Below are 72,089 nucleotides of genomic sequence, written 5' to 3'. Positions count from 1 at the left end.
TCACACATTTGAATGTTTTTTCCCCCCTCACAAGCTACAGCTTGTTTTCTCTGATGATGAGAAATCAACAACAACAGGGACATTGTGAAGTATCAATTGGGGGGCGGGGGGAAGCTGAAAGATATGTAAACATGAATAAGGTCAATGCTGGCAGATCCATCTAGGGCAGCTTTAATAACTTGAGCCCAAATAACATCAACTTCCCATAGAGCACCGGATAAGAGAAACAAGCTGGTGACTTTTCTTCTAATACCAAACCTGTTATTAAAATATTTTTTTAGAACAGCTATTTTAGTAGGCTTCATAGCACATCTAAAGGTACTGGCCCTGTTTATCATTCAAGTCAAAGACTTGAATGATATTTTGCTCTACATAGACCCAGAAAAAGAAGTTTTATGATTGCTTTCTAACATTACTTAGGGCTGTATTTCAGCCAACAAGCAAAGAACAATCTTCCACTCATGCATCATGGCCTTTCTGGATCTTGGTACATGTGTGACATCACCACACAGGTTAAACGATTTTGCTGTTTTGGACAGATGCGAAATTGTATTGCAAGCTAAGTCTGCCACAGCCAAGCGTTCGATCCTGAATGGCTCAAGGTTGACTCAGCCTTCCATCCTTCTCAGGTCAGTAAAATGAGGACCAAGATTGTTGGGGTCAGTATGCTGACATTGTAAACAGCTCAGGGAGTGCTTTAAAATACTACGGAGCAATATATAAGTCTAAGTGTTATTGGTATTGCTATAAGAATTAGAGATTTCCACTTCAATAGCATGAACTATTAGATGCCAGTTTGCTTGGGGGGAGGGGGACCAAGCAGGAATAGTGAAGTAAAGTTGTTCTGCCATAGGGCAAGCTTAAAGAGGGTGGAAAATAGCATTCTTGTAGTACTCAGGTGCCATTTTGTAAAGGCAAAGTTAAAGGTTCTCCTTGCACATACGTGCTAGTCATTGCCGACTCTAGGGGTCAGTGCTCATCTCCGTTTCAAAGTTGAAGAGCCAGCGCTGTCCGAAGACATCTCCGTGGTCATGTGGCCGGCATGACTCAACGCCAAAGGCGCACGGAACACTGTTACCTTCCCACCAAAGGTGGTCCCTATTTTTTCTACTTGCATTTTTACCTGTTTTCGAAACTGCTAGGTTGGCAGAAGCTGGAATAAGTAACAGGAGCCCACCCCGTTACACAGCAGCACTAGGGATTCGAACCGCTGAGCTGCTGACCTTTCGATCAACAAGCTCAACGTCCTAGCCCCTGAGCCACCGCGTCCCATTTGCCATTTTGTAAGACTAGTCTAAATTAAATCAAATCAAAATTTTATTATTGAAAACCAGCATAAGAAAAGAGGGATGCAAATAATTAGTAATTTTAAACACTAATAAATATATTATACATAAGGTTAAAAACATAATATGTCTATATGTATAAAAAGATAATACACATATACAAAAATCTAAAAAAATGCAACCCTATAAATAGGGATAAAACATTAAATACAGGGAAATATAAAACTTTTATATGGCTAACTAAATCTGTCACAATACAAAACACTCCTAACTGACAAATTAAATACTTATTAAGGCTGGTTGCATATCATCTGATGGATTTTAATCATTGCTGCACAGCACCTGGCAACGTTGTAGGTTGTAGCAGGATCACTGATTGCAAATAGCAGGGAGGTGTACAATTGTCCTGGATATTTACACAATATTGGTAAGATGAGGCTAATATGACTGTTTCAATACCAATGTCCCCCCCCAACCTTCTGGATGCCAGGGAATGGTTTTTCCATGGACCGGTGTGTCTGTGTGTGTATGGTTTCATGCACTGTCTGGATCCTGCATGTGCATGGATGAGGCTTCACTCGCTTGCACGACCCAGGGATTGGGGACTCGACTCTATAGTACAGGAACTGGAGGAACACATGCTTCTGGTTTATGTATCTCCAAAGTCACAAAAGACATTGTCTCTTCTGACAGGGAATTTTCCTATATTTCCTATATTCAAAGACAGCTGAGGGGAAGGCATGACACCGTTCCAGAGTGAAGGCCCATGTGTTATTATGTTAGATATAGAAACTTTTTGAAGTTCCTTTTAATAACCATACAAATTATAATAAATCACATTTACCTTTGTCTCTTATATACGAGATCCAATGCTGATCCAGTCATCTAATGTTTCCAGTTGAACGAAATTACCCATTGTAGAAAATTAAAGGTTACACAAAAGCATTATCATTAGGAGAATCTGAAATAGATTGTTATTATGAGATGCCCTGGATAATTTGGACTCCCATAGATTCACTAAATTAAAAAAAAATAGATTGTATTCTATATCATGTGCAAAAATTTCATTTTATATTAGGTATTTAATGGCATTTAATGCTGATAGCCTGGTATGCAGTATTTCAGAGATAATATAATCATAGGGCAAGCACCACATCACAACAGCCTTTTGTTTTCTATCATCATCACAATTCTGTTTTAATTCTACATTACGTTTGGCATCCCACTATCATCATAAAAGTGTTCTTCATCTGATAGAATCTCAGAATAAGAGTCAATTTATTGCTGAGGGTTACCGTGTGGTCTCAGAGGAGAACCAACATGGAACCTGCTCAATAGGCACATTATGTGAAATGAAGGAGAAGGAAAGGCATGGATTCTAGAGGACAAATACCACTGTCCAGTTTACTTGTTGGATTAGTTTGGTAGCATGTGCCACATTTGAGTTGAAAAATAAAGGCTTTATACATAGCTATAAAATATGTATACATATGTGTGTGTGTACCCAAATACATATTTTTATAACTACAGCTCTCTATGGATGCATAAATGGAGGTTGGTGGGTATTGTGGTTTGCAAACCATGGCTGATATCTACAACAAACCATGGCTGTATGTAGTAGGTGAATCCAACCACCAATTTGTGCCTTCATTACTTTTAATACTGAACTTGTTCTATTCACACAAGTCACTATTTTATTTCACTATTGCAACATAGCCGCATGATTTTATCCACAAAACTCTTGAGGAACGGAAAGGGACAACACTCCATGCCCAACTTGCTGCAGGATAATTCACCGCAGGACAATTTAACCATTCAATTTAATTATTTAAAATAAATAAAAAAAATATTTTAATTTTTGTCATTCACATTTTATTCTGTCTCTCTTTTTGCATCCTTTCTTCTTTTTTTAATTTACATTTATATCCCGCCCTTCTCCGAAGACTCAGGGCGGCTTACAGTGTGTAAGGCAATTCCACCATTTCTTTGGTATTAGTTTAACTCTTGTCCTTCAGCAAGTTCTCCTCCTATCTCTCCGACCGGTCGCAGACGGTGTTGACGGGGGGGCAGAGGTCCCGCGCGCCTCACTTGTGCCGCTCTCGTTCTGTTCAACATCTATATGAAGGATCATCAGTGGCTTCGGTGTGAGGTACCAGCTGTACGCTGATGACACCCAGCTGTACTTTTCCACGGGGCCACCCCAATGAAGCTATCAGTGCTGTCCCGGTGTCTGGAAGCCGTCTGGTCTGGATGGGGAGAAACAGGCTCAAGCTCAATCCCTCCAAGACGGAGTGGCTGTGGATGCCGGCATCCCGGTACAGTCAGCTGAGTCCGGGGCTGACTGTCGGGGCAGTCATTGGCCCCGATGGAAGGGTGCGTAATTTGGGCGTTCTCCTGGATGCGGCTGTCTTTTGAAGATCATTTGACGTCTCCAGGAAAGCTTTCCACCAGGTTCGCCTGGCGCCAGTTGCGCCTTTCTGGACCGGGATGCCTTGTGCACAGTCACTCACCTTGTGACGTCTCGTCTGGACTACTGCAATGCTCTCTACATGGGGCTCCCCTTGAAGGGCATCCGGAGGCTGCAGTTGGTCAGAATGCAGCTCTTGCGGGTGATAGAGGAGCCTCGTGGCTCCCAGTGACACCTATCCTGCGCTGCACTGGCTGGCCTTCGGGTGCGCTTCAAGGTGTTGGTGACGTCTTTAAAGCGCTCCATGGCATAGGGCCGGGTTACTTACGGGACCGCCTGCTGCTACCGAATACCTCTCACCGACCCGTGCGCTCTCACAGAGGGACTCCTCAGGGTGCCGTCGGTAGCGACAGTGTCGTCTGGCGACACCCAGGAAGGGCCTTCTCTGTGGGGCTCCGCCCTCTGGAGCAGCTCCCCAGGACTTCGTCAACTTCCGGACCTCCGAACCTTCGGAGCTCAAAACTTACTTATTTATCTGCGCTGGACTGGGTTAGTTTTTTAAGTTATGGGTTTTTAATGGTGATTTTATAGTTTAGGGTTTTATATCGGTCGTTTGACCGTTTTAGTTTTAAATTGGCCGGTTAAATATTTCATTTTAAATGTATTTTAAATTTATTGTGTACCTATGTGTTTTAATAAGGCTGTACACCGCCCTGAGTCCTTCGGGAGAAGGGCGGTCTAGAAATCTAATTAATAAATAAATAAATAAATAAGTTGTCCCTCGTCGATTTGGCCATGGCGAGTTTGATGTGGCGAGTTGGCTATAGCAAATGAGGAATGTCTTGACATTTTAGCACCTTCAGGCAGCTGCTCTTGAACCAATCTCAGCGTCTTTCTGAAAGGGTTATCTCTTGATCAGATCAGAATGAGGGTGTTGTGACCCAGGCCCAAGTAGGCAGTAGGAAACTCAGTCTGTGAAACAAACAAACAAACTTTATTCGAACAGCTGAGAATTACTTCATTCCCAGTGTAGTTCAACTAAATTAAAAAAATAGATTGTATTCTATATCATGTGCAAAAATTTCATTTTATATTAGGTATTTAATGGCATTTAATGCTGATAGCCTGGTATGCAGTATTTCAGAGATAATATAATCATAGGGCAAGCACCACATCATAACAGCCTTTTGTTTTCTATCATCATCACAATTCTGTTTTAATTCTACATTACTTTTGGCATCCCACTATCATCATAAAAGTGTTCTTCATCTGATAGAATCTCAGAATAAGAGTCAATTTATTGCTGAGGGTTACCGTGTGGTCTCAGAGGAGAACCAACATGGAACCTGCTCAATAGGCACATTATGTGAAATGAAGGAGAAGGAAAGGCATGGATTCTAGAGGACAAATACCACTGTCCAGTTTACTTGTTGGATTAGTTTGGTAGCATGTGCCACATTTGAGTTGAAAAATAAAGGCTTTATACATAGCTATAAAATATGTATACATATGTGTGTGTGTACTGTACCCAAATACATAATTTTATAACTAGAGCTCTCTATGGATGCATAAATGGAGGTTGGTGGGTATTGTGGTTTGCAAACCATGGCTGATATCTTCAACAAACCATGGCTGTATGTAGTATGCGAATCCAACCACCAATTTGTGCCTTCATTACTTTTAATACTGAACTTGTTCTATTCACACAAGTCACTATTTTATTTCACTATTGCAACATAGCCGCATGATTTTATCCACAAAACTCTTGAGGAACGGAAAGGGACAACATTCCATGCCCAACTTGCTGCAGGATAATTCACCGCAGGACAATTTAACCATTCAATTTAATTATTTAAAATAAATAAAAAAAATATTTTAATTTTTGTCATTCACATTTTATTCTGTCTCTCTTTTTGCATCCTTTCTTTAATGATTCCATTCTTTTTTTTAAAATTTATTTACATTTATATCCCGCCCTTCTCCGAAGACTCAGGGCGGCTTACAGTGTGTAAGGCAATTCCACCATTTCTTTGGTATTAGTTTAACTCTTGTCCTTCAGCAAGTTGTCCCTCGGCGATTTGGCCATGGCGAGTTTGATGTGGCGAGTTGGCTATAGCAAATGAGGAATGTCTTGGCATTTTAGCACCTTCAGGCAGCTGCTCTTGAACCAATCTCAGCATCTTTCTGAAAGGGTTATCTCTTGATCAGATCAGAATGAGGGTGTTGTGACCCAGGCCCAAGTAGGCAGTAGGAAACTCAGTCTGTGAAACAAACAAACAAACTTTATTCGAACAGCTGAGAATTACTTCATTCCCAGTGTAGTTCAACTGAATTAAAACAAATTCCTCCCAACACAAATTCCTCAGTCCTATTGCAAACCTTGGTCCAATTAGGCAAACTGCCAAAGGCCTTTCTTGGCAAATGTTCAGAAGTCACAAAAATAAATGAAAGACGTAGATGAAGCAGAAGACGAAGCTACCAACGTTGTTTTCTGGCAAAGCCCAAACGCCATTGCTGGTCTGTTTTAAACCTTATGAGACGGGCCAATCATCTCTTGGTACTACTCCCAAGTCGTCCTCTTTGCTTGAGCTGCTCTTGCCTTCTGGCAGCTCTTTTCATGCGTGCATTAGGAACAGGCTCCTCCTTTTCCTCTGCTTCATTATTAGGCTCTGGAGGCTCTGGAGTCCACACCTCACTCCCCGATGGCCCTGGCCCCACTTCAGCCTCATCGCTGTCCAACTCCGTTTCCAGCTCTGCAGGCTGCTGGTGGACCACAACAGAGGGTTGTGTTCTTAAAAAGATAATAAAAATCAGGCCTAGTGTTAGAAACGAGACAAATTTAACATCTAGCACTCATGAATTGACTTAGCAAAGGATTGACTCATCTTTTCTTTCTCTGGGGAAAGATGACACTTAAGCCCCATCCGATCCCTTAATAGACTGGGTTTGCAACGCAACAGATACTCTGTGGTTGTAGAAATCCCTTCTGATTTCTGGGATATCACCCTTGCAAGCATTAGGGCATTTTATTCTCTTCGAGTATAATTACGGGTTAGAAAATTTATTTTTATAAAATACTAGGCAATGTTGGATCATTGTTTTAGTATTTCCAGACTAGATTCCACAATGTCATTAACAATGATAAAACTTCTAATGTATTACCTTCACTGGAAAAGTTAGGATACATTAAGAGATGCATCTGCTTTGAAAATAGCCCATGATGAACTGTATACCACTGCCAAAAATCAGCACGGGAAATGCGTTGTGATATTTTTTGTTATGTCATAAATTGTTTTATGATCATTTTTATATCACAAAATGTTTTATAACCGTAAAATAGCTCTAAAATGGTATAGGGTTTCCTGCCTAAGCAGGGGTTTGGACTAGAAGACCTCCAAGGTCCTTCCCAACTGTGTTATTATGTTAGATATAGAAACTTTTGAAGTTCCTTTTAATAACCATACAAATTATAATAAATCACATTTACCCTTGTCTCTTATATACGAGATCCAATGCTGATCCAGTCATCTAATGTTTCCAGTTGAACGAAATTACCCATTGTAGAAAATTAAAGGTTACACAAAAGCATTATCATTAGGAGAATCTGAAATAGATTGTTATTATGAGATGCCCTGGATAATTTGGACTCCCATAGATTCACTAAATTAAAAACTAGATTCTATTCTATATCATGTGCAAAAATTTCATTTTATATTAGGTATTTAATGGCATTTAATGCTGATAGCCTGGTATGCAGTATTTCAGAGATAATATAATCATAGGGCAAGCACCACATCACAACAGCCTTTTGTTTTCTATCATCATCACAATTCTGTTTTAATTCTACATTACGTTTGGCATCCCACTATCATCATAAAAGTGTTCTTCATCTGATAGAATCTCAGAATAAGAGTCAATTTATTGCTGAGGGTTACCGTGTGGTCTCAGAGGAGAACCAACATGGAACCTGCTCAATAGGCACATTATGTGAAATGAAGGAGAAGGAAAGGCATGGATTCTAGAGGACAAATACCACTGTCCAGTTTACTTGTTGGATTAGTTTGGTAGCATGTGCCACATTTGAGTTGAAAAATAAAGGCTTTATACATATCTATAAAATATGTATACATATGTGTGTGTGTACCCAAATACATAATTTTATAACTAGAGCTCTCTATGGATGCATAAATGGAGGTTGGTGGGTATTGTGGTTTGCAAACCATGGCTGATATCTTCAACAAACCATGGCTGTATGTAGTAGGTGAATCCAACCACCAATTTGTGCCTTCATTACTTTTAATACTGAACTTGTTCTATTCACACAAGTCACTATTTTATTTCACTATTGCAACATAGCCGCATGATTTTATCCACAAAACTCTTGAGGAACGGAAAGGGACAACACTCCATGCCCAACTTGCTGCAGGATAATTCACCGCAGGACAATTTAACCATTCAATTTAATTATTTAAAATAAATAAAAAAAATTTAATTTTGTCATTCACATTTTATTCTGTCTCTTTTGCATCCTTTCTTCTTTTTTTAATTTACATTTATATCGCGCCCTGCTCCGAAGACTCAGGGCGGCTTACAGTGTGTAAGGCAATTCCACCATTTCTTTGGTATTAGTTTAACTCTTGTCCTTCAGCAAGTTCTCCTCCTATCTCTCCGACCGGTCGCAGACGGTGTTTCCAGGGGCAGAGAAATTACCCATTGTAGAAAATTAAAGGTTACACAAAAGCATTATCATTAGGAGAATCTGAAATAGATTGTTATTATGAGATGCCCTGGATAATTTGGACTCCATAGATTCACTAAATGTGAGGTACCAGCTGTACGCTGATGACACCCAGCTGTACTTTTCCACACCGGGCCACCCCAATGAAGCTATCGAAGTGCTGTCCCGGTGTCTGGAAGCCGTACGGGTCTGGATGGGGAGAAACAGGCTCAAGCTCAATCCCTCCAAGACGGAGTGGCTGTGGATGCCGGCATCCCGGTACAGTCAGCTGAGTCCGCGGCTGACTGTCGGGAGCGAGTCATTGGCCCCGATGGAAGGGGTGCGTAATTTGGGCGTTCTCCTGGATGCACGGCTGTCTTTTGAAGATCATTTGACGGCCGTCTCCAGGAGAGCTTTCCACCAGGTTCGCCTGGTGCGCCAGTTGCGCCCCTTTCTAGACCGGGATGCCTTGTGCACAGTCACTCACACCCTTGTGACGTCTCGTCTGGACTACTGCAATGCTCTCTACATGGGGCTCCTTGAAGGGCATCCGGAGGCTGCAGTTGGTCCAGAATGCAGCGGGTGATAGAGGGAGCCCCTTGTGGCTCCCGAGTGACACCTATCCTGCGCAGGCTGCACTGGCTACCTGTGGCCTTCCGGGTGCGCTTCAAGGTGTTGGTGAACGTCTTTAAAGCGCTCCATGGCATAGGGCCGGGTTACTTACGGGACCGCCTGCTGCTACCGAATACCTCTCACCGACCCGTGCGCTCTCACAGAGAGGGACTCCTCAGGGTGCCGTCGGCGCGACAGTGTCGTCTGGCGACACCCAGCGGAAGGGCCTTCTCTGGGGGGGGTCCCGCCTCTGGAACGAGCTCCCCAGGACTTCGTCAACTTCCGGACCTCCGAACCTTTCGCCATGAGCTCAAAACTTACTTATTTATCTGCGCTGGACTGGGTTAACCATTCAATTTAATTATTTAAAATAAATAAAAAAAATTTAATTTTGTCATTCACATTTTATTCTCTTGAGTATAATTACGGGTTAGAAAATTTATTTTTATAAAATACTAGGCAATGTTGGATCATTGTTTTAGTATTTCCAGACTAGATTCCACAATGTCATTAACAATGATAGAACGTCTAATGTATTACCTTCACTGGAAAAGTTAGGATACATTAAGAGATGCATCTGCTTTGAAAATAGCCCATGATGAACTGTATACCACTGCCAAAAATCAGCACGGGAAATGCGTTGTGATATTTTTTGTTATGTCATAAATTGTTTTATGATCATTTTTATATCACAAAATGTTTTATAACCGTAAAATAGCTCTAAAATGGTATAGGGTTTCCTGCCTAAGCAGGGGTTTGGACTAGAAGACCTCCAAGGTCCTTTCCAACTGTGTTATCCTATCCTGTCCTGTCCTGTCCTGTCCTGTCCTGTCCTGTCCTGTCCTGTCCTATTTCTATTCTTTGCCAAATTTCATTTTATATTAGGTATTTAATGGCATTTAATGCTGATAGCCTGGTATGCAGTATTTCAGAGATAATATAATCATAGGGCAAGCACCACATCACAACAGCCTTTTGTTTTCTATCATCATCACAATTCTGTTTTAATTCTACATTACGTTTGGCATCCCACTATCATCATAAAAGTGTTCTTCATCTGATAGAATCTCAGAATAAGAGTCAATTTATTGCTGAGGGTTACCGTGTGGTCTCAGAGGAGAACCAACATGGAACCTGCTCAATAGGCACATTATGTGAAATGAAGGAGAAGGAAAGGCATGGATTCTAGAGGACAAATACCACTGTCCAGTTTACTTGTTGGATTAGTTTGGTAGCATGTGCCACATTTGAGTTGAAAAATAAAGGCTTTATACATATCTATAAAATATGTATACATATGTGTGTGTGTACCCAAATACATAATTTTATAACTAGAGCTCTCTATGGATGCATAAATGGAGGTTGGTGGGTATTGTGGTTTGCAAACCATGGCTGATATCTTCAACAAACCATGGCTGTATGTAGTAGGTGAATCCAACCACCAATTTGTGCCTTCATTACTTTTAATACTGAACTTGTTCTATTCACACAAGTCACTATTTTATTTCACTATTGCAACATAGCCGCATGATTTTATCCACAAAACTCTTGAGGAACGGAAAGGGACAACACTCCATGCCCAACTTGCTGCAGGATAATTCACCGCAGGACAATTTAACCATTCAATTTAATTATTTAAAATAAATAAAAAAAAAATTTAATTTTTGTCATTCACATTTTATTCTGTCTCTCTTTTTGCATCCTTTCTTCTTTTTTTTTTAATTTACATTTATATCCCGCCCTTCTCCGAAGACTCAGGGCGGCTTACAGTGTGTAAGGCAATTCCACCATTTCTTTGGTATTAGTTTAACTCTTGTCCTTCAGCAAGTTCTCCTCCTATCTCTCCGACCGGTCGCAGACGGTGTTGACGGGGGGGCAGAGGTCGACCCCGCGGCGCCTCACTTGTGGGGTGCCGCAGGGGTCGATTCTCTCGCCCCTTCTGTTCAACATCTATATGAAGCCGCTGGGTGAGATCATCAGTGGCTTCGGTGTGAGGTACCAGCTGTACGCTGATGACACCCAGCTGTACTTTTCCACACCGGGCCACCCCAATGAAGCTATCGAAGTGCTGTCCCGGTGTCTGGAAGCCGTACGGGTCTGGATGGGGAGAAACAGGCTCAAGCTCAATCCCTCCAAGACGGAGTGGCTGTGGATGCCGGCATCCCGGTACAGTCAGCTGAGTCCGCGGCTGACTGTCGGGAGCGAGTCATTGGCCCCGATGGAAGGGGTGCGTAATTTGGGCGTTCTCCTGGATGCACGGCTGTCTTTTGAAGATCATTTGACGGCCGTCTCCAGGAGAGCTTTCCACCAGGTTCGCCTGGTGCGCCAGTTGCGCCCCTTTCTAGACCGGGATGCCTTGTGCACAGTCACTCACACCCTTGTGACGTCTCGTCTGGACTACTGCAATGCTCTCTACATGGGGCTCCCCTTGAAGGGCATCCGGAGGCTGCAGTTGGTCCAGAATGCAGCTGCGCTGGTGATAGAGGAGCCCTCGTGGCTCCCGAGTGACACCTATCCTGCGCAGGCTGCACTGGCTACCTGTGGCCTTCCGGTGCGCTTCAAGGTGTTGGTGAGCGTCTTTAAAGCGCCCATGGCATAGGGCCGGGTTACTTACGGGACCGCCTGCTGCTACCGAATACCTCTCACCGACCCGTGCGCTCTCACAGAGAGGGACTCCTCAGGGTGCCGTCGGCGCGACAGTGTCGTCTGGCGACACCCACGGGAAGGGCCTTCTCTGTGGGGCTCCCGCCCTCTGGAACGAGCTCCCCCCAGGACTTCGTCAACTTCCGGACCTCCGAACCTTTCGCCGCGAGCTCAAAACTTACTTATTTATCTGCGCTGGACTGGGTTAGTTTTTTAAGTTATGGGTTTTTAATGGTGATTTTATAGTTTAGGGTTTTATATCGGTCGTTTGACCGTTTTAGTTTTAAATTGGCGGTTAAATATTTCATTTTAAATGTATTTAAAATTTATTTACATTTATATCCCGCCCTTCTCCGAAGACTCAGGGCGGCTTACAGTGTGTAAGGCAATTCCACCATTTCTTTGGTATTAGTTTAACTCTTGTCCTTCAGCAAGTTGTCCCTCGTCGATTTGGCCATGGCGAGTTTGATGTGGCGAGTTGGCTATAGCAAATGAGGAATGTCTTGACATTTTAGCACCTTCAGGCAGCTGCTCTTGAACCAATCTCAGCGTCTTTCTGAAAGGGTTATCTCTTGATCAGATCAGAATGAGGGTGTTGTGACCCAGGCCCAAGTAGGCAGTAGGAAACTCAGTCTGTGAAACAAACAAACAAACTTTATTCGAACAGCTGAGAATTACTTCATTCCCAGTGTAGTTCAACTAAATTAAAACAAATTCCTCCCAACACAAATTCCTCAGTCCTATTGCAAACCTTGGTCCAATTAGGCAAACTGCCAAAGGCCTTTCTTGGCAAATGTTCAGAAGTCACAAAAATAAATGAAAGACGTAGATGAAGCAGAAGACGAAGCTACCAACGTTGTTTTCTGGCAAAGCCCAAACGCCATTGCTGGTCTGTTTTAAACCTTATGAGACGGGCCAATCATCTCTTGGTGCTACTCCCAAGTCGTCCTCTTTGCTTGAGCTGCTCTTGCCTTCTGGCAGCTCTTTTCATGCGTGCATTAGGAACAGGCTCCTCCTTTTCCTCTGCTTCATTATTAGGCTCTGGAGGCTCTGGAGTCCATACCTCACCCCCCCCCCCCGATGGCCCTGGCCCCACTTCAGCCTCATCGCTGTCCAACTCCGTTGCCAGCTCTGCAGGCTGCTGGTGGACCACAACAGAGGGTTGTGTTCTTAAAAAGATAATAAAAATCAGGCCTAGTGTTAGAAACGAGACAAATTTAACATCTAGCACTCATGAATTGACTTAGCAAAGGATTGACTCATCTTTTCTTTCTCTGGGGAAAGATGACACTTAAGCCCCACCCGATCCCTTAATAGACTGGGTTTGCAATGCAACAGATACTCTGTGGTTGTAGAAATCCCTTCATGGCTGATCCTGGGATATCACCCTTGCAAGCATTAGGGCATTTTATTCTCTTCGAGTATAATTACGGGTTAGAAAATTTATTTTTATAAAATACTAGGCAATGTTGGATCATTGTTTTAGTATTTCCAGACTAGATTCCACAATGTCATTAACAATGATAGAACGTCTAATGTATTACCTTCACTGGAAAAGTTAGGATACATTAAGAGATGCATCTGCTTTGAAAATAGCCCATGATGAACTGTATACCACTGCCAAAAATCAGCACGGGAAATGCGTTGTGATATTTTTTGTTATGTCATAAATTGTTTTATGATCATTTTTATATCACAAAATGTTTTATAACCGTAAAATAGCTCTAAAATGGTATAGGGTTTCCTGCCTAAGCAGGGGTTTGGACTAGAAGACCTCCAAGGTCCTTCCCAACTGTGTTATCCTGTCCTGTCCTGTCCTGTCCTGTCCTGTCCTGTCCTGTCCTGTCCTATTTCTATTCTTTGCCAAATTTCATTTCTACAGGAGTCATGGGTTACAGATATTGGATCCACTCTGTAAGTTAGCCCATCTGAGGTATCTTAGTTCAAAAATGGTTGCCCTCTAATACACCACTTTGCCCTATTAAAGGTTACAGGAATGAGAATTTTAGTATACTGGTATATTACCAAAGAGAGCTTCTTAATTGTATCTGATGTGCTGTAAAGTTCTCTATTCTGGATAAAGCAGGGAACCAGGGCATCTAATAATAAGGAAGGGAATATTAATTTTGATTCTGACCTTCCTTCCTCTTGGTGGATGATAGAAAGTTACGAATCAGCATCTTCCATTGGCAGAGATGAGTCGAGAAGGGGGACACTGTGCCAAACAAGAGATTTCCAGTAGAATGGGAAATTCTGGACAGGTTGAAATGAACTATGATTCAGCTCCTTTTACTGAATATCAACTTTACAGAGTTAGTTTAATGAAACTGCTAGCAGGCAGTGTATTGGAAGATAGTTTTTAAAAGCTTGGGAACATTTGAAATGTCATAATTAGCAGCTCAACCTGTTTTGTATTCAGTGGAATCTACTGCCAGAATATTGCAGCAAGAGATTTGGGGTTAAAACTTACATACAATTACATTTATCCAATTTACTAGGAATGACTATGGTGTTAATGCAAAGCTCATTAAAAATGAGGTATCATTTTGGTTTGTGTCTGACAAAAAGATACACACACAAAGACTCACTAAAAAAAACTCACTGAAAAAAAACTTGTAAGTTTTTCAGGCTAGGTACTGTTGCAGCATCCCCATGATCACATGATCTAAATTTGGATGCTTGTCAAGTGGTTCATATTTATGACAGTTGCAGGGTCCCGGGGTCATGCGATCACCTTTTGCGACCTTTTGACAAGAAAAATCAATGGGGAAGCCAGATTCACTTAACAACCATGTTACTAACTTAATAACTGCAGTGATTCAGTTAATAACTGTAGCAGCAAGGGTCGAAAAAATGTGCCAAATTCCCTTAACCACTGTCTCACTTGGCCTCAGTTGTGGTCGTAAGTCAAAGACTACCTGTAAAATCCTTATTTTTCACCTGAAAAAAGCCATCTGTTCTTAAATGAATATATTACACCACAAGCACATTTTACTCACTGTTTCCCAAGCTGCATTACAGAGGGGGTCTCTGCTCTTCCTTCTTTGGAGATCTTTCCTTCATCTATTTTAAAACTGATGCACAACCTTGAATAATCACTTGACACTCTGCAATCTATGTTTCGTTGTGAGGGGTTGTCCCTTATCCTTCCTACAACACAACATACAGCATCTCAATAACCCTTCCAAAATCCTGGACTATGCAGGTAGCCTTCAACTTACAACAGTTTATTTAGTGACGGTTCAAAGTTACAACGCACTGAAAAAAGGGAGTTATCACCTTTTTTCACACTTATGACCATTGCAGCATCCCCACGGCCACATCAGTGGTGGGTTGCCCCCGGTTCGGACCAGTTCTATAGAACCGGTAGTAAAACTGGCGGGAGGCTCCGCCCACTGACCCGAACGTCATCAAAAGTGATCTGCGAATGCGCGTGCAGGCATGATGCAAACCGGTAGTAAAGGTAAATAGAACCCAGCCCTTGGTCACGTGCTTGGCAAGTGGTTCATATTTATTTATTTATTTATTTATTTATTTATTTATTTATTTATTTATTTATTTATTTATTTATTTATTTATTTATTTTATTTATTTATTCATATTTTTATACCGCCCTTCTCCGAAGACTCAGGGCAGTGTACAGCCAATAAAACGACAAGAATCCCAACAAATTTAAAATACACTATCAAATTTAAAAAACTGATTCAATCGCTGTAACTTAAAATATTAGCTAAAATTTATCAAAACTAAAACCTTGGTAAAAACCCTATTAAAATCCACTAAAACCCCCATACTAAAATCAATCAGGCCAGCCCCGCTTGGTGAAAAAAGAAAGTCTTGAGCTCACGCTTAAGGGTCCGGAGATCAGGGAGGAGACGGAGTCCCACCGGCAGCTCATTCCATAAAGCCGGGGCCCCCACAGAGAACGCCCTTCCCCTGGGGGCCACCAGCCGACATTGACTAGCCGACGGCACCCTAAGAAAACCCTCCCTGTGGGCGCGCACTGGACGTATCGGACAATGGGAGGTAACTGTCGGCAGCATATTTATGATGTCTGCAGTGTCTCAGGGTCATATAATCCTTCTGACGAGCAAAGTCAATGGGGAATCCAGATTCACTTAACAACCATGTTACTAATTTGATAAATACAATGCTTCACTTAACAATTTTGGCAAGAAAAGTTGCAAAATGGGGCAAACTCACTTAACAAACATTTCATTTAGCAACATAAATTTGGGGCTCAGTTGTGGTTGTAACTCGAGGACTACCTGTACTTCTAAACATGAGGAAAAGTAAACTATGATTATTACTACAGGCATATCTGAGAGATCACTAGAGCACAGCTACTATTATCTTGCAGAAACAGGAAAAGAAAAACGAAAGCAGGGTGTGAGGAATCTGTATTATTAATTTGATGGTAGTAACCCCACAAGCCTGACACAAAAAGCCTAATCAGAATCTTGTCAATCCGTGTTTTTAAAAAAATTGGAAAAAGAGAGAGAGGCTAGGCAATAATAATAATAATCCCATTTTTAATCACCCCAGGAATCCACACTCTAGTAATTATTAGACAGTGTTTTTAAATGGCACAAACACAGCAAAAATCCTCAAGCACAGATGTTCAATCAAATATGGCTGTCAAGGACTAGGGAGGAGATGGTCTAAATATACAAGAGGCAATTATTATTCCGCTTTTTTTGTAATGCTACTCTCAAACGGTTTTACTCAGATGAGGTCCTGTTGCTCTCAAAACCAAGAATTTTAAAGGTGAATTTCTGCAAAGTGACTATAGGGAGTCTAATTTGCTGTTTATCCAACAAACCCAAGTTAAAACAAATAAGGGCTCAGGGTGATTTCCAAAACCAGCCATTAGGACATCAAATATATAAAGTGATCCTGCCTGCAGACGTGGGGCATTTATGGTCTCTTAAGTAGGGTTTTCCTGAAGCTAAACATATCATTTGAAAGATTTATTTCTAATTAGCAAGACCCTGTATTTGAAAGCCAGACAATGAAGACAATGTTTAATACAATTTAATGTGACAGCTATCTGACGGTTCACATTATAGATCAGCTCCTTTTTCACTGTTACCATCATCCTTTAAACCTGGATGCTAACACATGAAGGTTTATACCCAACCACGACCAATAGAGATGTCTTTCACTTTTTCATCGGTAATTTAATTTATTTGATTCTTTTTGTTAATTTTTATTGTTTTAAATGTGGTTTTATATTCTATAAGCCGCCTTGAGTCGCCATGGGCAAATAGGCAGCAATATAAATTCAAGAATAGAATAGAATAGAATAGAATAGAATAGAATTTTTATTGGCTAAATGTGATTGGACACACAAGGAATTTGTTTTGGTCCATATGCTCTCGGTATACATAAAAGAAAGATACCTTCATCAAGGGACAACACTTAATGATAGTCATATATATTTATTGTTTATTTATAATATGACTATTATATGGCTATCATATAGACATATCCAAGATGGCGCCGCTGAAGGCTGCCTTGGTGAAATGCTCTCTAATGGTTACTTTATATAAATTTATTTATATAATATATATATATAATACTTTACATTTATTTATATAAATTTATATAAAACATATGATAGTCATATAAATAATTTTAAATAATTTATAATAAATAAATTTATTTATAGTCATATAAATAAAGAAATAAAGAAATATAAATATATTTATTGTTTATACTACAATCAATCAATTAATCAATCAACACTCAAATAAGTAGAGTTTAACGCCAAGATTAAACCAACAAATCAAGAAATAAATGATACTTTAATCAAGGAACTACCAACAGTTAATAAAAACCTAATCAAGATGGCTTGGGGCCAGGTTATCTGAGGGACCGTCTCTTACCAGTCATTTCTACCCAGTCCATTAGAGATGGAAGGCAAGGAATATTGCAGGTCCGATCCCCTAGGGAGATAGATCTGGTGGGACCCAGGAGAAGGGCCTTCTCTGTGGTGGCTCCCTTTCTCTGGAACATCATTTCCCCAGAGGTTAGAATGGCCTCCACTCTAACATCCTTGTGAAAGGTCTGAAGACATGGTTCTGCCAGCAGGCCTGGGGAACGCAGACCGGGATGGAGCCTATTAAATGGCTTGTATAAATATGCTGTTGCCAGGATGGGGATTGGTGTGGGGCTATTATTTTATTAATTTATTGTTTTTAATTATGTAATTATTCTTATTTTTAGATGATGCTTTTATATTGTGTAAGCCGCCTTGAGTTGCCATGGGCGAGTAGGGGCCAATATAAATATTCTAAAATAAAAATAAATAAATAAATAAAATAAGATCATTCCCACTATCCCTGACAGGGCAAGTCACTATTATATAAAAAGAGAGCACTGAAAATGTTATCTAGTTCGATAATGAAACATCTGCAAGAAAGCAGCCAAATTCAGAGAGCACTGAGAATCCCACAATTCCATCCTGAGCTACAAATATTCTCTTCCACTGATATCAGTTTATATCACAGGTACACTTCAATTTACAACTGGTTGCTTAGCAACCATTCAAAGGCACAACAGGCTTACTTGGGAGTTCTTATGATCGAAATTTGATATCCATTCCATAGTTACATGACTGCACTTTGGCACTGAGTAACCAGGCTACATTCATGGCCATTTGAAACATCCCATAGTCACATGACCACATTTTACAACATTTTTGCAGAACACAGGCATTTATTTCTGGTTTTCGGCAAAATCCACCCATACAAACCACAGCTTCTTTTAATGGTCATGGCGTTCACTTAACAACTGCTGTAAAAGGTCATAAAATTGGTTTGGTCAAATGATTGACTCCCTTTACAACCATTACAATTCTCAACTGTAATGGGCAAGTTCCATTACGTAACTCAAGGACTATCTATGTAACATTCCACCCCACAGCGTCAAGTAATGTGTCACTGAAACCAGTTGAGATCCAAGAGAAAAATATAAATAGCAAATCAGTTTGGCTAATTCATTGGATCAGGAAATATAGTAAGGCACATAATGAAAGGTGAGCTAGCCTGATCTTTTAATTTGATTTCACATTCTTGCAAAAATGTGCCCTAAGGACTGAAATTCTCTCTTTTGCATACTTCACAAAAGGCAAGGGAATGAATCTTCATTTCCCATGGATGCTGTTGCCCTCTAGTGTTAAGCCCAAGAAAATTTCACATGTCATATTTTATATATTTCTAACCATTCTTACATTATAAATTTTCACTAAAACAGCATAATTGTTTCCATGTCATAGATTCTCTATCATCATTGGAGATTGCCAAGCGAAGGTTGCATGGCCGTTTGCCTGGAATGGTTTTAGGATTTTCTGTTTTAGGCAAGGATTAGGGGGTCCTTTCTTGCCCCAATATGCTATATAAAACTACCAGAAGGAAAGTTCTGAGGGAGACTGGACTTCATATGGAAAGGGCTGCGCCAAGAGAAATCTGAGAACTGCCATAAAAATCAGACTGGTATAAAGGCTGATATAAACTAGCAAATTTGGCCAATGGTGCAGAATTGGTAACTCCAAAAACAGATGTGTTTTGGGGTTTTTTATGCTTTGGGTACAAGTTGCCAGTAGTTGCCACCCAACGTTAATTTTCAGCATGTCAAATAGAAAATACAGGGAGATAAATCAGACAAAACATTTTAACTTAAATCAGATCAACTCTTAGCATTTCCTGTGGCCCAACTCACTTCCTTGTTCTGGTCCAACCACATTCTTTTTTTTAAAAAAAGTTTTTATTATTTTAAAAAATATAAACATTCCATTTTCTCTTAAACAGTGTGTCGTCTGGGTACAAATATCACTGTGCAACAACCATTAGAATTTATAAGATCATTCACTACATTGATATTCTCTAATCTTACAATTATAATAAACAATTGAGCATAGTAAACTTATTCATTTTCCCCTCTTAACATATCTTCTAATAATAATATAATAATAATATTAAGCATAATAATCAGGGGTGAAATGCTCCTGGTTTGGACCGGATCACCCGATCTGGTACTAATGGTGGCGGATGGTTCAGAGAACCAGTAGCAAAAATCCCTGCCTCCCACCATGCCCCAGCGAAGCCACGTGATCATCAGAGGGGTTTTTTTTTACTTTTAAAAGCATTTTTTTCTTCAGGCGAAAAAATGCTTTTAAAAGTAAAAAAAAAAGCCTCTGATGATCACGCGGCTGAGCTGAGATCGTCAGAACCCTTTAAAAGCACTTTTTCTACAACCTCTTCAGCTGAAGAGGTTGTAGAAAAAATGCTTTTAAAAGGTTCTGGTGATCAGGCAACTCAGCTGGGATAGTCAAAACCCTTTAAAAGTTTTTTTTCCTCTGGCTATCCCAGCTGAGTTGCCTGATCATCACAGGCCTCCCCCCCACCAAGCCACACCCACAGAACCGGTAGTAACAAATTTTACATTTCACCCCTGGTAATAATCCTAATAATCCCAATACTAGCAATTATCATATTGTTTACATCTCTATCTTAACATATTTTCTACTCGTCTTTAATCTCCTTCTGGTCCTACCACATTCTTGAATGCAATCCACACATTTCTCAAAAAAACATGTGTACACCTTAGGTCCCCTCCTCCCCTCCAGCCTTGCCATGGTTGAACATTCCAAAACTACACTATTGTTAATTGATGTGAGAATAATAGTTGCATATCTAAAAACCCATTTGAGGAATGTTCATCTAAATCCATTAGAACAAAAACCAACAGCTTCAACCTGCATCAAGTCTTTTCGGTCTGAGAGGGAAAGATTTCTGCAACTTTGGTTTGTGAAGGTTCCATCTCTCTTTTTCCAGCTAACTGGTCTCCCTGTAGCTGCTCAAACTATGGCGTTGCAATGAGAAGGAGGACTTTGTGCAAATCCCTTCTTGAAAATATGCTGGATTAAAGCCCTTCAGTTTGAAATAAACAATTATGAACTTTATCCATATTTTTAATTGATATTGGGATTTCCCATGCAAGTTCCCACAAAGTAATATCTTCCGAATGTGCACTGCAACTCACAGACTTCCCACCCAGTATGGTGTTTGTAGTTTCAATATAGCATGGTCCTAACATATTAAAAGGCCACCACTTTGTGTGCTATGGAAGTGAGAATCCTTCAGATTTCTCCTGGAATCGACACATTCCAGCATATACAAACAATTGAAACTATTCTTTTCCACTCCAGGTTTAATATCTTTGACTGTTTTAGTGTAGAGTATTTCAACAGCAACTATTTATAATAGGATTGTCGTTGCAGACTGCTCCATGACAAGTGTTGTGATGGTAGGGGAGGAATGAACTGAATCTTTTGGTAAACAGAAGCTTGCTTATAATTTTCAAATTAGTCCAAAGCTGGTAGAATGATTTGTAATAATTGTTTCCTATGTAAGGAGACATTGTAAACCTTTCCTAGTGCAGTTCAGTTTTTCAGTTAACTTTGCCAGCTTGCATGTACATTCCACTCCTTTTAAAGTCATTTCTTTTTCTTTATGTGGTTGAATTGAATTCAGCCTCTGCAGTTGACAATTTGATCTTACTACTCGGAAATGCCAACACATTGTGGCACGAAAGATCAAGTTTGTAACAGAAAATTACATGCTCGGTTGTCATCAGTCAAATTACCCTTTTCACCTATTGAATTTGACCAGATGACAAAAAGAAAGAGAACATATTAATAATACAAAAATATTGTCAACAAAAGAAAATGAAAAACAAAAACAAACTTTCATTCTAGCATTCAAATACCATTTAGGAAATGCCGCAAAGAAATTCTCTATGCATTGCTGTGTGTATAACATACGCAATCACACACAAGAATTTCAGACTCTATGTCGTTTTAAAAGTACTTCTTTGCCTGTTATTAGGAGAGCAACATAAATAGCCATTTCTCTACTTTTTGCCTCATTTTTAAAAAGATTTTGAATGTCCTAACATGGTTCACCTTTCTGATGGTGAACTTCATACTACCTACACTGAAAACAGTGTATTCAACACTATTTGTTTATTCAATTTATACAGATGCACATTTCACATGTGTGATTCTGGACAGTTCACACAGTTAGAACACAAAAAGCAAAACCTAATTCAGAAACCATTTAAAACAATTAGTCATGTCATGGGAGAATGCAACAAATATCCTACAAGCAATACTAGCATTTCACAGACTCCATATCTTCACGAGATCACAGGTCCAATGTATGGTATGGGAATGTAGACAAAGTTAGTGATCAAGTGGAAACATTAACCTGAGTATGGGTAGCATCCACAGAACATAAGGAAGGCAGATAAGGACATGTAAATGATGACACCAGCATGCAAATGTCACAACTTACACTCTTGCATCAGACATCAGGATACAAATAATTCTTGGCGGCATTTATATGATGCCATTGCATGCATCATTTTGGCACTATCAGACTTTCATGTGAAAATCACTAACTCAGGTCTTTCCAGTGCTAGTCTAACATTTTAACTATTATACACACTGGTTCTTCTTTCTATTTATGTTCTTCAATAAGAACATAACTTGGGCGTTCTCCTGGATGGACGGCTGTCGTTTGAAGATCACTTGACGGCCGTCTCCAGGAGAGCTTTTTACCAGATCCGCCTGGTCCGCCAGTTGCGCCCCTTTCTTGACCGGGATGCCTTATGCACGGTCACTCATGCTCTCGTCACTTCTGGATTATTGCAATGCTCTCTACATGGGGCTACCCCTGAAGTGCACTCGGATACTTCAGTTAGTCCAGAATGCAGCTGCGCGGGTGATTGAGGGTGCACCATGTTGCTCCTGGGTAACACCACTCCTGCACAGTCTGCACTGGCTACCTGTGGTCTTCCGGGTGCGCTTCAAGGTTTTGGTTACCACCTTCAAAGCGCTCCATGGCTTAGGGCCCGGGTACTTACGGGACCGCCTGCTGTTTCCACATGCCTCCCACTGACCCGTACGCTCTCACAGAGAGGGTCTTCTCAGGGTGCCGTCCGCCAAGCAGTGTCGGCTGGCGGCCCCCAGGCGAAGGTCCTTCTCTGTGGGAGCACCTACCCTCTGGAACGAACTTACCCCCGGTTTACGCCAATTGCCTGACCTTCGGACCTTTCGCCGGGAACTGAAAACTTATTTATTTACTCAAGCGGGACTGGCCTGATTTTTAAACTCTAAATTTTAAATCTTAAATTTTTAATTGTAATTTTATCGGGTATTTTATATGGTCTATTAGACGGTTTTAATTTCGGCCTTTTATTGAATAAGCTTTTTAATTGTTATTTTAGTATGTATATTAATTGTTTTAAATGAAGGCTGTACACCGCCCTGAGTCCTTCGGGAGAAGGGCGGTATAAAAGTTTAATTAATTAAATAAATAAATAAATAAATAGTAGGTGCCTAAGATTAGATGAATTTCAAGGACAGACCACATATTCTATATAGAGAAGATTTCAAGTTCAATCCTTATCTATCACCATTTTTAAGGACTAGGAAGCAGGAGATGGGAATGATTGCACTCTAAGAATTACTGCCAGTCAGAGTAGAGTAGTGATTAATCATCATGTGTGACTTTATGCAATGCATGTGAATGAAATGTGTGTGAGCTTCTAATCAATTCTTTCCAATCTTTCCGCCCTCCAGATGTACACATCGCAACTCTCAGAATTCCCCAGCCAGCATTGACAATCATTGAAAATTCTGTGAGCCAAAGCCTCCCATATATCTGGAGTGGACCCAGGTTAGAGAAAGGTATCCTGAGTCATATGCTTCCTGACTCTAACTCCTCCTGGACACCTGTATTTGTAGAAGCAGCATTCCCTGGTTAAGGCTGGGAATGTTTTTGGATTAGGCAGGAGAATAAATGGCACATGGCCCACTGAGATGTCCTAGGGTTAACTTTCCTCAGCCTTTGCAACACAGTATTACGCCAATGTTGGTGTCCTGTTTTATGGCCTAATCTGGCCATAAAACACTTGCATGAAGTTAATTGCAAAGTTATGAGACACTAGAGGTCAAAAAAGCTGAGAGAGCAAGATGCGGGTCTAATTCTTCAAGCCCGAGGAAGTCTCACAAGGGCTATCCAAAAACAGCTGAAGTGTCAAAAGTACAAGAAAACCCCAAGTCCAGGTAACAAAATCCACAGCAAAGCCAAGACTTCTATTATGCAGAAACAGTATACCTCTGAATATGCACTTTTTCATGGCATCTGTATATTAGCCTACATGTTCTTTATGAAACTGTACTTTATAAAACATTTAAAGGTTTTCTCTCTTTCGCAGAACAGAAGGATGCTGCAAAAATTCATCTGCCGCTGCATTGTCCTTTTAAAAAATTATTAACAGTTTTAACAGCTGTAATATATTAAAAAAGAAAAAAAGAAAGGCAAGAAAACAAGAGAGAGAAAAAGGGAAAAACCCCAAGAAAACAATTTCCTACCCTTATTGCACAATTTCACTATTATTATACCTCTTCTTAGTTAACAGGTATTAAACTCCTAACCCCATAACTCAACTATTAACTATACGTAAGTTCAATAAACTATGGCTTTTCCAATTTAGATATCAGCAATTTCCAAACAGCTCTAAAATATTCACATTTATTAACAAATATAAAATTCATTATTCCCTATCTCAATTCTTAACTGTAAGCAAATCCAACGTACAATTTTTTCCCAAATCCAGATGTCAGCATGTTGAGAAAGAACTCTCAAAAATAACTTATCCCATTTTAATCTTGACCAAATAAGCACATGTTATGTTCCTTTCTTTTACGTAAAACAATCTTGCTCTTTAATCCATTTCAAATAATCATTACCCCTTGCCTCAAATGTCTTCAGAACTTTAACAAACTCTTTTGTAAGTCCAGCAGGAAAAAGTTACTACAATTAAATCTCTTGAATTTCTGAAGGTGGTTAGCAAAGGAAGTGCAAATTTATTGTCGTTTAGCTGGAGCAAGAATAGCACATTCCCTCGTCTCCCAATTCTCCCAGCCTCTGGAGACCTCTGCTTACATTCCTCCTGTAAGGAGCACAACATGGGCAATCCCACATGCTTTCGCTCTCTCCATAAAGGATCAAGGAAGCCTCCTTGTTTTTAGCTGCAGTCATTGATTCCACTTTTCACAGAGCTGTCTTCAGTCTTCCATTTCTTTACTTAAAGCCCAGTTGCATAGTTTGGCATGGTTTTCAGATGATGTGAACCCACACAGTCTTCCTAGACTTCCTTGGATAAAAAAAATCCTGTTCAGTGAGCACAAAATGATGGGATCACAGCAGAGGTGGGTTTTAGCAGGTTCTGACCAGTTCTGGAGAACCGGTAGCGGAAATTTTGAGTAGTTCGGAGAACCGGTAGTAAAAATTCTGACTGGCCCTGCCCCCATCTATTCTCTGCCTCCCAATTCCCAGCTGATGGGGAGGAAATTGGGATTTTTGCAGTAACCTCCCCCTGGAGGGGGTGAGAATGGAGATTTTACAGTGTCCTTCCCCTGCCAGGCCCACCAAGCCACATCCACCAAGCCACACTCAGAACCGGTAGTAAAAAAATTTGAAACCCACCACTGGATCACAGGACTCAAGATTGCTTACAGTGAATCCATCCTTACTGGAGAATCAAGCTTCCCCTTCACCCAATTGCTTTTGTGCTTGTACACATCAATTTGAAATTTATTTTGTTTTGTTCAACAGTCATCAGGAATAATAGCATGAGGGATGTGCTGGAATGTGGGCCAGAGTTGCAGGAAGGAGGGGCTTTTACCAAGTGAGCAAAGAAACAAAGATGTTTAAAATCTTTAGTAAGCAGAAAAAGAGTGAAGGTGGACTTTCCCTGGAACTTCACAGGGTAAATCTGGTAGTTATACAAATAAATGCTTTAGTCTGGCAAGATTTCTGTCTATACAATAAACTACTCAGAAGTAACTCAATTCATTCTTGGATCTGCCAGAGCTGAAATAGTAGTTCTGCCTTCTCACTGTGTGTAATATAATTATTTTTATTCCTTGTTTATAAGCATCTCTGTTTAGCCAATTCCATCTCTATCTTACTAAAAACATGTGAGAATCTCAACTGATCGTCATGAGGAGGAACGGCAAGCAGAGGACAACATTTAAAAGCCCAACTGTTGAGCATTACTTTCTTTCCTCTTCAGCTATATTTTATTTATTTACTTACTAGGCCTTTACAGTCAGTAAAAACAAGACCAGGAGCTGACTGTGGCTCAGATCATGAGCTTCTTCTTGCAAAATTTAGGCTTAAACTAAAGAAAGAAGGGAAAAGCACCAGGCTACTCAGATATGAACTAAATCATATCCCTGATGAATATACAGTAGAGGTGACAAATAGATTTAAAGAATTAGATCTGATAGACAGAGTGCCTGATGAACTATGGACGGAGGTTCGCAACATTGTATAAGAGGTAGCAACTAAAACCATTTCAAATAAAAAGAAATGCAAGAAAGCAAAATGGCTGTCTGAGGACGCTCTGCAAATAGCTGAGGAGAGAAGGGAAGCGAAAGGCAAGGGAGAAAGAGAAAGATACACCCAGTTGAATGCAGAATTCCAGAGAATAGCTACAAGAGATAAGAATGCCTTCTTAAATGAACAGTGCAAAGAAATAGAAGAAAACAATAGAATAGGGAGGACCAGAGATTTATTCAAGAAAATTGGAGATAGGAAGGGAACGTTTCATGCAAAAATGGGCATGATAAAGGACCAAAATGGCAGGGACCTAACAGAGGCAGAAGAGATTAAGAAGAGGTGGCAAAATTACACAGAAGAACTATACAAGAATGAGCTTAACATCCCTGATAACCACGATGGGGTGATCACTAACCTTGAGCCAGACATCCTAGAATATGAAGTCAAATGGGCCTTAGGAAATCTGAGCAACAACAAAGCTAGTGGAGGAGACAGTATTCCAGCTGAGCTATTCAAAATCTTAAAAGACGACGCAGTAAAAGTGCTACACCCAATTTGCCAGCAAATTTGGAAAACTCAACAATGGCCACAGGATTGGAAAAGATCAGTTTACATTCCAATTCCAAAGAAAGGCAATGCCAAAGAATGTTCAAACTATCGCACCATTGCACTCATTTCACATGCTAGTAAGGTTATGCTTAAAATCCTGCAAGCTAGGCTCCAGCAGTATGTGGATCAAGAACTACCAGAAGTACAGGCAAGATTTCGTAGAGGCAGAGGAACTAGAGATCAAATTGTCAACATATGCTAGATCATGGAGATCACAACAAATTGTGGCAAGTTCTTAAAGAGATGGGAGTACCAGATCATCTTATTTGTCTCTTGAGAAACCTGTATGCGGGTTAAGAAGCAACAGTGAGAACTGGACACGGAACCACTGATTGGTTCAAAATTGGGAAAGGAGTCCGGCAAGGCTGTATACTATCACCCTGCCTATTTAACTTATATGCAGAACACATCATGAGAAAGGCGGGGCTAGATGAATCAAAAATTGGAATTAAGATTGCCGGAAGAAATATTAACAACCTCAGATATGTAGGTGACACCACTCTAATGGCAGAAAGTAAAGAGGAACTTAAGAGCCTCTTGATGTGGGTGAAGGAGGAGAGTGCAAAAGTTGGCTTGAAACTCAACATTAAGAAAACTAAAATCATGGCATCTGGCCCTCTCAATTCCTGGCAGATAGATGGGGAAGAAATGGAGGTAGTGACAGATTTTATTTTCCTGGGCTCCAAGATCACCGCAGATGGGGAAATTAAGACACTTGCTCCTGGGGAGGAAAGCTATGGCAAATCTAGACAGCGTACTAAAAAGCAGAGACATCACCCTGCCAACAAAAGTACATATAGTCAAGGCTATGATTTTCCCAGTTGCAATGTATGGCTGTGAAGGTTGGACCATAAGAAAGGCTGAGCGCCAAAGAATTGAGGCCTTTGAACTCTGGTGCTGGAAAAGACTCCTGCGATTTCCTTGGACTGCAAGGCAAACAAACAAGTCAGTTCTAGAGGAGATCAACCCTGACTGCTCTTTAGAAGGCCAGATCCTGAAGATGAAACTGAAATACTTTGGCCACCTAATGAGAAAGAAGAACTCCCTGGAGAAGAGCCTAATGCTGGGAAAGATTGAGGGCAAAAGAAGAATGGGACAACAGAGAACGAGGTGGCTGGATGGAGTCACTGAAGCAGTAGGCATGAGTTTAAATGGACTCCAGAGGATGGTAGAGGACAGGAAGGCCTGGAGGAACGTTGTCCATGGGATCGCGATGGGTTGGACACGACTTCGCAACTAACAACAACAAGGTCTTACCCTTTTTTTTACAGTTCTCTTAATGTTGCTTAAAGGGAACTGCATAATTGGGCATGCATGTTTATGTCTATTATTATCAATTGCCCAATTAATAGGAATATGTGAGGAAATCCATATTACTAATGTAATTCTATTTTATTAAACAACTTGTGTTGGTTTTAATGAGTATGGAATCACCTAATCATTTCAAACACTGAATATTACTTTAGGTAAGCTTCCATCTATCTCTCTCTCTCTCTCTCTGTGTGTGTGTGGGGGGGTGGGGAGAGAGAGAGAGAGGGAGAAGAATTTCTATTACTGCACCCCTTAAAATAGCCTTGCCCAAGATAACACAAAACTCTCCCATAAAATGGGGATAAAGTAATATTGCAAGATCCAACCTGGGTCGGTCACTGGGACCAGAGGTTTACTCTTCTGAACTTTTAGACTCATGCAACATTATCCTGGGACACATATAATATACATTCATAATATAATCAATCAAGTGTATTACTAAGGATACTTAAGGACAGATGAAATGTGTCATTGCTTCTATCACAATTTGCATCTGATTTGGTTTTACTGAATAGCTAGAATCGAAATGCTGCATATAATAAAGAACATCAACTTATCATCCTGTCAGAAAAATAAAATCCCCCTCCACACCCAGCTCTCTTGGGGGGAAAAAAGTCTCTCTGATTAAATCAACCCCTTGAACATTCAAGGATTCTATGTCAATTTCTATTTATGCATTTATGTACTAAAAGGTGATGATGTAATTATACCATAGTTCCAGCTCTTTAGTGCTAAGAACTACCAGCATCCAAAATAACATATATCTCATAGTTTTGACTTTGGCAACATTCATCATTATGTAAGTTTGCTTCTCCCAATATTTTTCTTTTTTTCCTTTTTCTTTCTACTTCGCTCTCCTGGTGGAATATATCTAATGTCTCCTAACCGTTGGCCTTATGATCTACCCTTGTGATTCATTAAAGTAGCACTTCCATTTGGTGAAACTGGGGTGCTTAAGTTTTATGATTTGATGCTAACAGAAAACTCAGGTGGCTGAGAAGCCTTCCTTCCCATTTTATAAATGAGACTTGGCCATCCCTATGTTCGCTTCTGTCGCTGTTGCAAAACACTTGGAATATTTTTGTAAAGTGACTTCAGCCAAGGAGCAGAAATATGGTGCCAGATTCTCCATCGATGGATATATGAATGATTAAAGATTCCACTTTTGTCCAGCTTTTCATCCATCCTCTCACCTTAGAGATTTATAACCATAAACTATTGCCACCCAGAGTTCCTATTTCTGCCAAAAGAATTCACTACTGTATCCAAAAGTTAAAAACAATGACTTTCACCTGTCAGTTTGGAAAGAGCGCTAGACTAATGATTAAAAATCAGAACTAACACTTCCTTGAGTGAGTATTAATGTTATCCCACACAGAAAAAAAAAATGAAACTGGGAAGGAAAAACTCCACATTGGGTGTACTATAGATTTTTCACTGCTTCTGCCAGGAAGGAATTCATGTGGCAGCTGTTTTTTGTTTGGCAGAGAAAAATTAATCCTTCCCAGCTTGAATGGCACTAGGTGCTGCTGGCTGCTGTGAGACCAGAACTGGAATCCTTCCTCACTCAGTACTGACATTTCCTTTCAAATCTTAGTCAAGGATGGAACTCATTCATTGTTAGCTGCCATTTTACCCAGTTACTTCATTCCTATGGGACTCATCTCTTTCAGAAAATCACTACCACAGATCTAGAAAGAGAAAAACTGACAGGCAAAAGTAGTAGTGAAATCCAATTTTTTTTACTACTAGTTCTGTGGGCGTGACAGGGAAAGGATACTGCAAAATCTCCATTCTCACCCAACTCCAGGGGAAGGATACTGCAAAATCCCCTATTCCCTCCCCACTCCTGGGGGAAGAATATTGCAAAATCTCCATTCCCACCCCACTCTGGGGCCAGCCAGAGGTGACATTTGCCGGTTCTCCGAACTGCTCCAAGTTTCTGCTACCGGTTCTCCAGAACCTGCTGGATTTCACCCCTGGGCAAGAGGTAGAGAGGAGGGGTTGTCAGTGTAGGGACATAGAAGGTCTTGCTTTCTGCTGGTAAGGCACATCTTTCTGCATTAGCAACCCATTAGGCAATTGACATGTTGCTAAAGCCTGCTCTCCTAAATTGCCTATTCTTGTCCCACTTCACATTGAGGAGAGTGATTGGTGGTTTCTTTGCCCCAAGCAGAGAGGAAAGGAAATGATCTAATTCCTTGTGAGTACAGGTCCGTTCTGATCTAATATTTCCAGTTTCCTATTGAGAAAGAAAAGAAAAATAGAGAACAAGGGCACTTCTCTCTTGCACTCTTCAGGATGGAAGAGGTCCATCCAAACCCACACAGGAATGGAATGAGAATGAGAAAATGACGAGTTATTTTTGCAACTTGGGTAGTGAGCTGTGAAATGAGAAAATGATTGAAGAGATAAAGACATATAGAGATGCAATGGGTGAAGGTATTGTCACCCTTTTCCCTGTGCTATCAGTCTCCCAAACCTTACTTTGTCTGTGCACAAAATCAATGCTTGGAAAAGACATGTAGCTGCTACCATTAGGTCTGGCCTGATCCTTTGCCATCCTGATTCATGGGGATTTAATGGTAAACATATATACAGGATGAATGATAAAGATGTCTATGCAACTTTGGGATAGGGAAATAAGCTCTTTTAATTCAAATTATTTCATGAAAGCAATCTTGATTTCTAATTTCAGCTCAAACACAAACATTCCAGTACACATTTTTTAAAAAGATGTGATGATCCATATATAATTGGAGCACTCTTCCAAAGCTAAAATTAAATTGGGAGGGAGACTAAGGAGTGATAATGAGTACTCATCATCTGTGGAATATGCTCCGTAAAAAGTGGGGATTTAAATATAAGGCAGAAAGGAGAAAAAAATCATTTCATCTCAAGTAAAATGTCTTCAGGACGGCTTCTTTCTCAAAGAAATAGCAGTCAATAGAGCATGTATGGCTTTGCAGACACCTTTACAAGATCAGCCAGGAAATTTTTTGCTGTTTTCAATGTCATAGAAAATGGTGCTCTTTTCTACAAGTCAAGCTATTCTCTAGACCAGGGGTGTCAAACTTGCAGGCTGGATGCGTCACACGCTGGTCACACCCACACCCGGTTTAGCAAAGGGGGGAAAAGTCACATGATGACACCGTGACGACGTGAGTTTGATACTCCTGCTCTAGACTATCAATTCACTAAAGATGATTTTCTTTGGAAATAAAAGTATGATGATAAATCAAAGATCAATTTGCTGCCCTTTTTCAAAGCCCCAAATCATTCATTTGTCTAATAATGAGTCAAGACTTATGTGCATCTATCTGAGAATAGAATAGATTTTTTTTTTTATTGGCCAAGTGTGATTGGACACACAAGGAATTTGTCTTGGTGCAGATGCTCTCAGTGTACATAAAAGAAAAGATACGTTCATCAAGGTACAACATTTACAACACAAATGATGGTCAATATATCAATATAAATCATAAGGATTGCCAGCAACAAAGTTACAGTCATACAGTCATATTGTATTGGTGATGGGAACGATGAGAAGATTAATAGTAGTGCAGATCTAGTAAACAGTTTGACAGTGTTGAGGGAATTATTTGTTTAGCACAGTGATGGCCTTTGGGGAAAAACTGTTCTTGTGTCTAGTTGTTCTGAGTTGTTGAGTCTTCTAGGGAAATAATATGGTTTTAATAAACATGTTTTGGGTGTACAGTACTGCTTTAATCAACATGGTTGAAGAGAGGGATATTAAGACTGAAAAGAAATTAAGATGGTTTCCCTAAATTTAAAGGTAATGAGGCTTTAAATATTTAACATAGTATTTCCAACTTAATCACATCTCAGTCATTGCAGCTTTAACACAACACTTGATTCTTAAACAGCAGATCTGGAGAAACCATGTTGGAAGAAGGTAAGGGAAAGCATGGCACTTGGCCCTGTGTCCCTTCCCAGAATTCCTCCTGTCAACATCATCTCTTTCCCTCCTGGTTGTTAGCTTGAATATGACATGATTAAAGTCTATCTTGAGTGGACCTCAACTTCTGGTGATTCCATGAATAGGGATTTTGCATTCCCTCCCTCCCTCCCTCTCCATACATATGTGTGTGTATGGGTAAAGATATAAACATATCTATATATCTTCCTCTATCTCTGATAGAGATAGAGAGGTATATAGAGACAGAGAGACAGAGACAGAGACAGAGATCATAGAGATAAGAAATATATATATAGACAGAGACATACACACACACACAAAACACAGAGAGAGAGACAGAGGTGATCTAGTGATTAAAGCACCAGTTTAGAAACTAGGAGTTCTTCAGTTTAAGTCCTGCCATATTTTTTATTTATTTATTTATTTATTTATTTATTTATTTATTTATTTATTTATTTATTTATTTATTTATTTATTTATTCAAACACAACAGTATATATAAGTATAAACATGAAATAACCATACGAATTGGATACAATCATAAGGAACATTAGGACAGGGGCGGTAGGCACACTGGTGCTCTTATTCACGCCCCTTACAGACCTCTTAGGAATGGGGTGAGGTCAATAATAGATAGTCTTTGGTTAAAGCTTTGTGGATTTAACCAAAGACTTTCATATGCATAAAAGCCAGCTGGGGGACCTTGGGCAAGTCATTATCAACCCAACCCACATCACAAAGTTGTTGTTCTGGGGAAAATAGGAAGAGAAAGGAAAATTAAATATGTTTGCTACATTATTTATAAAGCTAATTATATCCATGAAAGGGCTTCCATAATTTTTTTCTCTCACACTATATTCCAAGAATGTGCAGAGGGGAAGAATAAATCCAGGGGTAAAATCTAAAAAAATTCCCTATCGGTTCTGTGGGCGTGGCTTAATTGGTGGGCATGGCTTGGTGGTCAGATGACTGGGTGGGCATGGCTAATAACAATAAATAATAAAAATAATAAACAAAGTATAAAAAACAATAAGAGGTATCAAAAACCAACTTTCACACTTTATACACACACAACACAACACAACTGACTCACACACAATGTAAAAGCAGCTGCACTTCACACTTCACACAGCCACAGAAAGTTCAAAAACCAACTTTCACACTTTACACACACACAACTCACATACACACACACACAAAATGCCACATACAGCTTTCTGATATTTTGTGTGTTTGTGTAGTTAGAATGAAACACTACAGAAACACACCAAATCTCAGAAAGCTGCACAAATATTTTATTTTATTTTATTTTATTTATTTATTTTATTTTATTTTATTATTTTATTTTATTTTATTGTGGACTTCAAATCCCAGAATTCCTCAGCCAGCAAAGCAGGAAGTCAAAGCAAGCTTTTTTCCCCCCCTTCAGTAGCTGAAGAAAGCATGGCGTTGCTTTCTTCAGAGCAGTAAGTATAGGTAAGTGAGGAGGGGGAATTGGCTGGGCATGGGTGGGGGTTCTTGTAAGTGGGGGCTGTTAAAAAGTAAGTTTAAAAGCCTGTGAGGATCAGGAAACTCCTCTGGGATCGCCAGAGGAGGCTTTTAAAACCTCATTTTTTTTCTTGTTTTTTTTTCCCTTTGGCTGAAGAGGGTTTTTTAAAAAAAACTTTTAAAGGGTTTTGATGATCTCTGCTCAGCCCCGCGATCATCAGAAGGTTTTTTTTTACTTTTAAAGGCATGTTTCGGCTGAAGAAAAACTTTTAAAAGTAAAAAAAAAAACCTCTGCTGATGGTGCGGCTCAGCAGAGACAGGGGGGCGGGGCCAGGGATTTTAGCTACCCGTCCTCTGAACCAGCAGCTGCCATTGCTACCTAATCGGGCGAGCCGGTGTGAACCGGGAGCATTTCACCCCTGAATAAATCGGTCCATTGTCCTTGAGGTGACTTGCATGTAACCAATGAGCCTTTTTTCTGCCCTTTACTACGGAAGTCTCTGGTCCAGGAAACTGCAGCATGTGGGGAACCCCCAAAAGTAAAATATTTCTTAAGCTGTATTCAAATTAAATTTAATCTCAAGTAAAGAAACTGATTAATCTGTCTGAACATTTCAAATAATGAGCTGTATTTTATAGCGCTCCATGGCTTAGGACCGGGTTACTTACGGGCCTACTGCCACCAGTAGCCTCCCACCGACCTGTGCGCTCCCACAGAGAGGGCCTCCTCCAGGTACCATTGGCCAAACAATGTCAGCTGGCGACCCCCAGGGGGAGGGCCTTCTCTGTGGGGGCTCCTGCCCTCTGGAATGAGCTACCTCCGGGGCTTCGTCAACTCCCCGACCTCCGGACCTTTCGCCACGAGCTGAAGACGCTTTTGTTTCAGCGTGCAGGGCTAGCTTAAATATAGTTTTAATTGGGGTTTTTAATTGGGGGTTTTAAACGGGGTTTTTAATTGTATTCAAATTTTTAGGCCATACATTGAATTAGTCTTTTATACTGCTTTTAACTTGTGCTATATGTATTTGTATTTTATTGGCTGTGAACTGCCCTGAGTCCTTCGGGAGAAGGGCAGTATACAAATTTAATAAATAAATAAATAAATATGGATTCACTCCATATATATAGGGCCCAGAACAAATACCCTCACTCTCAATTGTTTTCTGGGTGCACTTGAAGTGCTGATTTTGATCCTCAAAGCTGTAAATTATTTTGGGTGCAGTACCCAAGAGGCCACCTGTAGCAACTGCAGCAAGGTAGTTCTCAACTTGCAACCACAATTGAGCCTGAAATTTTTGTTGCTAAACAACAGTGAGTTTCACCCCATTTTATGATTTTTCTTGCCAGTTGTTAATTACTGCAGTCAGTAAGTTAGTAACATGATTGTTAAGTGACTCTGGCTTCCCCATTGACTTTGCTTGTTATTTTTCTTTAGCGTATGGCAAATACATGGACTTATAGTAGTTCAAATGTTAACGTCCAGTCCAACCAGCCATTCAAGGACAGGATGGTCTAGGTTGAAAAAATTAGACATTGGGCCTGTGTAAGCTCTTGATGGGTATTTGGATACAATGTGGTAGATATTTTGTCGAGGAGCACCACAGTCACACTGAGGGGTAGAGACAAGACCCCACTTAAACAATGAGGGGTATGATGCTAGTTCGCTTCCTCGTGGTGCACACTGGATAGCATGGTAGTGTGAACCAAACGACTAGCAACTATTGGCAGTTAATGACAATTGGCAGCCAGACATCTTTGTAGAACTATTTGCTCTCTAAATACATGGCAACGGATAAACAAAACAGGCCCTTTTCAGGCCCAAAGGACAAGACAGATTGGGGACATTGTCAGAATATGTCAAATTAATGTTGAAGGGCTCAGTAAATCCAAGAGCCAATACATTTCCAAATTTTTATTTGAAAGGAATATAGATATGGCCATCCTTCAAGAAACACATATAAAGAACAATCAGCAATACAGAAGAGATAAAATCCAAGGATTTGATCTACTGGGAGCCACGTACCACCACAGTTATGGTTAGAGTTAGAGAATGCTTTTCTACTGTCAACCTCCACAAACAACAACACACACAAAGTTGTTTCAAAATTAGGTGATCTCACAATAATCAACATTTACAAGCCACCTCAGATATCCTGGCCACAGCATGTTTTGGATGTCAAACCTCACCCTGCAATTTATGCAGGTGCAATTTTAACAGCCATCATGTAAATTGGAACTATCGCTCTTCTGATGAAAATGGGGATCAGCTTTATGACTGGGCTGCTGCAAATAAAGTCCACTTGATTTTTGATACCAACGAAAAGGGTACTTTCCAATCTGGAGCCTGGAAATATATAACTAACCCAGATTTGTTGTCTTGTCTCAGAAGGCCCAAACATGCAGCCATTTCCAATAACCAGGAAAGTTCTGGACAAATTTCCTCATAATCAACATCGCCCTGTTTTGCTTGAAATTGGAATTCAGATTCCCCTAATTCGCTCCACACCTAGACTCAGATGGAATTTTCATAAAGCCGAATGGCCAGAATTTGCCAAAAGCCTTGGCGGTATCACACAATGGATCCAGGGGTTCGCTGCTAGGGGTTCGCGGGGATTTGGGAGAACCTCTAGTTAAGATTCTGTGCAGTTCAGAGAACCCCCAAATCCCACTCCAGGCTGGCCCCACCCCACCTACCCTGCCCCTCCCAGGAGTCCCCATGTGGCCCGTTTTGGATGCAGGTTAAGTGCAGGGCACATGCGGAGGCTCGGGGAGGGTGAAAAATGGGCCTACCAGAAGTTCGGGAAGGCTGGAAACAGGCCCGTTTCTGGCCTCCAGAGCCTGGGGAGGCCATTTTCGCCTTCCTGGAGGCTCGAGGAAAGCCTCTGGAGCCCAGGGAGGGCAAAAATGCTCCCCCCATCATGGTGCAGGAGGCTGACTAGACCACGCCCACCCAGCAACCGGGCAGAGAACCCCTTGCTAAAATTTTTGAAGCCCACCCCTGAATGGATCACCAACAAGTCAACATTAACACAGATTTGTGAGGGCTGTACTTGTTTCAGCTAAAAGATACATCCCTTGATTCAGAAAAGATTATATTCCAGGATGGAACAAAGAGTCTGCAGATCTCTACCAGGCTTTTCTACAGAGTGGCGACTGAGCTTGCCAATGATCTTTTACACAGCCTGGATGCAGCTCATTGCAAGACATGGGAACAACTCACAACCTCATTAAATTTCAGCAAATCCAGCAGGAAAGCCTGGAGCCTACTAAGGACTTTGCTTGTGATCACATGACATCAGGACACTGCCACTGTCACAAATACATGCCAGTGGCCAAACATCTGAATTTTCCATCACATGACTATGGAGATGCTGCAATGGTCATAAGTGTGAAAACCATCATAAACCACTTTTTTCAGTGCCAGTGTAACTTTGAATAGTCACTGAACAAATGGTTGCAACTCAAGGACTGCCTCTATCAGGAGGCCAGACCCTCAGGATCAAACTTATAGAAAAAGATATTTTCCTCTCTGCAGGCTGCAGTAATGGCATACACTGTTTTGGAAATTGCAGTCAACTGCAATTCCCCCACCACCACACACACACACAAAGAAAATTAAGATTCTTCTCTTCAAACAAGCCTTTTAAACTTGTATCAAGGTCAGCAATAATTTTAACTGTTTGTTGTAAGATTTGTTTGCCCTCTTTTCAGCTGCCTCTGAGAGCTCCTACCAACTGTAACGGCCTGGATAGAAATCATATTTATGTCACATTAATCTGGGAATGCAGCTTTCCAAAGCACCTTGCCAAGAAAAAGCTGGGATAAATCTGACACTTGCCAGTCTTAACCATCCCAATAATAATAATAACAACAACAACAACAGAGTTGGAAGGGACCTTGGAGGCCTTCTAGTCCAACCCCCTGCCCAGGCAGGAAACCCTACACCATCTCAGACAGATGGGTATCCAACATTTTCTTAAAAATTTCCAGTGCTGGAGCATTCACAACTTCAATACTTCGTACCCGCTTTTATACAATCTTAAAAAGGTTTTGGAATTAGAAATCTTCTCTCCCTCCCCCCCCACCAATTTGCCAAACCACGTTCAAATGGTTAAAACTCGACAACCGCCTAAAACCTGCCAACATATCTGTCAAACTCAAACCTACGTGCTGCCAAACTTCTCTCCAAAGTACAGCAAGATTTCAACCTCGCAGCCCGATCTCTACTTAAAAGAAAGCCTAGGCGTGCGAAACCGCCTACGGTGCTGACTTTCCGGCAATTACGGTACTGCAAACACAGCTTTCCACCCCACGCAGTTCAATCAATTCAACAAGATAAATTCAATAGATCGATAATCCCCCCCCCCACCTCCCGAATTCCAGCCCCATAAAATGGAGCCAAGGTCTGAAACCCCGCCCATGGGGAGGTGGGGACTGACCCCGCCCTGCCCTCTCCTCCTCCCTCCTTTCGACCAAAACATTGGCACGTGCTCCGTGGCTGCTTCGTCACGTGAGGCCGAAACCCCGGGGAAAAAAAATAAAAAGCACTACGGCCCGTTTAGCCAATAGCCGGGCAAGATCCCGGATGGCAACAAGCGCGGCGCCGACGGGCCAATCATCAAAAAGCAAGGGGGCGGGGATATGGAAGTTTCCGTGTCGCCTCCTTCCATAACAATAACATAACCCTGGGAGTCGTTCGGGCTGCGAGCTCTTGGCTGGGGTGAGCATGGCGGGAGGATCTCGCTGCCGTGGGCGAAGCGAAGGGGAACTCGGGGGTAGAGGACGCTTTCGGCGGAGGAAGGGGCTGCCTTGGCAGAAAGAGGCGGTCGGTATGGTGGAGACTCCGCCTGTCGCTTGGGCGGCCAAGGGAGCCTTTTGTGTTCTCCATTGCAATACGTTTGGGAAGTGGGGGAGGAATCCTTGAGTTGATGGCTGCCTTTCCATCTCTTTCCCGCTGCCCCGCGATCCGTCCTGCCCCACCTATCGCAGCAAAGACAAGTTGCACGGTGTTTTTTGTTTTGTTTTGTTTGCAAGGCGAAAGTGGCCAGGCAAATCCAATTCGTAGCACGGCCCTTCCCCCCCCGCCCCGAATGAATTGTGTCCTTCGACACGTCGTCCCCGCTATTAGAATCGAACAAATAAATAAAAGCACTCATTGTGAGGATCAAGTGGCCCTCTTGGCACAGCCCAGTCCTGTGATGGCTACTTCGGCAGCGGATCAGGAACGTGGTTAGGAACCCAGATTTAACAGATGAACAGAGTTGGAAGGGACCATGGAGGTCGTCTAGTCCAACCCCCTACTCAAGTAGGAGACCCTACCATTTCTGATAGATGGCAGTCCAATCCCTTCTTGAAAGCTTCCAGTGATGAAGCTCCCACAACTTCTGAAGGCAACTTCGTTCTATTGGATGATTGTTTTCACTGTCAGAAAATTTATCCTTATTTCTAGGTTGAATCTCTCCTTGATCAGTTTCCATCCATTGTTCCTTGTCTGGCCTTCAGGTGCTTTGGAAAAAGTGTGACCCCTTCCTCTCTGTGGCAGCCCCTCAAATATTGGAAGACTGCTGTCATGTCTTCCCTGGCCCTTCTCTTCACTAGACTAGCCATGCCCAGTTCTTGCAGGCATTAATTGTATGTTTTAACCTCCAGTCCTCTGATCATCCTGGTTGCTCTTCTCTTCAGTCTTTCTAGAGTCTCAGTATCTTTTTTATAGTGTGGTGAAAAACTGGATGCAGTATTCTAGGTGTGGTCTTACTTAAGGCTTTATAGAGTGGTATTAGTACCTCAGATGATCTTGATTGTATCCCTCTGTTAATGCAATTTAGGATTGCATTGGCTTTTTTGGTTGCCCAAATCTTGCCTACCCAAATGCAACACTGCTGAAATATTCTTACATCGCTGTCCTTTCTTTTTCTTTCTTCCTTTTCCTTTGAAAGGTATTTTCTTAAACCCACTTCCTTGTTGCTGCTCCTCCACGGTCAGTTTTTGGAGGTTTGCCCTTTGCTTTCCAGTTCCTGTAAGGTGATCGGTATCTTGATCTCCTTTATCTTGAAGGTGGCAACTGGGGTCATCTACAACAGGGGTGTCAAACTGGCGGCCTGTGGCCTGGATGCGTCACACACAGGCCACACTCACCCCAGCTCCATGACGGGGAAAACTGTCACGAAACATCATGTGACAGCAACGTGATGTGGCATGTTTGACACCCATGATTTGCAATGAAAGTTTTATTCCATAACAATATTATTTCCCCATACTTTAAACCACCTGCTCACAATACAATAATGGTAATTTCCCACTTAATCCAGCCTCAGTTCATTAATCCTTACCTTGTGTTCGCAAGAGCATGTGCTGGAAAATGTGATGCATCCCCAGCATTCTGAGGTTGCCACCCCGTTGACTTGCAGTTGAAAGTTCAACAGCACCATAAGCGAAAGGAGATGGGTTCTGTCAAGATCAGCTGATTACTATTAACATTTTCAGCTTCCTTGTCTCTTGTACTTATTTCCTTGCAAGAAGTTCTGAAACTCACCTATGCCTAAGAGCAAAATGGTTAATTAGCTTGATTGCTTGTTTTCTCAAGGAAACCATGCCTTTTCTGGGCCAGGACTGGCGATCTCCAGGATGGAGATGGATTAAAACAGAAGATGGTTGGAAGCGAAGTGACCCTTGCAACTCAGAATTTGAGGATGAAGGCAATCCGCTTAATGATATCAACCATGCTATGTAAGTTTTGTGGGTAACATCGTAGACAAATGAAGATGGGGTTCTTCATAAGCTGGATCCTAGAATAATTGTATAGCATAAAACTGCTGTACATACATATATATATTAAATGCTACACTATCCATTTTATTTAGTCCACAGGGGAAGCTACCTTGAGCCAATGGTTCCATCCAGATGTGGATGGTTCCTTATGTCTTTCAGCATTGCAGCTGCATACAGGTAGTCCTCAACTTACAACAGTAATAGAGAACAACTTTTCTGTTAAATGAGCCATTTGTTAAATGAATTTTGCCCAACTTTATGACCTTTCTTGCATCAGTTATTAAGTGAATCACTGCAGTTGATAACTTAGTAACCTGGTTAAGTGAATCTTGCTTCCCCATTGACTTTGCCAGAAGGTTGCAAAAGGTGATCACATGATCTTGAGACACAGCAATGGTCAAAAATATGAACAAGTTGCTAAACGTGAATTTTGATCGTGTGAACATGGGGGTGCTGGAAAGGTGGTAACCGTGATAAGCCACTTTTTTCAGTGCTGTTGTAACTGATCACTCAATGAATTGTTGTAAGTTGAGGACTACCTGTAATTTGCTCTTCTGGAATTTAATTTGTGTGTATGTGATTTCAATGGGTGGATGTATAAAATGGGTTTCCAGTAATGAAACCCACATCTAATGTGGGAATAAATGCCGTTTTGTTGGAGGAAAGGACTTTGTTTTTTTCCCCACAAGACATCCAGGCCTGAGTATAATTGCAAGCAAGCCATGGGGGTGGTGGGGGGAGGAGATGCCTCACTCCTGGAACCATACTGCACTGCACTGCATCTCTGTAAAAAGGTTTAGGAAAACGGACCACTTTCAACCTGCCTGGAGTCTTTATTGAGGCAATCTGATTGCCAATAATGCAGAGACAGCACAGTTGCCGAGCAGAAGCAGCTTCTACTTCTGCTGAGTAGGATTTGGGTGTTCCTTGCTGAGGGCACATTGAAGTTCTTTGCTCAGATACCTGACACAGTGATATTTTCCTTGGATATAGTACCTGAATTAACCCACCAAACATTGCTGTTGCTGCTGTGTTACCTTCACCTTCCATTCTTGGGTTACTACAGCCTGCCTAAATGACAGGCCTGTGTGTGTAGTGTATTTTTTATGTAATGTCATGATCCTCTACTAATATACCCAGGAAAATAGGCTTTATAGACTTTTCTCAAGGCCAGGCGGGAGGAAAAGACGGCTGCTAGTACAAACCCTGATATTTGTTAAGCCCAGAAAGATGGATGCAAATAAAGGCGATAATGAGTTTTGAATGATATTGGTAAACTCAGGCTGTTGGTTTCTGGGTTTTACATTTAAGAAAAATCCACCCTTCTTGGGATAAAACACAGGTGTCAAAGTCATGGCATCATGTGACGTAGCGGGACTTTTTCCAGCATGTGACGCCTCTGGCCCACAGGCTGCAAGTTTGACAGCCCTGGGATAAAACATTTGCAGGTTTCAATAGAATGTTTTACAGCTAACAACCATTAATTGCAAAAGATCTTATCGCTGCTTTGAAACACACAGCTGAAAATCTTACATAATTGGGGTGTAAACCAACTGTGATCATGTAAATGTTAACCACTAATACCTTCCTGCTGTTTCTAAACATTTAAATCAATTATGAGAGTAATTGCACAAGCCGTGTACCCTTCATGGTGAGACACCCATTTTGGGTAAGATAAGGCGAGCTGAAAGCTGCTTGTATTTGTTTAAAATATCATGGTGTTCATCTGTAATGTAACAACCTAATTATCTGATGCACTGTTGCCATGGGGATTTCAGTACTTAAAATACAAGGTGGGCTGTTGGACCCATGTTGCTAAAACTAGGTTTGAGGGGGGGGAGGGGGAAATGAAATTGCAGACTTGGGGAGGAATGGTATTTTCACCACAAAGATATTCAAGAAATAGCAGCTTGAAGACACAAGCTCTAATTTTCCAATACAAATTGCAAAAAAAGCAATGAGAGTACTTTTGCAAGAAAGAAGAGTCAGTGATTTTATATCAGAGGGGCCTCTGTGGCTCAGGCTGCTAATGCTGTCTGTTATTAACAGCAGCAGCCTGCAATTACTGCAGGTTCTAGTCCCACCAGGCCCAAGGTTGACTCAGCCTTCCATCCTTTATAACAGGGGTGTCCAAACTTGGTCCCTTTAAGACTTGTGGACTTCAACTCCCAGAGTCCCTCAGCCAGCAAAGCAAAGGGACCAAGTTTGGACACCCCTGCTTTATAAGGTAGGTAAAATGAGGACCCAGATTGTTGGGGGCAATAAGTTGACTTTGTATATAAATATACAAATAGAATGAAGACTATTGCTAACATAGTGTAAGCCGCCTTGAGTCTTCGGAGAAGGGCGGGATATAAATGTAAATAAATAAATAAATAAATAAATATTTCTTCATACAAGGACAGAAGTCATTGGATGTAGTCATCAACCTTTTCTAATGGAACAAGAAGGTATTTTTTTACATGGGACTGTTTTTCTGTCTTGTTTAATTATGCCAGCTTTTCCCAATGAGCATTCTCTGTATTGGAGGATGCTGGCCTTTCCAGAATTGCTACTGGTTAGAGTTGCAGTCTATCAGAAGGATCCTGGTTGGGGAAGGCTGAATTGAAAATCACTGATAGTAACAGGAAGGCAATGGTGAACTTAGATGAAAGATAAAAACCAGAGGGCTACACTGCAAAAATACAAATGACTGCTAGATGATGGCAAAGCAATACTAGGGAAAATTTCTTTTGCTGCCATCTAGCAATCATCTAGATATTTGTAACCCTATCAAAGAATCTGGAGATCGGTATAGTACAGGGGTGTCAAACTGGATTTCTTTGAGGGCTGGATCAGAATTGTAGTTCTCTGCAGGCCGGTGGGGTGGGGGTGGGGGCAAGGAGATGGGGAGCGATGGAACAGATGCCTCCTGCAGCACTCTGCCAGCCAAAATGGGGCATGGGCTGCACCTCATTTTTACCCTCCATGGCTTCCGTGCAGCCCGTTTCCGGCTTCCCTGGCCTCCAGCAGCACTTTGCCAGCCAATAACCGACCACATGGCCTGTTTTCGGCCTCCCTGTCCTCCAGCATCACTCTGCCAGTCAAAAACGGACTGCATGGAGGCCTTGGGAGGCCTCCGCATGGTGCGTTTCTGGCCGGCAGAGTGATGCAGCAGGCCTGGGAGGTTGAAAACAGGCCACGAGGAGGGGCGCACATGGCCCATTTTGGCCAACAGAGGCACCACAGGCAGGTTCTTTGATAGTTCTAGATTGGCGCCGCAGGCCGGGTTTAAGCACCCTTGGTATAGTATGAAAGTCTCAAAGTTTATAATTCAACTTACTATTTTACTTGAACAAATTAAGAAATCTTGGTTCCTTGGATAAGTAATTTATGATTTAATATCTGTCTTGTTTTAAAACACAAGTTCAAACAATATAGGAAACTGGTTCCTGCTTGGATTGCTTAACAGCTTTTAAGTATAGGCAAAATAATGTTAATTTCTCAACATATTACGCTAAAAATGCTGCTTCAAATATGACCTGAAGCAGATTTAAAGCATTCTGTTTAGCCTGATACGCTCCAGATGTTTACAAGGTAGGGCGCCTCTTAACTCTCCAAATCCTATATTTTGGGAGAAACTCCATGCCTATTATATCAAAAATTTGTCTTTGTTCTTCACAGCTGGATCACATAGTTTGCCTATGAGTAATAGTCACAACACTAGCCATTTGTAGTTGATGAATTCCAGCTAATTGCAGCAAATGTTTTGAGTCTTCCTAAACTATTTATTCTGAGCTGCATTGGGCTATTTCATTTCATGAGTTCACCCTATTTCATGAGTTCAACATAGTTTGCTTGTGTATTAACTTTGTTCCTACTGCAGCATGTCTCTAAATTTGCTTTCACCTGGGAATAAACCTAACAAGGTTATACTTTTAATAGCTGTGTTTTAAACAAAAGTGCTCAGATATATAAGAATATGATTGTACACCTGCTTCCTTTAAGCCAGGGGTGTCAAACTCGCAGCGTCATGTTGCTGCCATGTGATATTTTGTGATGTTTTTCCCATTCATGGAGCTGGGGTGGGAATGGCCTGCATATGACGCATCTGGCCCACGGGCCATCAGTTTGACACCCCTGCTTTAAGTGTTAAGGAGCAGTAAATGTCTATGGAGATTCTCAAGTCATCCAGGTCAAGGTTGCTTTTTTTTTTAGGAGTAGATTTTTCACCCTGAAATCAAGTTGCTGATAAGTGCTTATGCATCTTTGATTAATAACTATTTTAACTAGAGGTTAAATAAGTTGTGCACAGTATAGCAAATAAAAATTTTCTAAAGTAATGGTTCTACAGCTATTGCAGCATAATTATTGTCTTTTTAGTATTTGGGGCCTAAAAAAACCCACAATAACAGAAAGTTGGTATTCAATCCATTAGCACTTTTATGGTATATATTTGGTTGGGTTTTGTGATTTCTTGTTATTGGTTATGCGTAATTTTAAACCCAAATCTTTTATTTCAGTCTTATGGCAAATAAAATGAGCATAGCCTCTTAACAGGGCCTCTTAACAAGGCCATAGGAATAGGAAGTCCAGAATCCTGCGCAAAAATGGTATAAAGCAAAAACAGAGCAAGCAGTAATTAAGTTCTGTACTTTGGTAGGGTATTCATTTAGATTTAACCAATCCTGATGCCGTTTAGCTTTTGAAGGATCATTCAAGAATTATATACTGCTTTCACTTGTTGCAAGTTTATGCGCATTTACTCCATAGCAAAAATTTCCAGGAGCACAGGTTTATCCTCCACTGGCTCACTCAACACTAAGGGGATGCTAAGGATCAGGAACCCAGCCTAAAAGCCTCAAAGTGCTAATTTTTTTACCATTCCTTTCTCCCCACATCTGAATTTCTCACTTTGTGGATTCACGCAACGTGCTTGAAACTGTGAGGTGATTGGTTTATGCTTTATGTGTTGTCTAAACCGAGCATATTGCAGTTGGTTCAAGGAAGGTGGACAAAGCAAGGCGGGGACCAGATGTCAAGTGAGCATGACTTTTCTGACCCTAAACTCATCAACTGTCCCAGCACCCCTCCTTCCAATTCTTCAATCCTTCCTGCTGGGAGGAAAAGGCAGAGTCATTTTCAAGAGGCCCACAGTTTTGTAGATGAGAAGGAAAGCAAGAAATACAGCACCAGAGTTCAGTGCCTCATTAGTCCAATTAATGGTATAATAATGGAGTTGTCTGATAAGTGGAGATAGCACTAGCACCTTGACTTATATACTGCTTCATTCTCTAAGCGGTTTACAGAGTCAGCATATTGCCCCCCAACTATATCTCTGTCCTCATTTTACCGACCTCGGAAGGATGGAAGTGAGAATTGAACTGGTGGCAGTCGGCAGAATTAGCCTGCAGTACTGCATTCTAACCACTGCGCCATCATGGCTCTTATGACTTCAAACTCTCAAGAACCAGTGTGCTAGAATTCCAGTTCTGTAGTGCCCAGCAAGCATGACTGCTGACAAAGAGTAACAGGTACTTTGTTCAAGCAGCTTTTGGAGGGCCATGACCTTCCTGCCCCTCCAAATTTCTTTCTTTATGGGCATGCAGCAAGACATAGATTGGGATAGAATGGGGTATTCCTGATGTTTTCTCTTATTTCATTTAAATCGAGTACTTTGATTCTTTGGTAGTAGAGAAACCTCTTTCATAACTGAATTATTCTTTCTTCTGGCTAATACGTTCTGCTGTTTTCTATGGTATTTTGGCAAATTTTTCTTTGTGTAAATGGAAGTGAATTTAAAGTCCCAGCTGAGTGCAAGTTAGCAATGTCAGGTTTCATTTCTTTCTTTGAAATAAATCCAAGGTCTTTGCCCTTGTGCTTCATAGCGCTTGGGCTGAATCTATTTTCCTATTGAGATATTTTTCATTAAAATTTGCTATTGGAAGAATCTACTTCTGATTTAGATTTAGATTTATATAGAGCAAATAATTGCTATGCCACAGATGGCTGGCTGTAATTGTATTTTAAAAAACAAATCCAAAGAATTTTTTTTTCTCTTCAAAAACTTGGCTGCATTGCAATGTTGAATTTGTGATGCACTCTTTGCTTTAATAAGTTACTGTTTTATCCCTAGAGAAGTGGGTAGAAGTTTTTTTCCTGCATCCTCTATTCTTTTTCTCTTTGATGCTTACTGTGTTCACTTTATACTGTATGAGTTTCTTAAATTTAAATTGACAGCGATAAATACTTTTCATTTGATACTGAGCTCAGTGAATGGAGAAATTTCCTGTAGATAATTTTCCCATCCGAGAATAAAAATAGTCAAGTAACACCTTTCTTTTTCACGTTGTTGCATTGTTCGTGTTTATAGTTCCAGTATTTGGGAAGTGAGCAAAGCAAACCATATTGGATTGGGTTCTGGAAAAATAAAGTTTGCTGTAATCTTTTTACCAACCTACTTTTTAAAAATTTTCTTTAGGAAAATTGAAAGTGTAATTATAGAACTCACATAGTTCGATCACTTGCTACTTTTTACATTAAACTCATATTTAAAGGAAGTTTAAAAGCATCTCGAACAGCACAAAAATACTGGATTTAAAACAAGAATAAAATATTGTATGACCCTTGGGTATAATTTTTATTGGAATGGTCTTTTTTTCTGTGGTGCCCGAGCTATAGTTAATTAACATAACAACTTTGCCTGTAAGGAATTACGTGAATTACTACTTTATACCAATAAACCTTGCTAATTGGAGCATGTGGATATACCAATAATATTTCATATATCCATATGCTCCAATTAGCAAGATTTTCCTGTCTAAACATTGCCATGTGGCATCTTTTGAGTCAAGGTGGAAGAACAGAATCTGAGCCGTGTCTCCACACATCTATACCTGGAGGCCAGGAATGTTTTTGTAAATAGAAGAGAACTCTTTTCTTCTTCAGAGGCATCACTGTGTTTGCGAGTGTCTTCATCCAAGTTCTTCATCACCCTGGTGCTTGTTTAAATATTGCTTAAACACAGCCTGCTTGGCTCTTTCCTATGTCAAACACATTTCATGCATTGCCTCTGTGGTTTGCTTTCAGCCTCTTGAACAGCGATGAAGAAATATGCAGCACCGAGTGTGAATTTGCAAGCAAGAAGAGGAAAAAGGATCACTTTAGGAACACTGCAAAATCTCAGTGTAAGCAAGAATTGCTTTTCAGTTTTTAATGCCTTTTACAATTTGACAATAACTTTTGTGCCTCAGCAGAGCTGTTATAAGTATGCCCACAAAATACTTGTGTACTTGAGAAGCACAGACTAGGTAAGGGTTCCTCTGTATGTGTGTATGTGGATAAAAAGCTGTATATGGCTAGGATTTGCACCAAAGTGTTTCTTGTTTGTTAAAAAAGAAAGGGATTTATCTGACTCACACAGTTGCCCTTCAAGGCTATTACACTCTCTACAGCAGGGGTGTCAAACTCACGTCGTCACGGCAGCATCACGTGACATATTGGGACTTTTCCCCCCTTCGTTAAACCGGGCGTGGGTGTGGCCACCGCGGGATGCATCTGGCCGGCAGGTCAGGCGTTTGACAGCCCTGCTTTACAGGGTAAGCATTAAAACAACATTCCAATGCTCTTTTATTAAACTTTTATTAAAACAACTGCACATGTATATATGTAAATTTATGTTTTAAGAACTTTCCCTTTCGGAAGTTCCTAATAGGATTGGTCCTGCGGTGAAAAGGATTCAGGAGAAGCACCTCAGACCAAATGCCAACATAACCCTCCCATCTTTTATTAAAATAGGCTGATTCTTTCAGGCTACCCACTCTCCTGGGGTCTGAAAAGAAAGTGCTATGCTCCTAAGAGTTTAACATGGTAATGTTAATGGGAAAAAAATCAGGCCTGAATAACTGTGAGGGCCTCTGCTTGTGCTCTGGCTGAAGTATTTTGAAGCACCCATAGCACTGGTTGAAAGCTTAAAATTTTCTGAGAATCAAAAGTGAAGTGGCTAAATACCAAACTGTGACATTGAAAGTATGTTTCCCAGTCAAATTCACCTCTAGATGATCTCAGGGCATTGGCATTTTTACAATGAAACGTTTATTTGCAACCGTAGGTCTTAGCAAAATTCATATAAAATTATCCAGATCAGTCCAGGAAGTCATTTACTGACTTCAAGTTAGAATATAAAGCTGAAATTTTGGTTGGACTGATTCCACTTTTAAAAATTAAGTCTGAATTGGCCCAGAGAAGGCAGTCCTTTCCCTTTTTTAAAGGTGGCTGCAAAAGCTTTTAAATTGTTCAGAATCTCACTTCAGTATAACATGATGATTAACTAGAGGGAAGAGAAGTGAGAAGAACTGGTATGTTAATTACATTTCTGTTGTGATTAGTGAGAGGCAGTTTTTGCTGGTGATTTTGTTGAATCACATTCTTTCTCAAAATCTACAACAATCTGGTTGTTGTTTTTTTAAAGTAAAAAGCTAATGAGGGCATTCAACTAAACAGAAAGAGAAATAGTTCAGCTTAACACCTCCTCCTTCCAGTTTGATATGACGTGCATTTAGTCAATATTATTTCATCCCCTAAGCCAAAACTGTAAATATTGTCCTCTTTGTTCCATTCCTCCCCACAAACTCTTAGATTTGGTAGCCCGTGAAGTAACTGGAAGCTTGTAATATCGGTGAGGACACCATTTAAACACTGAAATTTTTTTTTGGTCCAAAGAGACTGTTCAATCCCTTTCTCTAGATTTGAATGAGGGCAGTCTGTTGAAGAGCTGTCCTGTACATGTGTCTAATCATCTTTATTGAATAATTCTTGAATAATCTAATTGACAGGACAGCAAATGCACGATCAGATATATGGATTCAAGGGAGTCATTAACAGAACAGCCTTAACTCAAAACTTAGTGCGACATTCCTTGATTGATCAATATTAAATCTTAACTGATATTTACATTAGTACCACATTTTGACCAACACCAGAAGCCTGCTTGAAATAACTACTGTCCTGCTAGCTAATGCTTTGGTGGGAGTCACTTTAAATTCAGCCAGGAAATTCTTTGAGTGCCATAGAAAAGAAATGTGGGCAAGGGTGCATGTTATCAATCCAAAGTTATTCAACGAGTTTGTGCTTGGTTCTGTTTTCAGGTTTTTATCGTGAAAACTGGATCTATGTTCATAAAGAAAGTACCCGTGAAGTAAGTGTTCTGAACAGTGACCGTTTCCAAAAGGCCCTGGTATTCCCTCATTTAAGGAATCTACTCTTGCAATTGCAGAAAGGGATATACTGTATGTTAACTCTTTTTCAGGATAGGAACAGTTTATCAAAACATGTTAATTGATTTATTCATATAACCTGTAAAAAAAAAAGATCTAATGAGACTTGAGGAGCCTCAGTTATCAATCATTTTTTATTATTTCAGTGGTGAAATCTTCCCCAGTTTGCCACTGGTTTGCTGCCTGCGCATGTGCGGTGCGCACCAAACACATGCTGCATGCGCGTCCATGCACAGTGCATGCCAAATGCATGCTGCAAGTGTGCATGCGTAGTACGCGCCAAACGCACACTGCGCATGGAAAAAGGTTTGGGAAGGTAAATAGAACAGCGAGGTGGGGGGAACAGCTGTGCTGCGCAATTTAGAGTCACTAGAAAGCAGGATTTCCTGCTTTCTAGCAATTTTAAATTGCGCGGCACAGCTGATGTTGGAAATCATTCGGACCAAACGGTAGGGTTTTTTTACTACCAGTTCGCCGTACCAGTAGCTTTTATCACTACTGGTTCGCCCAAACCAGTGCGAACCAGTAGGATTTCATCATTGCTATCTTTGTTATCTTAATTAGTCTAAAGTACAATATTACATGTGTGCCTTCCCTCTTGAGAGAGTGTTGTGCCTCGTCCTCCCGTCTCCTCCCGGGCCTGCTATCAGATTCGGAGTCTGATAATGAAGATGAACGGCCTGTCATGCCTCCAGCCCCCAGCCCTGGCCCCATGGCTGGACAGGATGTCAGGAATGAACAAACAAACCTCACTCCTACAGCGTGTGAGCAGGGAGCCAGCCACGTGCTGGAATTACCTGCAGCTGATTCAGCGGAAGAGAATTCACTGTGGGAGGATCCCCGCTTCTGGAGATCTGAGAGGCGATGTCAGCAGAAGGAAGGGAGGGGCAGGCCTGGATAAGTGCTGAGTCATGGAGCCATACCCCACAGCCTATATAAAGGACCAGCTTGAGTCAAGCAAAGTCTCATTTAGTTTGCTGAAGTCACAACTTGGATTCCTGCCTGCCCTGAGAAATCTGAAAGGAATTTGGCAAAGCTGCAGAGGCTTCGTGGCCACGCTTGATACGGACTTCCTAGACCTGGTCGTCGGAGGGGGAGTGCGACACGACAGAGATAAAAGAAAGCATTCTAGGCATTGAAGATTTGCTACAGATGAATGTAGAACCAGAATGAGCCCTGTTAGGTTTATGTCGAAACTTCCTCTTGCCTTCCCTCCTTTTGGTGAAGATGTTGAGAAATTAGGCAGCTTGGAAACTGGAGCATCATCTGCTGCGTGAATCACACACACAAGTGTAACTTGTGTACTTCATATTCCTGCTTCATCTTCTCTTTTTAGTACAGGTCCTTCTGCATATCTAACATCTGTTTTCTTTCTTTCTTTTTGGTTTCAAGAGGCATGGCTATTGCACTTTGGGAGAAGCATTCAACCGTTTGGATTTTTCAAGTGCAATTCAGGACATCCGGAGGTTCAATTACGTAGTTAAAGTAAGATATTTCTGGCCTGTGTAGTTTCATGATTGAATTAATTCTTATAGTTAATGAACATGCCTTATGCTGTTGACCTTGAGGTGGTTCAGAACAAGTTTTAACTAGCTATCCGCATATTGATTAGTGTAATATAGTCAGATGGCCTGGCTCTAAATCTTGCATTGATTTCACTACCTACCTACTTGCTTCCCAACTCAATTGATGATGATATTATCGGAGTAGTTACAAAGAAACTTCTTTACTCCCAGAAGTTTCTCACACCTAGAGAACCCCTTGGCCAACAGCATTAATCAGCACATTGTCTAACATTACTGCTTTGCGCGTTAGCCGAGCCATAGAGTTGGATTCATTCAATATATTTACTTGATTAAACATGCTTAGGATTATTTTGACATTCACTTAAGTATCTTTAAATTAAATACTCAGGCATATTGAGCATCCGAGCATGCCTCCTTTCCGGGTGACTTTTGTTGATTTTCTTAATCCTCCTATTGAAATCAGCGGGAAGTGCTGTGGTTGGAATGTGCTTAAAATGGCTCAGGCATAGCAATAATATTTGCATCTCCTTCGTAGATGTTTGATGAAGTAGAGCAAAAACATTTTCTAGACTTCAAAAATATTTTCAAGAGAACGGCTTTGCAGGAGTTCATTTTTTCCCCCATCTGCTATGCAGGAACTCAAAAACTATCTTTTAATTCGGCATTTTACGTGACAAAACTATTGCTCAGGAAGTGCCTTTGGTTTGAAGTTGACAGGATTAAAATTGGAGGAGAATTGTGTGTCACTCTTAAAGTAACTCCTGATGTTAAAAGCGGCTGGAGGTACAAGTGACTTGCGCTCCTGCTGTGACCCTCAAAAGGGAATTTGCGCACATGCAGAGAAGAGCAAGCTCCAGATTCAAAGGCCGGTTGCTTTTGACGGCATCAGAAGAGTTGTTCACTTGCACTCCGCTTGATTAGCCCTGCTGTAGCTTCTTATGATTAATATGTGCCATTTGACTTTACCTACTGTTTAAGGGTGGCTGTTTTCTTTTAGCTTCTGCAGTTAATAGCCAAATCCCAGTTGACATCCTTAAGTGGTGCTGCTCAAAAGAACTACTTCAACATTTTGGATAAAATTGTTCAAAAAGGTAAAGCTGCGTCATATTCTCAGAATTTCAGGTTTGTTCACTCACCGCAAAAAGATTGCCTTCCGGGGCCTATGAGGATTTGGTGTGGGGCCAACTCCCCACGGCCATTTTGCCACAGAACAACTCACTGCAGGACAAGAGTTATACTAATGTCAAAGAAATGGTGGAATAGAATCATTTTTAAAAAGGATGCAAAAGGAGGGGCAGAATGTCCCACATTTCAGAAATGAAATGTGAATAGCAAAAATTAAAGTATTTTTTTATTTATTTTAAATAATTAAATAGAATTGTTAAATTGTCCTGCAGCAAGTTAGCTGTGGCAAGTTGTCCACCGTCGAGCTGGCTGTGGTGAGTTGGCCATGGTGAGTTGGCCACAACGTGTTGGTTGTGGCAAGTTGTCCCATTCCGTGCCTACCAGTAGAATTATTTATTTTATTCGGAAGATTCACTCTGATTCATACTAGCTAAGGATTACATAGCTGGATCAAATTACCTGTTCATTTGAAGCAGGTTATGGGGCAGGTTCTGTTTTAGCTAAGAGAATGAAAAGTCTGTACACTATATTTAAAAGCGGCTTTACTCATCCACTTGTTTTCTTTCAATTCCCATTCCAAGTTTTGGAAGACCAGTATAACCCACGCCTGATAAAAGATCTTCTTCAGGACCTGAGTTCCACCCTCTGCATGTTAATCAGGAGTGTAGGGAAATCGGTGCTGGTAGGAAACATCAATATTTGGATTTGCCGATTGGAAACTATCCTTCTGTGGCAGCAGCAACTCAGTAATCTTCAGATGACCAAGGTACACCCTGCTTTTACGCCTTTGTTATATAAATCTGGAAGAATCATTTGGAAATGCTGGGAGACAAAGTGGGGCATCTTTTCTGTGAGAATCTCATTAAGGATTAACTCCCTTCATGTTGCTCTTTAGGACAAGAAAGCATGAAATAAAAAAAAATCTTAATCTAAAATAGATGATCTGTGAAGAATCAGAAATGGCAATCTAGCTAAAACATGAATAGGCATATTTTAGCATTGGATTTTTGTTTTAAACAAACCCTATTTTTTCTAATAACTTAATAATATTTTGAGCAATATATAATTAATTCTAAATTTATATATATAAAATATAGTTTTATGTAGTTAATTATAATTAATTCTAATTTTCACAATTATTGGAACATTTAGTTTTGCCTTTAGAATATCTTGCTTATTTATTAAACTTTGCTTTTGAGATAAATGTTTGAATTTCTAAATCCTGTTTACACTTGGTGTTTAAATTAACAGACAACTGTAATGATTTTGATTTTCAGCACATCAACAATGGACGTACACTTAGTGATCTTCCTTTACATATGCTGAACAACATCTTACATAGATTTTCAGATGGATGGGATATCATTACTTTAGGACAAGTGACTCCAACATTATATATGCTCAGTGAAGATAGGCAATTATGGAAAAAACTGTGTCAATACCATTTTGCTGAAAAACAAGTAAGAAAAAGTTTTGTTGTGCATATACTTTTGTTTAGTGAGATTTTCAAATTTCGCTTCTATATAAAGAATCAGGGAAAAATGGAGAAAGAAAAAGGAAACCAACTTGCTTGCAGTTCCAGAAGGAAGTACGAACAACCATTATCAGTACTCTTTTGCTCTCTTATGTACATAGTAAACATAGTGGGTCAGAAAGAAATCTCTGGTTTCAGCAGAATTTACTTTCATTTAAGTATAAATTCAGTGGTAAAAAACATGTACTCACTCTGGCTGGGGAATGCTGGGGGTTGAAGTTCACACATCTTAAAATTACCAGGTTTGAAAAACACTGCTCTAAATCCACGTTTTGCTTAGCTGTAATAAGAATCTATAATAATAGAAAACAGTTGCCTAGCATTGCTTGCCATGCCATAACCTAACAATTGCTTGATGGATAGGGACCAAAAAAACCTTAGTGAGTCAGTAACCCCCTAACTTATTTCACAAATTATTTTCTAAAACATTTCTTCTGATGTGTACAAGTTCTGTTCCCTTATTGTTATCTGACTTGACTGCTGGATGAAACATGATTGCCTTCAAATGTCACTTTTTATGTTCAGTTTTGTAGGCATCTTATTTTGTCAGAAAAAGGTCATATTGACTGGAAGCTGATGTATTTTGCACTTCAGAAATGTTATCCCATAAAGGAACAATATGGAGACACCTTGCAATTTTGTCGTCACTGCAGTATTCTATTTTGGAAGGTAAGAACTATGTAATATTTTGGAGTAAAGATAAATTATTAGCTGTGTGTTAATATCTACTTCACAGCCTCCTGGAGTGATCATTGTTCCAGTATATAAATAGCTTTCCAAATAAGATATGTGATTGAAGAGTTCAGCTTTGTGCTATGAGAAATAACGATATGCCTGCAGAAATCACTTTACGAATGTACAGCATATATTTCATTAAGAATATACCAAAGTCAGAGTTGCAAGCAGCTTTGATGTTGCTAGATAGACCAGCAAAAAGAGTTTTTACTTTTCGTTTTTCCTTTCAGACACCTCCTTGCTCTCAGACACTAGTGGGTATGCAAAAGCTGGCTTTGCAAACAGGTCCATTAAATAAATGCGACCCTTTAGCAAATAATTTGTGTTTGGAAGCTGAGGCATCCAGAACAAGTGGGATGAGTTTTATCCCTGTGGCCTTGTGTAGTTTGAAACATTTATTGGCCATTTGAAGCTTATAGGAAAAATGTAGGAATTCCTGTACCATTGTTGGGATAATCCCTATCCACCTCTGCAGCTACGGAGCTTGAGGAAGAGTGACTATCTTTCCCACTTCTTGACATGGATGAGTAGGTTTATTAAAGCTTGCTCATAAAAATAAACTATAATTTGAAGTCCTATCTAGCACCCTTCTTCCTCCTGGACACCTTACTAAAAGGGATATGTGAATTGTAGCTTTCTTTGTTGCTGTTCCCCAATGGCTGCCTGATTCTAGAGGGAGAATGTAGATGCTCAGGTATTTCGTTGGTTTGCACTCCATGTGATATCCAGCAGAAATCAGCTGGGTGACTTTGGGCCAGTCCAGGGGTGAAATCCAGCAAGTTCTAACAGGTTCTGGAGAAACGGTAGCGGAAATTTTGAGCAGTTCGGAGAACCGGCAAATACCACCTCTGGTGGCTCCAGAGTGGGGTGGGAATGGGGATTTTGCAGTATCCTTCCCCTACCACGCCCACCAAGCCATGCCCACCAAGCCACGCCCATAGAACCGGTAGTAAAAAAATTTGGATTTCACCACTGGGCCAGTCACTCTCTTTCTCAGCCCAACCTACCTTACAGAGTAGTTGTTGTAGGAAAATATAGGAGGAGGAAGGAGGATTAGGTGTGTTGGCTGCCTTGTGTTGTTTATAAATATAACAAAGGTGGGGAATCAGTAGATCCTAAGGATGTTTTCAGTCTGATTTATAACAAGGGTGCACTAGTGCTCCTTGCCTTTCCAGTGACTGTCTTTGCATTTACAGCCAGCAGCCTTAAGTAGCAGAAGTGGGGCAAGAAAAGTCTTGTACAGAAATGGTTACAAGGATGAAATGCTGAAAATGGGGATAAAGAATTGATAATAGCAGCTCTGGTCAATAGCAGTGACTAATTGTCATCTTAAAAGCTTTCTCTCTCTATTGTTTTACGTCTGACATTTTACTTTATTGATACGGAGAATGGATCCATTGATTTCAGTTCATTTGCTTCCAAGAAATATGTTGCTAATTTGCTATTTTTAATTTTTTTTTCCCAAGAGACGGGACGTTTTTCCTTCCATCTTTGCTTAATAGTCGTGCCCACAGAACACTTTTATAACCATGATTGGAGTATTGGTTCTGTCCAATAAAATCTTCCTCTCTTTTGTTTCACTGCCCTCCTTCCTGTTTCTTCCTCCATGACCTCAAAAGGACTACCAGCTTGCTTTGTTATTCAAGGTACTTTTCATTGTACTTTCGACTTGGCTTTCTTTTGTGTCCATGCTGTTGTTACTGAAGTGAAAAGATGTGTGCTTTATAAGTGGAACGTTATAACACTGAACATGCTGTTCTCATAACTGTTGGCATTGTAGAACTGTGCCCCTTAACTTGAGAATCCATATGTGTGTAAAGTTACCTATTTATAGGGGAAAGGGTGCTTTAAATTGCAACATTTTGCCCACTTCCGCATGGAAGAAATGGCATGTTTGGTTAACATCCACTTCATGTGCTTTCCTCTTAAAGAGATGGTTCAGATTACTTCTGCGAATTGTAGCGAATGCCTTAGAGAATTAAGAGCACACTAAGCAAAGGATCTTTTATTTATTTATTTATTTATTTATTAATTAATTAAACTTTTATACCGCCCTTCTCCCGAAGGACTCAGGGCGGTGTACAGCCAAGATAAAAAGCAGTAAGTATACAAAGTATATATACAAAGTATACAAAGTTAAAAATCAATTTAAAATACCTATTCAATAGTGGCCGAATTAAAACCGTCAAATACTTACGGGACCGCCTGCTGTTACCATATGCCTCCCACCGACCCGTACGCTCCCACAGAGAGGGACTTCTCAGGGTGCCGTCCGCCAAACAATGTCGGCTGGCGGCCCCCAGGGGAAGGGCCTTCTCTGTGGGGCTCCCACACTCTGGAACGAGCTTCCCGGGCTTACGCCAAATTCCTGACCTTGGACATTTCGTCATGAACTCAAGACTCACCTTTTTATCCGCGCGGGGCTGGCTTAAATTGGGATTTTAAATTTTAAATTTATTAATTTTAAATGGGGTTTTAGTAGAGTAAATTTTAATCATTGGGCTAATTTAAATAAGTTTTTTAAATGGGATTTTAAATTTGTATATTGTATTGCTGGTTTTTATTATGCCTGTACACCGCCCTGAGTCCTTCGGGAGAAGGGCGGTATAAAAATTAAATAAAATAAAATAAATAAATAAATAAATAAATAAATTGACCAACCTAAAATACCCCATATAAAATTACAGAAAATTTAAAAATTTAAAATTTAAAATTTAGAAATTTAAAAAATCTAAAAAATCAGTCCAGTCCCGCTTGGATGAATAAATAAGTTTTAATTCCGGCGAAAGGTCCGAAGGTCAGATATTTGGCGCAAACCGGGGAAGGTCGTTCCAGAGTAGGAGCTCCAACAGAAGGCCCTTCCTGGGGCCGCCAGCCGGCATTGCTTGGCGGACGGCACCTGAGAAGACCCTCTCTGTGAGGCGTGCGGGTCGGTGGGAGGCATGTGGAAACAGCAGGCGGTCCCGTAAGTACCGGGCCCTAAGCCATGGGCGCTTTGAAGGTGGTAACCAAAACCTTGAAGCGCACCGGAAGACCACAGGTAGCCAGTGCAGACTGCGCGGGAGAGGTGTTACCGGGAACAGCGGTGCTCCCTCAATCACCAGCGCAGCTGCATTCTGGACTAACTGCAGTCTCCGGTACACTTCAAAGGTAGCCCCATGTAGAGAGCATTGCAATAATCCAGTCGAAGTGGCGAGCATGAGTGACCGTGCATAAGGCATCCCGGTCAAGAAAGGGGCGCAACTGGCGGACCAGGCGAACCTGGTAAAAAGCTCTCCTGGAGACGGCCGTCAAGTGATCTTCAAACGACAGCCGTTCATCCAGGAGAACGCCCAAGTTGCGCACTCTTTCCGTTGGGGCCAGTGACTCGCCCCCAACAGTCAGCCGCGGTTGCAGCTGACTGTACCGGGATGCCGGCATCCACAGCCACTCCGTCTTGGATGGATTGAGTCTGAGTCTGTTTCTCCCCATCCAGACCCGTACGGCCTCCAAACAACGGGACAGCACTTCGACAGCTTCGCTGGGGTGGCCTGGGGTGGAAAAGTACAGCTGAGTATCATCAGCGTACAGATGATAACTCACCCCAAAGCCACTGATGACCTCGCCCAACGGCTTCATGTAAAGGGCCTGTCCTCTACGGATTTTAAATGGCACATATTCCCCCTTTCAGTTTTATATGGCAACACTGAAGTAGACTGAGTTGAGAGAATGACTAACCCAGCATGGCTGTGTCTGCATGTGCATGTGTGCATTTCTCTCTCCCACCTAGTTTGACATTCTAACTGTGGGTTATTCATGCCAAGAAAAGTGAAGCACATAATAAAACCAACGAGGAAATCTGTGTGTGGGAAAGTCATTCTGAGCCTCAGTAAGGCCCAGTGAGATACATGATATAGTTAGTCATAATATAAGACTTTTATAAGCCAGGTTCTCTATATCCCTACCCCTCGTTAGCATTTCAGACAACCTTTTAGTAATTTAGTAACATCTATATTGCTTTCCTTCGTGGTGGACTGTTTTCCTTTCTTTCTGGGATTTTGGCTTTTTAAAATCTCAGCTTTCTGCTCTCTTATTATTGTAAATTGTCCCACAGAGTTCATTGGAGTGAGAATTCTTGAAATGTTTACATAGGCACAGTGTGGCTTCTCATACTTCTGAGGTTCTCCTAACTTCAGATCCATAATAATGATGATGATGATGATGATGATGATGGCGATGGCGGCTAGGCCTGGATAGCTTTCAGGTGCGGTCCCTATGGTTATGGGAATGCTGGTCTTTGGATTAGTACTGGCTTAGCCACCGTGAACCAACCCAGGCATCTACTATCACCAATGATGACAAGAAATCAACAAAATTCCAGGCCAGATAGGTCGTCGATAGACGCTATGGCTCCTGGACATCTGCTGAAAAATGGGCTACAGGACTCAGTTGCTATTGCTGGGGAACCAGGGCGTGAAACTGTAAAGAGGCTGGGACAAAAGTGCAAAACTTAGAACTTCATACATCTTAAGAAAATACTTGGTTAATACCTAGGATGCTGGCAGCAATCTGTATCAACCATTAGCACCAGTCTAGTATTTGTGATGAATTTTTGAATGTTCAGTTGACTGAGTTTCATGTTTCATGAATAAAGTAAATAATAATAATAATAATAATAATAATAATAATAATAATAATAATAATAATAATAATGCATTTTTGAATGTTCAGTTGACTGAATTTCATATTTAATGAATAAAGTAAATAATAATAATGCAAAAAATTGCACTATTCGAAACAGCAAAAATCTGCTACTCAGAACATCATATATTTTAAAAAGATACCTGGTTGATACCTAGGATGTATCAACTATTAGCACCAGTCAATGGTATTTTTGACACATTTTTAAATGATCAGTCGACTGAGTTTCATGTTTAATGAATAAAAGAGACAATAATATATATATTTTTTTTAAAAAAACGACTTACCTGTATCTAAAATGTCATGGGAACATAAAGTGGAAAAAGTTGTTGAAAATAAGAAGGTGAAGATCTTGTGAGACTTTTGAATACAGACGAATCATCATTTGAAACACAATACGCCAGATATCACAGTTGTTGAAAACAGAAGCGTACGATTTATTGCTATCACTGTACCAAGAGATGCCAGAGTCGAAGAAAAAGAACTGGAAAAAAAATCATGAAATATCGCGACCATCGAAACTATGCAATTATGGATGAAACCTGTGATAGTGATACCAATTATCATTGGGGCACTTGGCACCGTGTCCAAGAATTTTACAAAGTACATCAAGAAATTGCAGCTTCCTGCAATAACACCAGCGGAACTGCAAAAGACTGCGCTACTCGGAACAACATACATTTTAAGAAGATACTTGGTTGATATCTAGGAAGCTGGCAACAACCTGTATCAACCATCAGAGCCAGTGAATGATATTTGTGATACATTTTTAAATGTTCAGTTGACTGAGTTTCATGTTTAATGAATAAAGATAAATAATAATAATAATATGCACAAATTGAAGAGCAACAGCTAGAAAAAATAACAAAATATTGTGATTTGTAAATTGAAGTTGAGTGACTACAGAGGAAAAAATCAATAGTTGTACCAACAGTAATAGGAGCTTTTGGAACAAAACCCAAAGAGCTGCTTAGATACATGGAAATTTTGGATTTATTGAACCTGAATATCCTGATATACTCAGAAGTTAACAGCTCTTAGGCCCTTGGTTAGGATTTGAACTGTTAAGTTTTTACCAGTCCCAGACTGTGAATCAAATTGAAGATTAAATCAACAACAACAACAACAACAACAACAACAACAACAATAATAATAATAATAATAATAATAATAATAATAATAAACAAAACAACGATTTCCGAATACACACTGATAAAGTTTTGGAACACAATACCCCGGATATCATGATTGTGGAAAAGAAAAAAGTGTGGATAGTCGACATTGCTATACCTGGTGACAGCAGAATCGATGAGAAACAACTTGAAAAATTCACCAGATATCAAGATTTGAGAATCGAATTGCAGAGACTCTGGCATAAACCAGTGCAGGTGGTTCCAGTGGTTCTTGGCACACTGGGAGCTGTGCCTAAAGACCTAGGCAAGCACTTAAAAGCAATTGGCGCTGACAAGATCACCATTGGTCAGCTGCAGAAGGCCACCTTACTGGGATCTGCTCGCATAATTCGCCGATACATCACGTAGTCCTAAACGCTTGGGAAGTGTTCGACTAGTGATTTGTGATACAAAATCCAGCATAGTTATCTCATTTGCTGTGTATACTGTCATTTTGTGTAAATAAAATAGTAATAAACAACTTATTTTATGATGATGATAATAATAATAATAATAATAATAATAATAATATATGATGATAATATTAATAATAATAATATATGATGATAATAATTATAAAACTGTAGAAGAAAAACAAAGTTTGAATGATTATGTGAATGATTATGTAATAATATATGATAATAATAATTATAAAACTGTAGAAGAAGAAAAACGAAGTTTGAATGATTATGTGAACCAAAGTGCAGAAAAATTGCTGCAGGCTGTGAAAACGGAGAACATTATAAAAACAACAGAAACAAAGGCAGAATATAAGGAAAAACAGCTGGATGACAGATTAAATAGATGGAAAACCAAAGCTTTGCATGGACAGCACTTGAAAAACATTGAAGGAAAACATAATGACAACTTTACATTGGCATGACTTAAAAGAGGAACCATCAAGAAAGAAACGGAAGGTTTAATACTCGCTGCTCAAGAACAAGCATTACAAACTAATGCCATGAAAGCAAAGATACAAAATCCACTGACAATCCAAACTCCTAACTTTGCAACAATAGAGCCGAAACTGTTTCACATTTAATATGTGAATGCAGCAAAATTGCACAAACTGATTACAAAGCTAAACATGACTAAGTTGATAATAATAATGCAGAACTGCAAAAAACTGCGCTACTTGGAACATCGTACATCTTAAGAAGGTACTTGGTTGATACCTAGGACGCTGGCAGCAACTCGTATCAACCATCAGCACCAGTCAATGGTATTTGTGATGCATTTTTGAATGTTCAGTTGACCGAGTTTCGTGTTTAATGAATAAAGTTAATAATAATAATAATAATGACGATGATGACGATGATGATGATGATGTATCATTCAAAGAATCTATGAGAAGACAGGGAATAAACTTGATAGTTTAGAACAGTGGTAGTCAACCTGGTCCCTACCACCCACTAGTGGGCGTTCCAGCTTTCATGGTGGGCGGTAGGGGTTTTGTCTGATACTGAAGCACTTTCCTTTTTTTTTATTTGATTGACTTCTTAAAAAATTGTCATAGCATTATTTAAAAACATTTTCATTAGATTTTCATAAAATTCTCCATGACAATTTAAATTTCTGAAAATACACTATTTGTATCGCCCGCGCATAAGTTTAGTTCACGTTACGTAAGTGAAACTAAATGGCGCTATAGTGTGATCGTAAACAAAAGAGCCTTGTCCCAGAATAGCTCGCGCATCTCCCCCCACACCACCCAGCTGTAACCGACAAGCAGAGCTGGTAGCTGGTGGCCCCCCCCAAACCCAATCCACGATGCGCGAGAGGCATGTGCAGACAATGATACACGGTGCATTATTGTGGAACCGGTGGGCGGTTAGAAAATTTTACTACTAATAGAGATACAAAAGTGGGCGGTAGGTATAAAAAGGTTGACTACCCCAGTTTAGAATGTAACACAATCTCAATAATATTGAACTGCAATTCCAGAGATATTTCTTTTACCACCACCCAGGTTTTATCTTTTCTTGAAAAAACAAATCTTTTAACTTATTGGAAATTGGCTTGCCTGAAAGGTCCAGCAATGTTTTAGGACCTCATAAGGCATTCTTAGAAAGTAAAAATGATGTGTGGGTTAAAGTGCAGAGATTTATACGAAGGAGCACTTTTCTCTGGGGGAGGGAAAATGAAAAATCACCAGAGATGCTAGAAAACATCCTGCAGGGATGGGAGGACTTGGCGAGAACAATCTCAGCAGTTTGCCTTTTGGAAAATGGTTATTTTATAACAAGCCACACCAAAGTAGAGCGGCCATTTTATTAACTGAGGTAACAAGAACTGAGGTGAGGAGTCAAACTGACAAACTAAATTGCAGCTCTTAAAGAAGTTAAATACAAAATTGCTGATCTTTTCACAAAAAAACAAGTACTTTAACATTGGCTATTTTCAAAATCTGAAGAACAAACATAATATAACGCTAGTTTTTCCCTGTTTGCATAGAAATGAAAAAATGAACTCGTGATTTATGGCCTTGATGATTAGACAGGATAAATTGCAGAAAGAAGGGAATCTTGATATAAGCTTAGAGAAAGGAACTAAAATATATTTTCACAATATATTTTCTTCAACTGCTGTGAAGAATATTGGAACTCACTTCTTTGTATCTTTTTTCTTTCTTTCCTATTTTTCTTTTACTTCTTTTCTTGCACTTTTAGCTTTCTCTTTAATTTCTTTTTCTTTTTTCTTTCTTAGAAAAAGAAGCCACAGTATTTTATTAGTCTGTATATTTTTTTTCTTTATAAAAATTCTAATAAAATATATAAACCTACTTTTTCAAAATAGATTGAACATCATTTCAGTTAATTTAACATATCTTCCAGGACAAAGGTTAAAAGAATTATTAAGAGGGATATTTCTGAATTCGAAGAATGAACTTTGTAAAAAATAATGTGTCTTAAGATGCAAAAAAATGGATGGATGGATGGATGATAGAATGGGTTGGTTGGTTGGTTGGTTGGTTGGTTAGTAATTAGTCAGGGTTTTTAGGGTATTGTGTGTAGACCTGTGTGATCTAATAGATAGTCTATATTTGGAATTGAAAAAAGCTCTTGGCAAATGTCACTCCAAAGATTTCTAAGCAAAGTCAGTTGTCCCATAAGAGGACAAGCACTTTTGTGGATTGGCAAACAATTAAAATAAACAGAGAAGGAATAAATGGAAAATCCTCCCATTGACAAGATGTGGAAGGTTGTGCCCACCAGGGATCATGTGTGAAACTAATGCTTCAATGTGTACACAGATGATTTATGGCAGGGGGATCAAACTTGATTTCATTAAGGGCCGCATCAGGGTTGTGTTTGACCTTGGGATGAGTGTGGCTAGGATGGGCATGGCCAGTTTGACATCACTTGTGTCAGGGGTATCTGTGGTGGCCCAAGTGCTCTGCCAGCGAAAACAGGCTCCAGAGCTCCATTTTCAGCTGCGATGGCCTCCTGTCATCCTCTGCCAGTGAAAACGGAGCTCAGCAAGCTTTGCTGTTTCTATGACGGCCTGGTGGGCCAGATCTAAGCACCCTGCGGGCCAGATCCGGTCCCCAGGCCTTGAGTTTGACACCCCTGATTTAGGATTAGGGCTGAGTAATGACATACCCATGTTTGCTGTTCAGGATGGTGAAATCAAGAAAAGATTATGAAGAGTTCTCTCCTGGGCAGCCTCAGAACGGCGAAAACTATTCCGTGCAAACAAGCAAAATAATGCATGCTGGCCCAGAAAAATTCGCCACTGTTACTGTCTTGGCAGTGACTGATAGATTAGGAATGGAATCTTGGAATCATAGTGAACAATTCGATGAATATGTCAATCCATTGGCAGTGGTTGTAAACAAAGAAAAACCTCGCTGGGTATAGTTAGGAGGAGGATTGAAAATAAAACTGCTGATGTTGAAATACCTAAAACATGTCTCAGGTGAGACTTCGCTTGGGGGAATTGCATACAGCTTTTGAACACCACACCTGAAAAAGAAGACTATAAAACTAGAAATGGCATGGAAAGGCCACCAAAGGGATTATATCAGTGGTGGGTTGCCCCCAGTTTGGACTGGTTCGCAAGAACTGGTAGTAAAACTGACAGGAGGCTCCTCCCACTTACCCAGAGGTGATTTGCACAAGCGCAGAAGCTTCTGCGCATGCGCATGCACATAAGAGCGTGGGCGTGATGCAATCTGGTAGTAAAGGTAAGTAGAACCCACCCCTGGATTATATGGCTGGAGTATCTCCTTTATCAGATAAAAATTGGGCCTTAGTGCAGAACAAGGAAGGGGAGAACTTAGTAGAGGTGTATAACTTTAAATTGCAGGGATAATATAATAAAAGGCTTTCTCCTCCTCTCATTGTATTAAATGAGGTGATATTTATTGGAATTAAATGCCTAGGTTGAGAGAAGAAAATGCTTTTGATAAAGCACGTAATTAAGCTATGAAACTTCCTGAAGCCGGTTTAATTCATAAATAAATAAAATTTCATAAAAGCAGACTGAACTAATGAAGTTGTTAATGAGAACTGATATTGATGGCTGTTTTCTAGTCCTAAATTAATATTACCAATGCTAGTTGATGGGAAATGAACTATTATCCTACACAGTCTGGGCTTGGGAGTTTTCCAAATACTTCCAGTTGGCCACTATGAGGCATAGAATATAGGAAATTCTCGCCTTACAACCATTCATTTAGTGATTGTTTGAAGTTACAACGATACTAAAAAAAAGTGACTTACGACTGTTTTTCACATATATGATCATTGCAGCTTCCCCATGGTCATGTGATCCAAAGTCAGCCTCTTGGCAAATGGCACATATTTATGACAGTTGCAGTGTCCCAGAGTCATGAAATCACTTTTTGGGACGTTCTGACAAGCAAAGACAACAGGAAAACCAGATTCACTTAATAATTGTGTTATTATCTTAACAAATGCAGTGATTCACTCAATAACTGTGTCAAATAAAGGTCGTAAAATGGGGCAAAACTCACTTAACTGTCTTCCTTAGCAGTGGAAATTTTGAGTTCAATTGTGCTTGTAAATCAAGGACTACCTGTACTAGATGAGCAGAATATTAGAATCTAAGAGAAAGTTAAGATGAGTCTGAGTTCTGATACAGCAAGACTGTTGTTGTTTTTCTAATGAGGAAATTCATTCTTCACAACTTTTTTTCCCAGTAGCAAGCTGTTAAAATTCCAGATTTATTCATCAGCCCTCAAAGTTGAGGATCTTGATATAAAAAGCCTTTTGTGTTACGGAAAGAGATGGAACGATTTCATTATTGTTCATGTGTAAGTTTGATCCCAGTACTAGGTGGAGATTAACTCTGTAGAACAATAATTCAATAAGGAATATTTTACATTGGCACATTGCCACAAATTGCCACAAATCTATAGAGGAATTATTGAGTCTGTCATTTGCACCTCTATAACTGTCTGGTTTAGTTCTGCAACCCAACAAGAAAGACACAGACTTCAGAGGATAATTAGAACTGCAGAAAAAATAATTGCTACCAACCTGCCTTCCATTGAAGACCTGTATACTGCACGAATCAAGAAGAGGGCTGTGAAAATATTTACAGATCCCTCACATCCTGGACATAAACTGTTTCAACTCCTACCATCAAAACGACGCATAGAGCATTGCACACCAGAACAACTAAACACAAGAACAGGTTTTTCCCGAAGGCCATCACTGCTAAACAAATAATTCCCTCAACACTGTCAAACTATTTACTAAATCTACACTACTATTAATCTTCTCATCGTTTTCATCACCAATCTCTTTCCACTTATGACTATATGACTAACTTTTTGTTGCTATCACTAAGGGTTAAATTGCAACCTATGACCATCATTTGTGTTGTAAATGTGTACCTTTGATGACGGTATTTTTTTTTATTTTTTTTTCTTTCTTTTTCTTTTCTGTACACTGAGAGCATATGCACCAAAACAAATTCCTTGTGTGTCCAATCACACTTGGCCAATAAATTCTATTCTATTCTATTCTATCCCAATACTAGGTGGAGATTAAGTCTGTAGAACAATAATTCAATAAGGAACACTTTACGTTGGCACATTGCCACAAATTTTCACAACAGCAATTCACAAAAGCTCTTGAGATGAAGGATACAAGGCTTCTATGCAAAATACAGGATGATTCTTTCAATATGTGATGAGCTTTCAGAGGATTGTTTTCAGGAACGATTTTCTCTCATTGGAATTGTAGAAACACATAAGCAGTTGGTTTTTATTCTCCTTGCGAAGTTGCTTTATTTGCTAGAACTGACTATTGTAGAATAATAGCAGGGTTGTAGAAAATGCAAGAGACAAGGAGGGCAAGAGTTAAAAAGGATTCTTAAACTGCCATCAACCTCAGCCAATTATCAAAACAGATCTGTGCAGAGATATGCATCACAAGATGACTTTTTTTGTTGTTTTTTAAATGACCTGGTAGCTATATGCATTTGTTCTGAATGAATAAAAGGGCTTTGAAAATCTAAGCACTGTGGGAAATATATTGCTCTGCAGTAGTTAAGGAAATGGAAAGCAACAATCTCTCAGTGTGAGACTTTTTTTTTTAATTTTTAAGTGCTTCATTTGAAGACCACATTACAAGTAGAAATTCTGATTTTCCTGTGTAGCATAGTGCTCCGTTTCAAAGTAACTCAGTTAGGAGTGTTAGGTGATTAAGCTCCCAAATTGTATTAAGCCATAAATCATAGTTTACCTGCAAATGGTTAGATTTGTTCCATAAACTTAAACATAAGCAAATTACCTAATTATTGATCACGTTATATGAGCCCGGTATCACAGATGCATTGTATATCATGAACTTTTTGAAAGCTCTTAAGACAAGTGACAATGCTCTGGCATTATTCTTCAACTTGGGGCCTTTGGAAGGCAGTGGCTTTGAACCTGATAGCCTCACCAGGAGTTTGGGAATTGTAGTTCCAGTGTCCTGGAAAAGTTAGGAAAAGCTGCACTTCTCAGAAACTTCTCAGAAAGAACTGCAGTCACCAAGAATTGTAATGCAGGCATACCTAACTCTTGGTTTCATCTGCCTGAAGGAGAAAATGTGTTACAAAATATATAAGAATCCTTTGGGAAGAATAGTAAAGCACCTGCTTTGGCCATAATGGACTCCAAGAGTAGATTTTAGCATTTCCAGGTATAGCCGTGAAAGAATCTAGTCTGGAACACAAGATTTGCTATTTATTTATTTAGCATATGGCAAATACATGAACTTATAGTAGTTCAAATGTTGATATCCAGTCCGCCCAGCCATTCAAGGACAGGGTGGTCTATGTTGAAAAAATCAGACATTGGGCCTGTATAAGCTCTTGATGGACATTCGGACACAATGTGGTGGATACTTTGTAGAGGAGCACCACAGTCACACATGGGTAGAGACAAGACCTCACTTAAACAATGAGTCCTGGCAGACACCATGTTGGATATGGCTCCTGTTCAGAGTTGACCAATGCTGGCGAGGAAGGTCAAAACCTGGCACCTTTTGTGTAGGGTCATCTACGTAACTGCCTGCTTTCCACTATGTGTTGACGTCAAAGTTGTTAGACAGCTGTTGAGCGAGCGCCAGAGAGGGCTTCCTAGATTTAAGCCTGCCAATTGATAGGTGAGGAACATCAGCGTGCACAGGAAGAAGTGGGTGTCTCATAATTTTGTTGTACTCCTTCACTGAGGCTTCCTGCCTTCGTAGGGCTGGTGGTGTAATGTGGTTCAATGGGGAGCCAGCAAGTAGGAGTAGATTTTATGCAATGCTTATGATCCTCATTGTATCATTTAGTCTAACATCGATCTTGCTGGTGCAGCAGCTATTAAGCCAAAGAGGGGTGCAGTATTCAGCTGTGGAGTAGACCAGCCCTAATGCTGATATTCTGAGAGTAGAGGCTGAGGCTCACAAGATTTGCTATTAGCTGATATAGACAATCCCAGATATGTCTTTCCCTACGACAGTTCCTAAGACCTACCTGCAACTGTCTTCCTGATGTGGTACACTCCAAGGATGTTGAGAGTGAGCGTTCCAGAATCTTTTATCATTGTGGAGATGTTTGTACATTTTAAAATCTACAGTGTCATTTGAGAGTGCCAGATTGAATAAAAGCTAAAGCACAGGTAGTCCTTGATTTATTATCGTAATTGGGACTGGCGTTTCAGCTGCTAAATGATGTAGTCATTAAGTGAGTCATTGAGTGACTGGACCTGATTTTATGAACATTTTTACTACAATTATTAAGCAAATCACAAATCTGAGTTTGGTCTAGTGGTTAAAGCACCAGGTTAGAAAGCAGGAGACCATGAGTTCAACTCCTGCTTTAGACATGAAAGTCAGCTGGGTGACCTTGGGCCAGTCATTCATTCTCAGCTCATCCCACCTCACAAGGTTGTTGTTGTGTGGGAAAGGAAGAAAAAGCATGAGATATGTTCATTGCCTTGAATTGTTTATAAAAATAATAAAGGTGGGATATAAAGAAAGAAATACATACATACATACATACATACATACATACATACATACATACATACATCTGGCTTCCCCAATTGACTTTGCTTGTTGGAAGGACGTTTTGCTTGCAACCAGTGGTAAATGCAGATTGTGAACACATGATCACAGGAGTAAGCGATGGTTGTAACTTGAAGGACAGGTTGTGAGTCACTTTTTTTCAAGGCCATTGTAATTTCTGTCTTTAAACAAATGGTTGTAAATTGAGGATTACCTGTATTTCCCAAAATCTTTCTAGGAGAGATGAAATCAACTTTTTTTTTCCAGCCAAGAATTATGCTTGACCTTTGAATAGTACGTTGGAAGCTGCAGTTTCAGAGTGAGTGGGACTGAACAAAGCACCCATGTGACTTTACTTAAGTACATGCAAAATAATTATTCCCATATATTTCAAGTAAATATTTACTGTAGCTGACAGGCTAGGAATAAATACCAGTGCATTAACAATCTCTCGCTCTTGTTTGATACTGAAAGAAAAAGTTTTGCCAAGTGCTTAAGGGGGTAAGTTGTGGCTTGGGTTACAAGCTGTGCATTCGTGAACTCTAGAATTCTTTGTGGGGCTTTAGAGTTCAAGAGATGTTTTGATCTAGCCTCAGTTCTGATTTAAAAATAGAAGCAGGAGACTTTGACCCAGATGTTCCTTTGTCTCAGTGCTGCTTCCTGTACAAAGTCCCATTTGGTGGCCAGCAATTTTCTAGTCCATAACAAGAATAACGGTGTTTTTCCTTTTCTTAGGACACAGGTCATCCTTGTACAGCCAATGATCCCACCGGGTGCTTCACACCAGTGTCACCTCAGCACTTCATAGACCTCTTCAAATTTTAACGGCAACCGATGGCAGAGGCTGAGGTGTTTTTTTGTAAAAGTTTTGCAGCGCCATGCAGTACGTGAATGGGGGTTTCGTGTGTGTGTGCAATACTTCTCCTGATACGTTTCGAATTAAAACCTGGGTGTAATCAGGTCAAATAGAACGTTGCTGGAACTTCCATTAAAACCTTCAGTTTCTAAGGAGGAAGAAAAGAGAAAGACAATTCACTTAGGAAGGGAAGATATACCAGAAAGAGATAGGTTTCTGTGAAAGTAATAATTGGAATCGGGCTATCTAGTTGATAGCCAGCAACATATTAATGTTTTTCTTTGAGTTTCAGTGAGATGTTTGAAGTTCACTTGTTACTGAAGTGAAGAAACTGATAAGTTTCTTCTTACTTGTCCAATTCTAAATATGCCCAGTTGGTACATCCTGTAAATACTCAGAGGATACTCTTAGGGTTTCTATGTATATATCATGTTGATTGTCAGCATTACACATGGGCAAAATGTCCTGTATACCAGTTGTGCAGGAAAGCCAGCAATTCCATATTGTAAATATGTTCAGCACAATATTTATTTTCTTAAAATATGTTCTATTAATTCCGTCCCATCTCTCTGTCTCCTAAATAATGTGAGCTGTTGGTATCCTGGCTGCTGAGCCAAGATACTGTTTTTTAGATGCAATCCAATGAATTGTGTTGAATGAGAGATATATGTGTTTTCCAAGTCTTCTCATTGATGTCTCCTCAAGTATTAATCGCCTTGAGCAAAATAGATGTGGCTGGGCTTTGACAGAGAATGGGACTTCATTTGAAGCAGTGCTGTTGAAGCTTTGCTGTGAACATCTTGGCTAGCTTCTCAGAAGTGGAAGATAATCTGAATACTCTCAAGGCTTCTCTGAGAATCAGATTGATAGGAGAAGCGAGGGGCAAATTTGCAAGAACTTCCAGTGTTCAGAAACTCTTAAACCACCATTTCCATGTAAGACAATACATAGATGAGCAAGGATTTATGTTATGTACCACCCGAATAAATCATTTCATCTTCTAACTATAGAGTGTGGAGTTCTTTATGTTAATGCATTACATACTCCTGGTTTTAGCATTCCCTACTTATAAACATGGATTCTAATCAGTGGTGAAATCCAGCAGGTTCTGGAGAACCGGTAGCAGAAATGTTGAGCATTCGGAGAATTGGGAGTGGAAATTTTGAGCAGTTCGTAGAACCACTAGCGGAAATTTTGAATAGTTTGGAGAACCGGCAAATATCACCTCTGGCTGGCCCCAGAATGGGATGGGAATGGAGATTTTGGAGTATCCTTCGCCTGCCACGCTCACCAAACCACACCCACCAAGCCTTACCCACAGAATCAGTAGTAAAAAAAATGAATTCACCACTGATTCTAATGCTATACTTATATTTATGTTGATATAAGCTATGGGGAAAGCCTACTACAAGTTTTTATGATCAGGTGTAATTAATGTTTCCAGCATTTTCATAGCAGTTCACATTAATATATTGCTATAGTAGCCCTATGGGATAGCAGCCAACACCACCACGCTTGTATCAAATTTCAAGAAAACATGGTTTCTCAAAGATTGAATAAATGTTGCTCTTTCTACTAAGAAAGAATTTTTGATTCTTGGTGGGATAGCATTGCCACCAGTAATCACCGAAATGGTCAATCTTCCTATTTCTCATCATCTCCAATAGCTCATCTAAAGTTGGAGAGATCAAAAATGGAGTTTCTCAAGCATTTCTGCCCTGATTTACATACACAGCCATGCCCCATGCCCCTTCCCCCAAAATTACACACTGAGAATTTAAATAAACCCAGAAGAGTAAGATTGTTAGGGTAACTATCCTTAGGGTAAACTATAATTTGCTCTTTACTTAGATTATCCCCATCAAATGTCTTTTTTTAAAGCATTGGGAGGCTTATTATAGACATCTTCAGGCAACATTTATAATATCATTTGTATAATTTTGCACAGAATTCACATTGCCTTATGAAAGAAGTTTTTTTAAAAGATTAGAAATAAACCTATACTTTTTTTAAAAAAAAATAGAAATAAACCTATACTTTCCCAAGAGATCGTGAAAAAAAATCTTAACCAAATCTAACTTTCAGAATAAGTGAAATAACGATAGAATAGCTTCTTTTTCACTTGAAACCATATGTGGGCCCTTCCTCAGAGTTGAGGCAAGGATGCTCTGAAGGAGGTTTAAAGTGCTGCAATGCGAAAACTTGCATTATGTAGGCAAAAATTCACACACACCCCATGTGGATTTTCATCTGATGAAGATCTTTTGCTGGAATATCAGTTGCTACCAATTTGTATTCCAGTGAAAAACATAGACTATAGTCTCCACGCTGCATCCTTTCTTAGATGTCTACATTACATCATTAACATGGCTGTGTAATGAGCTTACCAATTGGTTAAGACAAAATTTGAAAAGTCTATTTTTCAGCAAAACCCTTCAAAGTTGTCTCATTGCAAAAACCCAGGAATAGATGGAGCATAGAAGGTATGCTTCTAGAAGG

The 72,089-nt window shown here is 40.2% G+C and overlaps 1 protein-coding gene across 3 annotated transcripts; it reads left to right on the top strand.

Annotated features, from left to right (window-relative positions):
• The first annotated feature begins 38,063 nt into the window (after window positions 1-38,063).
• FBXO25 (F-box protein 25) lies at window positions 38,064-70,597 on the top strand. Of its 3 annotated transcripts, XM_058177592.1 has the most exons (11): window positions 38,064-38,150; window positions 40,014-40,156; window positions 47,267-47,364; window positions 49,324-49,373; window positions 50,845-50,937; window positions 51,976-52,069; window positions 52,685-52,869; window positions 53,381-53,563; window positions 54,163-54,306; window positions 55,992-56,018; window positions 69,470-70,596. In XM_058177592.1, exons 2-11 carry the CDS (start codon window positions 40,020-40,022, stop codon window positions 69,557-69,559), a joined length of 1,101 nt encoding a protein of 366 aa, XP_058033575.1. In that variant the 5' UTR covers window positions 38,064-38,150; window positions 40,014-40,019; the 3' UTR covers window positions 69,560-70,596. The 3 variants fall into 3 exon arrangements, with proteins under 3 accessions (XP_058033575.1, XP_058033583.1, XP_058033590.1); XM_058177600.1 differs by lacking the exon at window positions 55,992-56,018 and having other exon boundaries at window positions 69,470-70,595; XM_058177607.1 differs by lacking the exons at window positions 38,064-38,150; window positions 40,014-40,156; window positions 49,324-49,373; window positions 55,992-56,018 and having other exon boundaries at window positions 47,281-47,364; window positions 69,470-70,597.
• The last annotated feature ends 1,492 nt before the right edge of the window (window positions 70,598-72,089 follow it).

Source organism: Ahaetulla prasina, chromosome 1 (genome assembly GCF_028640845.1).
Source record: "Ahaetulla prasina isolate Xishuangbanna chromosome 1, ASM2864084v1, whole genome shotgun sequence".
Lineage (NCBI taxonomy): Eukaryota > Metazoa > Chordata > Lepidosauria > Squamata > Colubridae > Ahaetulla > Ahaetulla prasina.
This window is presented reverse-complemented; position numbering and strand designations above follow the sequence as displayed.

What these genes read in the sequence shown, in the direction of transcription:
- FBXO25 (XM_058177592.1), top strand. Translation starts at nt 40,020, where the DNA reads ATGCCTTTTCTGGGCCAGGACTGGCGATCTCCAGGATGGAGATGGATT. An exon ending in GAACACTGCAAAATCTCAGT is followed by an intron (nt 47,365 to 49,323) that starts GTAAGCAAGAAT and finishes TTCTGTTTTCAG; the next exon opens with GTTTTTATCGTGAAAACTGG. An exon ending in GGTTCAATTACGTAGTTAAA is followed by an intron (nt 50,938 to 51,975) that starts GTAAGATATTTC and finishes GTTTTCTTTTAG; the next exon opens with CTTCTGCAGTTAATAGCCAA.